Genomic DNA, 72,089 nt, shown 5'->3' with positions numbered 1-72,089 from the left:
CCTACAATCACTGCTTCAGCTACATTCTTCTTATTAGTAGGATTGTTTTTGTGGGTGTTCCCCGTCTTACCTTCTGTCTCTGTTTGATGATGTCAGAGCTGATTGGCAGAGAAGAAGAGACATCTGGCAGAGGAGGAGAGGAACGCTGTCAAGATGAATTCTTCAGAAGAGGTGAGACAAAAATATCACTGTTGTATCACTGATGTTGCCACACACACACACACACACACACACACACACACACACACACACACACACACACACACACACACACACACACACAGCCTCTCTGTCCTGATTCTTTCTTTATATCTTTTTATGGAAACAGAAAGACACCAGTGGACCCAGACGTCACCGCTGTGATCAGTGTGACAAAACATTCACAAGACTTCACCTGTTAAAGCGACATCAGAGAGTTCACTCAGGAGAGAAGCGTTACTCCTGTCAGGAGTGTGGGAGCTGTTTCAGTCGGTTAGGTCACCTAACAAGACATAAACGCATCCACACTGGAGTTAAACCCTACAGCTGTGACGAATGTGGGAGCAGGTTCAGTGAGTTAGGTAACCTAACATCACATAAACGCATCCACACTGGAGTTAAACCCTACAGCTGTGACCAATGTGGGAGCAGGTTCAGTCGGTTAGATCACCTAACAACACATAAACGCATCCACACTGGAGTTAAACCCTACAGCTGTGACCAATGTGGGAGCAGGTTCAGTGAGTTAGGTAGCCTAACAACACATAAACGCATCCACACTGGAGTTAAACCCTACAGCTGTGACCAATGTGGGAGCAGGTTCAGTGTGTTAAGTAGCCTAACAACACATAAACGCATCCACACTGGAGTTAAACCCTACAGCTGTGACCAATGTGGGAGCAGCTTCAGTCGGTTAGGTGACCTAACATCACATAAACGCATCCACACTGGAGTTAAACCCTACAGCTGTGACCAATGTGGGAGCAGCTTCAGTCGGTTAGGTGACCTAACATCACATAAACGCATCCACACTGGAGTTAAACCCTACAGCTGTGACCAATGTGGGAGCAGGTTCAGTCAGTTAGGTCACCTAACAACACATAAACTCATCCACACTGGAGTTAAACCCTACAGCTGTGACCAATGTGGGAGCAGGTTCAGTGAGTTAGGTAGCCTAACAAAACATAAACGCATCCACACTGGAGTTAAACCCTACAGCTGTGACCAATGTGGGAGCAGGTTCAGTCAGTTAGGTAACCTAACAACACATAAACGCATCCACACTGGAGTTAAACCCTACAGCTGTGACCAATGTGGGAGCACGTTCAGTGAGTTAGGTAGCCTAACAAAACATAAACGCATCCACACTGGAGTTAAACCCTACAGCTGTGACCAATGTGGGAGCAAGTTCAGTCGGTTAGATAGCCTAACAACACATAAACACATCCACACTGGAGCTAAACCCTACTACTGTGTCCGCTGTAAGAAAGTGTTCAGACACTCAAATACTGTGAAGAGACACCGCTGCATCTAACCTGCTGAAGAGCGCCTCCACTGTCCGCAGCAGGAACAAGCTTCTCTCTGTCCTATACGAGGGAGCAGGATGTTGGTAAACAAACGGCTTCAACAGACTTCTGGGTGCAACTGCTGTTTGTTTTAAACAGCAGTTCAAGGTGAAACCATGCCCTCTTTAAACTGTAATGACTCGTTCATACTTTAAGCATTCATGAGTCACCACTTTAAGGACTCTATAATATTCATTCAGCTTTAATTGATCTTTTGCACTGTTTGAGATTTCACGGAAAAATAAAAACTCCACAAACTGAATAAAAATCCAAGACAGCAGAGAAAGGTTAAATTTGCTGTTACACAGCCTTTAATGGGACCCATATTGAGCCACCCTTGAGTGTGTCTCACTCTAGCAGGCTGGACTTTTTACTAAATTCACACATTTTAACACTGCGACAGTTCACACAACTTTAACACTATACATACATAGAACCTATAGCTACTTCTGCTCTCACTCAGAATGTCAAAATATAAGCGATGTGATGCATAGTTTTTAAGATATTAACGTTGGTTTGGCACAAGCTTTTCAGCTTTATTTCATACCGCAGTGGCACCCAGAAGTGTTTTTGTTGTTGTTGTGATGTCACGCTGATTCCTCCTATAGGACACCAGTGATATTCAACTAGAGAGACAAAGTGACCGCCTACTTCCTCCTTCAGCACTGAGATTTTCATCCGCCATTTATTTTCCCATACACATTTCATAAAATGTGTATAAAAATAGTTTTACTGGTTCAAACCAAACGGTACAGATATATTTAGAAACAGGAGAGATCGCATAACATTTCACTGGGACCAAAACATAAAAAAATGCGGGTTTAAAGAACATATTTTTTCGATGTTTTTTTTCTCTGGTACAGTGCTGAAGCAGGAAGTGATGTTCCACTTTGCCACTCTCTTGCAGGCTGGGGCCAGATGCGGCCTGCCAAGTGGCCTCCCAAACATTTTCTAATTCACAATAAAAACTAACATTAAATCAAGTTTGACTGAGCTCCAGCTGAATTGTCAAATATCGCCGCCTGCTCGCAGTGTTGTTGGGGGTAACGCCTTACAAAAGTAACATACTGCCAGTGTTGGGGGTAACTCATTACAAAAGTAACATATTACATGTAATATATTACTTTTAGCAGTAACTCAGTAATATAACTTATTACTTAAAGGATTTCAGTAATATTATACCAGTTACTTTGTCAAGTAACTCAAGGTACAAATTGAGTTACATTTTATTAAATCAAAGCACATACTGTATTTAAAAAAGATACAATAATTTCCTAATCAAACTGTGTGTTTTTATGCAAATAACCACTATAGACGACAATAACAAAGGAAAAGGATACATTTTAGAATTTTGGACAGGTTACACTGACTTCAAGGCAGTTGAAATTATTTTTCGGAATGGTTCAGGGGCGGCGATGTCATTCTGCTGCTGCTGTTGTTTTGGTAAAAGTAATGGAAAAGTAGTGTAATAAGTAACAAGTTACTCTACACAGAGAGTAATATTGTAAAGTAACTTATTACTTTTAAATGAAAGTAACTAGTAATATGTAGTATATTACATTTTGAAAGTAACTTGCCCAACACTGCATACTGCATTACATGTAATCATGTAAATCACATGTACATCACTGAGCATACGTCCCAGTTATGCATCCATGCGATGTTTTTTCTTTATTAGTTAGCCTGGCTTAGCCAGTGACTCATAGGAATAGACTATGTGACAACCCTAACTCACTATTCAAACTTATTACTTATAGGAGTTCAGTAATATTATACCAGTTACTTTGTCAAGTTACACAAGTTACACATTTAGTTACTTTTTCAAAGCATATATTTTAATAAAGATACAATCATTTCCTAATCAAATTGTGTTTTGTTTATGCAAATAACCACTATAGATGACAATAACAAAGGAAAAGGATAACATTTAGAATTTTGGATGGTTTACAATGACTTCAAGAAGGTTGAAATTATTTTTCCGCATTTTTGGTGAAAGTAATGCAAATGTAGTGTAATAAGTAATGAGTTACTCTAATCAAATGAAAGTAACTAGTATGTAGTACATTACATTTTGCTATGTGAAAACATGTTATTAAAATGTACCCGTAGGCCTAATCTGTACACTAAAAGTCTCAGAAAAATGTGGAGGTGTTTTTATTTATAGGTTTTTATGCATTGATTTTCTTTGTCTGGCTTGAGACCAAATTGGGTACATGGCCTAAAATATGTTTGACCCCTGCCCTAAAGAGTTTTTGTTTGAGACAGCAGAGCCGTATGTCTTGGACAAGTCCAAGATATTTATAATTCTTTGTATAGTTCAGCTCCTTATCCCCAAATTGAAATGGAAAAACACTTGTATGCTTGTTTGGGTTTTTAACATGCATAATTTCCTACACCAATTATCTGCACATGTCAACATCTTTTGTAAATCAACTTGTGTTTCTGTCATCATAATAATGTCATCGGCATAAAGAAGGATGCTAATGTCTTCCTCTCCACATTTAACCCCACACTCACAGCGTCGTTGTACCCGGCTTATATTACCCAGATTATAATTATATACAAAGTGGGTTGAAACTCAGCAAAGCAAGTCATACAGTAGTCTACTAAACTCAAAACATTTGTTAAACAAATCAAACAGAATTTGGGAAAACTTCAGTGATTTCCCAATTTGGTAACACTTTCTCTGAAGCCCATGTCGATAACGCATTATAAACATGCTTATAATGCGTTATAATCTGCTAAAGCACTGTATAACTATTATAGTCATAAGCACTCATAAATGTTCATAATGCTGTAGAACTATAATCATAACACAGTATAAAGCATTTCATATTGACTTTGTGGTGGAATTTTGCTAGACGCACAGGCATGGAACAGTGAAATGGTTTCTCTGAAGGAAGTTGTGAACAGGTCTTATCTCGGGAAGCAGAGGGCCGCCTCAGAGCAACAGGGTGGTCCCTGTGACTTCCTGAATGAGACTTGCGTGCCAGGAGGCCTATATAAGAGTTGTGAACTGACAATAAAGCAGACCAACTATCTATTCCAGGACTGTGTGACTGTCTCTTTCTTAGAGGGTTTCTGAGGGTATCTGAGGGTTTTTCTTAGATTAGGTTTTTAGCTTCCACAACTTATATAACTTAATTGCTGGTAATTCACAGATTTTTTTTCCGGCAAGGATCATATAATTCTCATACTAATACATTATAATAAATTATATAATGCAATATAATCACTGTTATAATGCATTACAATGTAATTATAAGTTACTCTAAGTGGTCATTGTACAGTATGCTTTAAGTAAAGACAGTGGGGAAATAATGCTGAGGTTCGGTATTATAGGCAGATGATCTAATACATTACAAACTGGTTATAAGTCAGTACTGTAAGTGGTCATTGTCTTGGTCGAGTCCAAGTCGAGACCAAGACCGGGGGGAGTTGAGAGTCAGACTCTTGTTAACACATTGAGTGCCAGCCATTTTTTCAATCCTGTAGGTAAGTTGTGCCAGGTTTTTTTTTGAGGATTCTGGCTCATTTTACAAGAGCCGAGGATTATTTTCTGTTAAGAATTCGTGAACACCAATCATCTAAAAATAACTAATAAGCCGTTTTCCCACATGCGTACCGGAAAATTACCTGTAAGTCAATATCGGACATTTCCCTTCACACCTCTCCTCTGGCATGTGGGAATCTATCAGCGAAATTGCCTGTATGGGGGGGGGGGGGGGGGGGGGGGGGGGGGGGGGGGGGGGGGAGGGGGGGGGGGGGGGGGGGGGCGGCACTGCAGAGCCGGGTGGGGAGTGACGTGTCGGCAAAACTCCGAATGGTGAAATAAGTTTGCTTGTTTAACATTAAGCAACGTGTGTACACCTCGCCCATGAGAGTGTCGCGCAGAATATGAAGATAGACTAAACCGGGGACAGATCATGACTGATGATTATGTACCTCTGCGCTGCTGCGTGAGACTAGAGCCGTCTGGAAGCGAGAGAGACCAGGAGGGAATTTATTTTGGGAAGATGCTCTGAACAATTTTGACGACGTGGAATGGAAGCGTCATTTTCGCATGTCCCGGTATTACGTGCTGAGTCTGGTCCGACCCGCACGCAAGATCACCCGGTGGCGAAAACCACTGGAAGCGCGTTTGCGACTGGCAATAGTCCTTTGGTGGTACGCAACACCAGGGGAATATCGAACAATCAGCTGTGTATTTGGTGTTGGACTGTCTACTGTGTGCATTGCAACCTGGTCCACGAAGTCACAGCCCACTGATAGCGGAAAATGCCTTCGGAAATCAGCAAGCTGACATACTGCTCTTATTAGGCTATCACAAGATCATTTCGCCAGTTTGCTTTAATGTGCGCGAATGATTAGATTATGCCCGCTGGAACATTAAGCAACGTGTGTAGGCTACTCCTCGCCCATGATTGAAGGACCGCTGTCGCGGAAAATGACCTGAACCGTTTCCACTTGCGTCCCCTTAAGAGCATACCGCTCTTCTGACTAGGTCGAAAGTGGTGAAATGTCGGGGACGACGGGGTCGCGCTTATACCGGCACGGCGCCTTTCTCACATGCAGGCATTAGACCACATACCGGTCATTTTGCGGTACAAAGCGCATGTGGGAAAAGGGCTATAGAATGTGTGCTTTCTCTGTCTAAAAGAGTTAGTTTGCAGAGTTAGTAGTTATGTAGATATTAGCCGTTGAGTACAGCATGGTTTCAGAGATTTTCAGAGAGTTTGGAGATAAATGGATTTTTAGAACCACCTCACGTGCCTGTGATTATGGGTGCCCTTGTCTCCCACTCTGTGCGCTCTCTCTCTCTCTCTCTCTCTCTCTCTCTCTCCTCTCTCTCTCTCTCTCTCTCTCTCCTCTCTCTCTCTCTCTCTCTCTCTCTCTCTCTGAGAGAGAGAGAGAGAGAGAGAGAGGAGAGAGAGAGAGGGAGAGAGCGAGAGGGAGAGTTGCTTCAACTCCTCCCTCCGTGGGCGTTCTTCTTGGCTGCAGCGGCCGTCACAAGCTTGTCACCAGTCTCAGTGCTTTGCTGCTGTCCTGTGCCTGTGGCTGCGCGGCCGCTGTTTGAGGAAGTCGGGATGGACTCGCTCGCTTCTTGGAGTTTTGGTTGAGAGAAGCTTTTGCGATTCTGGTCATATTTATGCTGCGTGTTTCAAAGTGTGTTCCACCTGTAATCTATTATGTAAATTTGCAATCCCGCATCGCCAGCAATCAGCGCGAAAACGAAAGCGTTTTCCCCCATCCATTTTCATGAGAATGGCTGGGGTGAGAATGGCGTGACAAGTTAAAAAAATGCTTGCCTTCCTCTAGTCAGGAGAGCACTGTCGCCACTTAGTGGTCGGTAAAATAGATTATACACATTCTCTTGCTCCAATAGTGAACTCGAAGATGTAAAAGGGGTTGATTGATGTCCCACCGTCAAAAAAAAAAAATGTTTATGTAAGACGAGATATCTCGGCTTTGGCACTCAAGCGTTGGATTATGTAAGACGAGATATCTCGGCTATGGCACTCAACGTGTTAAATACCCCACAGCCCTGGTTGAAAGATGTAAGTATGAGCAGCCAGAGACGTTAGTTTTGGTTAAATTGGACAGCAGGGGGCGCCAAAGTGTTGGGAATATCACAAAAAGCATATTAGCAGTCAGTCTCAATTCTAGAACACACACCACACAGTTAATGGTTGGAGGAAGGGAAAATGCATATTGGCTGAAATGATCAAATACATATTACAGTCTCTAAGGACAAACACACAAGACCTTCTCTGCTTGCAGCAGGGCGGCCTGGAGCACTGATCCACAAACTGGGGTCCAGTGATCCCCAGGTTTTCAAGAGGTCCCTGCAAAAGAACAATCAGCTTAACATCACTGCTATATTTCATTGACTACATATAAGATCATGTGAATGACTGTTTGTTACTGATTGAGTTTCAGTCTCCATTGTTATCATTCCACTACAGCAGAGACATCAATCTCTCGGGTTGGCTCCTAAAAATCTACAGTTGTCTACGGTGTATTAATCTGGAGCCTTGAAATGAAAACGATTGGGAACTAATGAATTATGTGATTAAATTATGTGTTATTCATTTAACAGTAATATCAAACCTGTCCATGGAGACATTTAATAGCATTAATGTGGATTTTGTTTGTTTGTTTGTTTGTTTTCCCTGTTGTTGTTCATCAAAGTTTGTCTCAATAAATATCTTATCTGTGTTAGGCACACACACATAGGTCTATTCTGGGGGAAGAAAATGTTGTCAATCTGGCTTTTGGGCATTTTGCCTGCATCTTTGTATGTGGATGGATTATTAATTCTCAATGCATTGTCGTATGCCGTCGCTCACATGTTCTGTTTAAAGTATATATAGGGAAATACTTCATATATGTTGATCAGAGTTGTGATTAAAAGGTTCCGTGGGCCCAGAAGATGTTCAGACTTCAAATTGATTCTGAAGTGTGGGAAGAGCTGAACTCGAGAGTTGCAATTCTCCCAGCAGCCACAGGGGTATGGATGCCCATAAGAGAACTGGCTGTGTACAAATGAAGGCAACATGTAAAACAACTGGGAGACAAAAAAAAAGGAGTGGGGGGGGTAAATAAAAAATATACCTGAAATGATTGTTGGGTGTTGTGGTGTGTGTGCAGAGTCAATTCAGTAATGTTATAGGTCAAAGTGAATAGTCTGATACATGTGATGTGTTGTTTTAGTCTCCACTCCAACACAGTCTGAGTTGTAACTTGAGAAGTCAGCTCAGTTAAATCGAACAAACTGTTGATTTTCAGCAGGCTAATTTAATTTAGGTTTGATCTGGACCGAGCCCAACTCCACCGAGGGGAGGCGCAGCGTGGAGTCCGGCTCCACGCGCGGCGATCAAGTTATCCCTCTCAAGGGTTTGTGGGTCCAGCGAGCACGTCGGCTCTTTGTGGGAGGGGGGGAGTTGGAGCTCATCCAGGCAGCAAACATCCTCCATCTCTGGGAGGCCAAGTTGAGCTGATAGTGGAGGGGGGAGGGAGGGGGTGGTGGTAGTGGAGACGTCTGAAGGTCTGAGTTTGCAGTGGAGACGTCTGAAGGTCTGAGTTTGCAGTGGAGACGTCTGAAGGTTTGAGTTTGCAGTGGAGACGTCTGAAGGTCTGAGTTTGCAGTGGAGACGTCTGAAGGTTTGAGTTTGCAGTGGAGATGTCTGAAGGTTTGAGTTTGCAGTGGAGACGTCTGAAGGTCTGAGTTTGCAGTGGAGATGTCTGAAGGTTTGAGTTTGCAGTGGAGACGTCTGAAGGTCTGAGTTTGCAGTGGAGACGTCTGAAGGTTTGAGTTTGCAGTGGAGACGTCTGAAGGATTGAGTTTGCAGTGGAGACGTCTGTGGAAAAGTACTGGCAAGGATGTATTGGCAACAACAGCAAGTGGGTCGCCGTGACCTCGCCAGACGATTGTTGAATCCAGGCCTGCGTCAACATGAGGAAAAGCTAACGGCCTCTGTGCTGAATGTTCCATCTGGTCTCTTGTTTTGGCAAAAACAAGGAGGATGTTGAAACATTCCTCCAGAAGAGATGGATGGGGAGATATAGCTTTTGGGTTTGAAGGGAAAGTTTAGTCTTCTCTTTTTAAGGAAACATGTTGACTCTGATGGACTTTGTGCATCATGGCAATGTGGGCAGCCAGAGTCTATCAGACTGACCACTAATATGACTCTAGGACAGACAGCAGATATGTCAGGGTTCTTTACAGTCCAACTGATGTGAGAATGGAATTGGAGATGATTGATTGTAGGTGTCCAGATGACATTTGGGCTAATAATAATAATAATAATAATAATAATAATAATAATAATGATAATAATAATAATAATAATACATACTGTAGCTGCTGAGACATTGTCAGACTGTAAATAATGAGAGAAGGGGCGGGACGTCTCCTCTACAGCAGAAACTCTGAAATATGGGACGTCTGTCCCAGAGTCATATTAGTCATCAGACTGATGACTGACTCAGGGTGCCCAGATTGTGTGCATGGCAATAACACCTTGGGCAGACATCTCCCAGAATGAGATCTCTTGGCTAAATGTCTTTTCATCTCATCTCCTGGTCAATAAATATTCATCTTTGTTTTTTCTTTCTTCTAAATGATGCTGGGCTCAAGTCTATCATAACATTGGTGAGAGTTTTACATTTGATGTGTGACAGCGGCTGGCTGGAACTCAGAAGCTCCGGCATGGCAGGTGGATGCTCTAGTGAGGAGGCTGAAGCGCATGGTGCTCTGGTGTCTGTCACTAGAGCATCTCTTTATGATCTACCCGGTAGAGCATCAAGTGCATGTGGATGCGTGTGTAACGGTAGATAAATGTCAGGTTTATGGCTATCTCAATCAATCAATCAATCAATTTCATATTTATATAGCACCAAATCATAACAAGAGTTATCTCAAGCCGTTATGTAGAATATGAACGTTTCTGAACGAAAATATGTCACATATCAACATTTGTAGATAGAGCTTAGTGTGTCAGGAGGACTTAACAACATTGTATTCCATATAGCCTACAGTACATTTCCAGAATTTTGCAAAGTTTTCAAGAGCTGTAAAAGATTATTTTCCAGACCTGTGGAGGAAACCTGACCAAACCAGGACAGTGTCTAATTGTCAGTATTCCACTCTCTATCCACTAAGCTACAGAGCCACGATGATACTGAAAACAAAACAATGATCTATAGTAAATGCAGCGGTGAGCTGGCTCTATGCAGATAAGATGATCACAAGTCAAATCAGATGGATCTTAATGCTGACACAATAAGACCAGCAGATGAAAATAGATAGGTAGATATACATAGATGTCAGTTTGATTGATTTTCCCATGACATATGCTGCCATGTGCTCCATGGAGAGTGACTGGATCCACAATGAGATTGTTGTGACGACGTGTTCCCTCTGCAGCAAACCAGTTCAATATGAAGGACTTAACGCAACACATTTACATCGTCGGCTTCAAAATGATCCCTGAGCGCATGCGCCCTCGCGCACGCACACACACACACACACACACACACACACACACACACACACACACACACACACACACACACACACACACACACACACACCAAAAAGCAAAATGCAAGGTAACAAGGTAACAAAAGTAATGAGAAATGCAGCCCTCCGCCAAGGCCAATACTCCAGCCTGCTGTGATGTTGTGAGTGGAAATAGGAAGCTTAACCCTTAAGTAAAGAATGTGTGTCTTTTCCTATCTCTGCTCCTGTAACTTCTCAATACATGCACTGATCTGCTCCTGTAACTTCTCAATACATGCACTGATCTGCTCCAGGTTGAAAGATACAGAGATGCTCCTTTAATTAAGAGTATGACAATAAAGTATGATAATTAAGAGTATGACAATAAAGTATGATAATTAAGAGTATGACAATAAAGTATGATCATTAAGAGTATGACACTACAGATACTTCTCCTGGCTGTAAGTCACCTGGTCTGAACTGGCAGGATGCCAGCACTAGAACCTTGTCTGGTGTGGAATGACCCTGAAGAACAAGAACAAATACCAGCTGCACAGCCTCCCTCCTTCTCTATAGTCTGGAGTTTCCACATTCCACGGCCATGATCATGGCTTCTCACTGTCAATGCTAAATGGACTGTATTTATAGAGCGCATTTTATATAGCTAGTCGACTACCCAAAGTGCTTTTACATGGATACCTCACATTCACCCATGCACATTCGCACACACTGACAGCATCTGCAGCCATGCAAGGCGCTAACTGCTCGTCGGGAGCAGTTAGGCGTTCAGTGTTTTGCTCTAGGACACTTCGGCACACTACCGGGAGGAGCCAGCCTCAAACCGGGAACCTTCCGATTCCCAGGCGACAGCTCTACCTCCTGTGCTAATTTGGAAACATTTCCCTTTAAATGGGCTAGTGTGTACAGACGAGACTTGATGAGGTTCCATTCTTTTTTAACCTCTAAAGTTTAAACATAAGCCTCCATGGGAGAAACATTTGCACACATGGTGGTTGAATGCGGTACTGCAGGGGGGGGGGAGCAGTTCTGTACAACGTGTGTTCTATAGACACAAGTGGAAGGTGAGGCGAGGTGTTTAGACAGGGGGGACAAGCATGTACTGGAGGGCAAGGTTGCACATAGAAACGATTTAACTAATGCAAAACACAGTAAGTACCATCAATGGTCTCTATGGTGGAGTGGGTTAAGAGCTGACTTTTGGTCCATGTTGCAGATTTCGAAGGCATGAGTTCAAATCCCAACAATCCATCTTTAGACAGTTTTAACTTGACAATAGACATTCTAAATTGTCCCTAGCTTACTTCCAGTTGCAGTGTTTGCTAATACAATAACTGACAGGAATTAAGCTAGGTTTCAAACTGTTCCCTAGCAACATCGTTCCGTGAAAACTGTCTATATTTAGGGAGATTTGAAAATCTGAGGTATAGCCTACTGCCTGCCTGTAAATGTAGCAGTGTTTTTATGGCCAGATGACACCTGGCGACTAAAATGCGGTACTACGGGAGGCAGGTCTGTCCAATGCATTTGGTTACATGGGGGAGGGCGCATGTACAGGGGGGTGGATTTGCGCGTAACACCCGCCATCCACGGCTTAATGGGCATTTCTGCACTTCTCCAGTTTGCCCATGACATGATTCAGGTGTTTGCTGTTTTTCTTCCTTGGGGAAGAACCACAGTGGGTTCCATAATAACGCGTTGCAGTCGCATATAGGCTATAATAACGCACAAAACACCCCTTGGAGAAGTGTGGGAATGCCGTCCCCCCGCACCAGCACTACACCTATGGTCCGCTCTTAGAAGAGTGTTTCTGCTCAGTGGTTTGCGGTAGATAGTGCTATAGACCTCTGTGTTTATTTTTATAGATGGCACATGTAAGGTTGAGAAAGTTGATGTTGTTGTTGATTAATCTTTTTTACCAGAACCCCATCAAACAAGCCGGGGCAAATGCACTGCGCATACTTACACCTCGCCTCTGCAGATAGTAGCCTACGAACCTGCATTATTGGAAATAGTTTTTGGAAATAACTATTTCCGTGAGGGTCAATCAAAATTCATTGTCTGTCACTCACTGTCTTCACTGTTTGACTCTGAAGAAGACGCTGCTCGCGTCAAAACGTCAGTTTTTGTACCTTATTAAATTTGTTTGCCAGTGATTTCGTGTGCTCCAGTCATCTCTACCTTTCCACTATTCTGTCCTCATCCGAGAGCACCGATCTCCCCTTGTGAAGGGGCTGAAGCGCAAGAGATTCCTTCTACAACTTTAGTTATGCTACTCTTTTTTTGTGTTTGTTCTGATGCATTTGTCCTGATGATGAATCAGCTACAACTTCCTCCATATATCTGTTGTTTGAACATGATAACAAAGACACATTGATAACAAACACCAAGTCACTGATATGGCCATTTTATTTGTGAGAATTTTATTTTGAAGGCAACGTCGCATAACCGGAAACGCATTTGTTAGTCTCTGCTAACTTGCCGCAGCTGAAGTTGCTTTGAAAAACATGTGGGGGGGAGAACTGAAGGAGTTTGGCACCGCCCTGCAAAGCCCGGCTCTTTCCTTCCTCATTCAGGTCCGCAAAGAAGGTTTATGAACTGAAGCTGTCTGAGGTTTTGCATCAGTTTGTCTTTGCTTTGAAAGAAAACACATTGAAAAAATGAGTGGGCGTGGAAAAGGAGGAAAGGGACTCGGAAAAGGAGGCGCCAAGCGTCACCGTAAAGTTCTTCGTGATAACATCCAGGGAATCACCAAGCCCGCTATCCGCCGTCTGGCTCGCCGCGGCGGAGTGAAGCGTATCTCCGGTCTGATCTACGAGGAGACACGCGGGGTGCTCAAAGTCTTCCTGGAGAACGTCATCCGTGATGCCGTCACCTACACCGAGCACGCCAAGAGAAAGACCGTCACCGCCATGGATGTGGTGTATGCTCTGAAGAGGCAGGGCCGCACTCTGTACGGCTTCGGAGGTTAACTTCATTTACCACCAACAACAACACAAAGGCTCTTTTAAGAGCCGCCCAATTTCTCTAAGCAAAGAGTCTATTCCCGTTTCCTCTGAGTTGTGTTGTACGCTAACTATGTACATTTTAACACTGTTTTACAACTGAAAAATAAAATGTAGCAGCCGCTAATGGGTTAATCTGAAATACAACTGCATTGAATAGTAAACTACAGCTCTGCTGGGTGAATAGCGACCTGCCTACAATAATAATAATATAAACTATTTATATAGCACTTGTAACAAATGTTACAAAGTGCTTAACAGGCAATAAAAATACATACGAGTACAGTAATGCAGGTGAAGGGATAGCAGTGGTGGGCCGTTCAAAACCATCAGACACAGTTAAAACAATATAATACTACGTGCTGATTGTGAGATTATCAAATCAAGGTTATTGTGGTTAACTCAATCTGCTCTAGCTGTTTTAGATACACCCCTTGCCCCTTTCGGAACTGCTAACATAGCTCACGCTACTACGCAGTCCCTTATTAGTACACCGCCGATGTAGCCTAAGCAGGTCGCTCCGTCTGCAAAATTGTTCTAACTACTCGATAAAGTTTCGCAAATGAAATTTCAAATGTACTTACCCGCAGAAAAGGGTTGTGTGAACCTGCGCGGATGATGTAGAAACACTAGCGCCACTAATAAACATGTTTAATCCCTCACTGAACCCCAGGTCTAATTTCTTCAAAATGAATCAGCTAGAAACACTCGTCTTCTTCTGCGCTGCTGTCATGGGTGGTGCGCAAAGCAACCATAGCGCTCGCTATCACTTCCGGCCCCTGGCGGCCGGAAGTGGCACTTTTGTAGTCTTTTGTAGTTTTTTGTAAGATGCGCGCAGAAGAGTTTTGGGAGCGCAGGCAGGCTTCGTGTTCGCGATGTCGGAGCATACATGCAGCAATTGCAAAGAACAAATTCAATTTAAAACGAAAGGATTCAACAGAACATCGCTTAAATCATTATCCAGTCCGGCCACAGCTAGATTCTGTTGTGTTCTCATCTCAGCACTCTTTTTATCAATGGAATACATTTTCTTGATAAAAGGTGCTCAAACCAATTCACAAGGTCTATTCTAACTAATGATTTATACACTGCCCGTTCTTGTAGAAATAATATTTTGAATATTTTTGACAAACCAGCAGTATATAGATTGAGAACAAAATTCTTCAAATATCCAGTTCCACCCAAAACAAAAGAAATTCACTACAAAATAATGAATGACTTCTACCCTTCCAGTGAATTTTGAAGATTAAGATTTGGATTTGAGAGCAATGAGTGTATATTCTTTAAAGGTGATATTGAAACAACTGAGCATCTTTTTGTTTCATGTTCTCACACCCAACTGTTCTGGAAACAATTCATCGATTGGTTAAATGGAAAAAACACAGTAATGCCTGTTCTTGATTATAATAGTATTGTTTTTGGTGTAATATTAGAAGACAAAAAATTGGACCTAATGATCAATGTGTTACTAATCTTAGCTAAATTCTTTATTCATAAGGGCAAATATATCAAAACTCCACCCATCTTTACCTGCTACTTTAATGAAACCCAACTCTACATGAAGTCCCTGAAATTTATTAAATCGAATTTTACCAAAGACCTCTATTTATCTTTAACAAGTCTCTAGCCATCTTATGTTTTATTTATTTTAAATTGTTTTTTTTCTTTTTTTTTTTCGTGTTTCCCCCTGTCTGTCCTGTATTATGTGTGAATGTGCTGCCTTGTGTCTGTTCATGCTTGTCGAAGTTGTATACACTTGTGATGATTGCCTTACAGTTGTAAATTAAAAGTCAATGGTTAAAAAAAAAAAAAAAAAAAAAAAAAAAACATAGCGCTCGCTATCACTTCCGGCCCCTGGCGGTCGGAACCGCTATATCAATCACATTACACATGAAGTCAGAAGCCCTCACCACGTGAGGATGGATGTCGACAGGTTGATTGAAGAGGTGTCACCTTTTCCATTAAAAGTGGAACAAAAGGCAATTTTAAAAGCATTGGTGTACCGCAAAAATGTATTTGCTGTCCTGCCAACTGGATATGGGAAAAGTGCCTGCTTTGGTCTTTTTGGAAATTTAATGGACAAGGTAATAAGCCTGATTTTTACTACTATTTCCCTACTGATGATTACTTTGAAGTACTACTTGAATAATATTGTTGTAAAGTAACTAAACTCTACAATCTGTCATGACTTTGCCAATGTTTTTAATGTCATGTGTTTCTATTAATGTTTTTTAAAAATATTGTGGGGCCGGTAGTACATGTCTCCAATTCAGCTATTAAAAAAAAGTAACATACAGCCAGCCATGTGATTATTACAGTAATTTTGTTAATAGCTTCCCCTATTTTCCTCGGTCTCGTGAGGTGTCGGACTAGGGGGCAGTCCCCTATTTAAAAACCATGAGGTGTCGGTCTCGTGAGGTGTCGGACTAGGGGTGCCATGGCAGTAGTCCGATACCTCACGAGTCCGACACCTCACAAGTCCGGAAAAAGAGGCATTGGACAGGGGATCATGTCTATGTTCCCCGGGTTCTATATTCCCCGTTTTTCACTAACCCTAAACCTAACCTCCCCCAGACCCTAACCCAAAACCTAACCTCTCCCACCCCCACGCCTAAATCTAACCTCCCCCAGACCCTAACCAAAAACCATGAGGTGTCGGTCTCGTGAGGTGTCGGACTAGGGGGCAGTCCCCTATTTTCCATTGTATATCTTTCAGCTATAATTTAGCTCTAAAAATAAAGGAACATACAGCCAGCCATGTGATTATTACAGTAATTTTGTTAATAGCTTCCCCTATTTTCCTCGGTCTCGTGAGGTGTCGGACTAGGGGGCAGTCCCCTATTTAAAAACCATGAGGTGTCGGTCTCGTGAGGTGTCGGACTAGGTGGCAGTCCCCTATTTTCCATTGTTTATCTTTCAGCTATAATGTAGCTATAAAAAAAAAAGTAACATACAGCCAGCCATGTGATTATTACAGTAATTTTGTTAATAGCTTCCCCTATTTTCCTCGGTCTCGTGAGGTGTCGGACTAGGGGGCAGTCCCCTATTTAAAAACCATGAGGTGTCGGTCTCGTGAGGTGTCGGACTAGGGGGCAGTCCCCTATTTTCCATTGTTTATCTTTCAGCTATAATGTAGCTATAAAATAAAAGTAACATACAGCCAGCCATGTGATTATTACAGTAATTTTGTTAATAGCTTCCCCTATTTTCCTCGGTCTCGTGAGGTGTCGGACTAGGGGGCAGTCCCCTAGCAGTCCCCTATTTTCCATTGTTTATCTTTAAAGCTAATTCTATCAATATCTAATTTTCTGTAGCTCCATTGTTGAAAAGGACACATTAGCATTACTTATGCATGTCTTTCATAGATCTGCCCTGGGATGAAACATCTGGTCCTTGTTGTTAGCCCCCTGAAGGCATTAATGACGGACCAGGTGAATAATTGGAGGGCCAAAGGTGTGTCTGCGGCTGCAGTAATGAAGGGCATGGACAGTGACACAATGAGAAGTATGTTAGACACATTTTTATTATATGCAATACCTATATAACTATATACAAGATTTAACAATCACAGGAGCTCATCCCCTGATCTTTTTGACAGGTGTCCTGGAAGGAGAAGAGACACTTGTATTTATATCTCCTGAATGCCTCTTCGAGGAGCCATGGTGGTCGTGGATCAAGTCCACCAAAGACAAAATCAGTCTTCTTGCTGTGGATGAAGCACATTGCATAACAGCATGGTTAGTATGAGTACACAAGTATTCTGAACAAATTAAAAATATTACTCTCTGGTCCTAATCATATTGTCCATTATAGGGGATACACATTCAGGGAGGTTTATTTGAAGGTACCCCGTGTCTGTTGTGCTCTGGCATGTCCGCTGTTGCTGTTAACAGCAACAGTCACAGAGAGCATGGTGGAGGATGTGCTTCAGGAATTCCAACTAACCAAGGACAAAGTGGAAATAATTGCTGCCCTACCTGACAGGTATGTAAGCACATACTGTACACTATCAAGCATAAAAAATGATTACTGTCAAAATGAAAACAATCTTTCAATAATTTCTCCTGTTTTTTTCAGGCCAAACATACATCTTTCAATGGTGAACTGTTCAGGCAATTTTTCCAAAGAAGTGGACTGGCTCATCTCCGATCTGAGAGAGTTTGGACTTGTTGCACCCAAAAGCATCATTTACTGCAAGTAAGTCTTCATAATAAGGGTGCATGGAATATGAATTGGTGATTTATTATTTGAAATTGAGTAATCAAAAGCAATCAAATACATACAATAAAATAATCACCCCAATTAATGTACTGTGTAAATGTGTGTAGTCACACTGTTATACCGAATAATGATAATTGGTACTATGAATTTATGTCTCCATTCTACACAGTACCACCAATGAAGTCAGCAAAATTTACCGGCAGTTGTATAAGGGGCTTCAAGATGGCTTTTGGAATGGTGGGGAGCGCAAAGTGGAGAATAAGCTGGTAGAAATGTTTGTCAAGAACACTGATCCGACTACACAGCAGAGGATACTCTCCACATTCCCAAAGATTGATAGCCACATCAGATGTGTCATTGCCACTATCGCCTTTGGAATGGGTGTGCAGGTTGAGGATATCCGGAGGATTGTACACTGGGGACCACCCAAGAATATCCTCAACTACTGGCAGGAGGTAGGACGGTGTTCCCGTGATGGAGCAGAGGGTAGAGCCACCATGTACATATATAGCAGATCATGCAACTCCAGATATGTGGATTCCAGCATGATCAAGCTCATTGACCAGGCCAAACAGAATCAATGCATAAGGAGACTGGCATTGGAGTCCCTTTTCATACCTGAAATGGGCAGGGACACACTTGGAGCAGCATGCAGGACAGATGTTTGCTGCAGTGTGTGTGATTCGGCAGTGCAGTAAAAGGTTTGTGACTGTACTTTACGAGTTTTAACCTACTTTTACATGAATATTAATTTTAAATGGAGACAAAGGTGTTTCCTATTCTAATATCTCACCAGTATTTATCCTATTGACAGACTCCGCCAGTCATCCATCTGCTCAGCAAGGCTCCTTATCATTCTCCCCATCTTCCTTGGATCCTTGATGCTTTGGCGGTAGCTGAAATTCTCAAAGCCCTTGTGGACCCTCCCAGGAAAGAAGGTGAACAGCTTGTCCTTCTTATACTCGTGGACGAATTTGGCAATGTCGGCCGTGATTTTTTTTGGGAACGAGGCTGAGCCAGAATGGTGCGTGGCAGACTGTCCGATTCCAGAGTTTTGGAACAGACGATCTAGTTCTTTTCCAAATGAACCTGTCATTTGGGCACATCGGTCTATCTGTTTGTCGGTATACATTCCCCTCGATCGCAGGACCATGTCTGAAAAACATCATCATTCATTATTACTCAGCTAAGCTATTGTCACAGTTCGGGAATCACATTTCAGTTGTTACATTGTAACATCCTATTAGTAACCTTGATGAACCTTGTGTTTATTGTACATAATGTGTAGTATCTGTATGAAAGGTTAGAAAAAAAAATGCTTACCTTTGAATTCATTGTTCTGAAGTTCATTAACAAGGTCTAAGCCGATGTTCCCTCCCGGTTGGCCACTCAGATTGGCCACACGGTTCCACTTCAGGTCTTCTCTGACTCGTTCGGGATAGAATCCCTCAATCCCTAATGTACAAAAACTGCTATTAATCTAATATTAACTAGTCTTTTAAATAAGCACATTATACTTTTTTTAAATACATTTATGGCATTTTGCTTTTATTGACTGGACAGTAGATAAAGACAGGAAATGTGGGAGAGAGAGAGATGGAAGGACATGCAGCACAGTGCCCAGGCCGGATTCGACCCTGTGTCGCTGTGATAAGGACTAGCGTTAACATGGTTAGCGACTTAGCCGCTGAGCCTCCGGGGCGACCCACACATTAGACATTATTAAAATGTTACCTGTCAGTAATTGATGCCCAATAATAAAATACTTTGGGTGCCGTCTTCCCCAGAACAGGACCACGTCGGTCTTCCAGAAGTCAGTAATGGCTTCTCCATCTCCCTCCCTCACAGCATCTCGTCTTGCGATGTTGTACAGCCCCTCCCAGATAACTGCTTTGCTGTAATTCAGCACGTGGTCCTTTGGCTGTGATGCATTCATGCAGTCACCTGAGCAATACCATGTGGCTATAACACACAAACATAAGGAAACATCATTATTTAAATAAAAATATGAGTAATATAATAGTTGATGACCGCTGATTTCCACATTCTTACGTTGCTTGGCTTTGGCCTTTTCTGAGGTAGTCAGGCACTCTTCGTGGTACCACTCGCTCCTTTCACACTTGTCCATGAGGGCACACTGAAACATCTGTCCACCTGACCTTTTTTTGCAGACACAGTACACATACGAGCCATCCTCTTGGCACTCTTCACTGCAGAACCAGTCCTCATCTGCGCTAGGTGCAACAGCCAGCTGAACACAGCTCTCGTGGAACCAAGCGCCCCCGCAGAGTTTGCTGCAACACTGAATCATCGTTTCTCCAACCTTTTCTGAGGTAACAAAAACAAAAACACATTATACCAGGGGAGGATGGTCCTACCCTACAAGTGCCTGAGGGGTGCATGCTTTTGTTACAGCCAAATATTTGATTTATTAACCGTCTTTTATCCAGACTTCTAACAGTCTTTAATCCAATCCCAGCCCCTTTGGCTCCCATGATCCCCGGGTTCTTTCCCCTAGGACTCCCGGACCTTTTAGGGTCCACACCGGTCAGTCATGATAATTCTCTTAAGAACTTACCTTCTCCACAAGTACAGTATGGGTAGATCTCATGGTTCCCATTTTGTGGTTCTTCTGCTGCAGTAGCTGCTGTCTTGATGTCTTCAAGACACGGCGGCATCCAGCAGAAGTCCACAACTCTCTGCGCAGTCTTGTAGAGCCAGTCCATCTGCGCCTCGGGGTCCTCTGGGTAGTCAGCTGGTCTGTCGTCCACACTTCTCATGTTGGACATGTCGGTGACAAGCAGTGTGATGTACGCCCCTACCACAAACTGGGTACACATTTGAAGTCATTCAGTTTAATTATTGAACATTTTTGGAGTTATAACATTGAAGCTATCTCATTAACTATTAATATGTATATAAGAAGCTACATGGACCCATATGGATCTAGATTTGTTTAAAATTTAATATTACCAATACAAAATCCCAGACATGTTGAATGTTGTCCTTTACTTCTTTCCGGAGGGATTTGTGTGAGAAGAAGTATTTGATTTGGGATAATGTCCCTCGTGCCTCCACACTTTTGTTAGTCATCAGCAGGTCCATCATATCCTGTAATATTGAATCATATCGTTTTATTAGACCAAGTTTCCAAAATTAACATTATTGAACTGAGTAAAAAACTAAACTCAAATAGACTAATAGTTAATATTAGAAGTTGTCTACATTCTCTAAAACAAGAACCCACCTGAAAGCAAATGAATTCCTTGTGGAACTCCTGGGGAGCTTCCACAAGCCCTTCAAATCTGTAAGCTGGTGTGGCACCATTGGCCCTGAGTCGACGGCAGTTTAGCATTCTCTCAATGGTGAGTGCATCTCCACAGCAGAGAATTGGGTATGGCCCCCCAGCCACTGTTGGCACGTACTTGTGCAGCCCATCCATGATATTGATGACTCCGTCGTTTGAACTTGGATTTTCTGAGACCACGCCCAGGCTGACCTGTTGACAAAGACAACATTGTGTTGAGTGGAGGGAGCAGGACCTAAATGCAGGCAGGCAGTACAGGTAGAGTGTTTAATCCAAAAAACACAGGAACACAGGGAGCAACACCAAACATTGACAATGAATCGACACGGAACAAAAGAAACAGGAGGGCTTATACACTGGGAGAACAATCAATTATTAGAGAATGTGAGTGGATTCAAAGTGAACTTACAACAGAGCTCTTTTCCTGCATTTCTTTAGTGTAGGCGTGTTGGATGTGCCTGACCACTCTGGATCTGGGGCCACTCAGGGCTGGTACGTTGTCAGCGATGATGCGCATGGCAATTGTTATCATTCGCTGGCGCAAAGACTCGTATGTCTGAACAGTTCATACAGAAAGTATATACAGTAGCATCATTAACATGACATCAATGACAGTATACAGGTACACATACTGTTTAGGAAACTATATTAATTATGACCTATTATTTCAGGCTGCACCCATCTCACCCACCTGCTGAGAAGGAAGGACGTTTGCTGGTGGAATGTCTACAGCCATCATCGCTGGACCTGCTAGCTGGCTGAAATTCACTCTGTAGCGAGTGCTAAACTGGTTTGCCCATAGCAAGAACTTGTTGCCTTGCAGACTGCTCTGGTGTTTGGCATGAGCATGCATCTGTAATTGTAAATGTTTTAAAAGTATCAGCTTTTTATTTTTGAGGATTTTTTTGTACTTGAAATTAGGGCTGTACGATTTATCGATTAAGTACCTGAACATTGTCAAAAGTCAGTGAGTAGGCACTGGCCCTGGCCTGCTGGGAATCACTGCTGGTGTTTAGCCTCCGTTTAACTGGTGCTTTCTGACAAAGAACAGTAATTGATATTGTATTACATTTTTTGTTATTATTTGAAAATGGATAATGTCCACTTATTCAATTAAAACGTTTACTTGTTTACATCACATACCTCCACCTCCACCTCCTTCTTCCAAAGTTTCAGCTCTTTGTCGTGCTCAAGGCGCATTCTGTCCACATGTCCTCTAGCAGACTGTTTGGACTGGCAGACACCAAGGCTGTTCAATGTCAGGAATGTCTTCTCTGTGCAGCCTTGTCTCCACATGTCCAGCCCTATAGCTGACTGAACAAAGTTTTTCCTGATGGAGGAGGTGAAGATGATAATGGAGAAAACCATCCCAATCCTCTTGTCCAGAATCGTTGAAGCTTCCTCGGTCGTCATTTTTCGGAGGACACTACAAGAAGAGCAGTATAATATTAGTTTAGACATTGTACATTTTATAAACTTTAAGACCCAAAACAAATCAATACTGCTGTGCACGTGTGTGTGTGTGTGTGTGTGTGTGTGTGTGAGTGTGAGAGTGAGTGAGAGTGAGTGAGTGAGTGAGTGAGTGAGTGAGTGAGTGAGTGAGTGAGTGAGTGTGTGTGTGTGTGTGTACATGCGTGATGGAAGCAATTTGTGAGGGGAGTGATGTGTTGCAGGTGTTGTGAGTCCATGCTGTTGCAGGTGATGGGATAGTGGAGATGTCATCATAGTAGCATTGTAGGTTAACATATTTAACAATTATTGACGAGCAGTTGGCTTATTGTCTCCTACCCGGTTTCAAGATCATTAACCCTGAGCAGATTTTTCACTTTATGGGGCTGCGGAAACATTGCCTGCATGCATGTCAGGGTAAAGGGTGCCTTCTCCATAACCCAGTCCATTGACTTTTCCCAAGAAAATTCTTGCAGGTTATCCATGGTCAGGTTCTTGGAATAAGGTCCATCCAAATCAGACAGCAACAGCGTCTTCTGAAAATCATGCATTGTTCAGTCAGTCATGCATATAGGACTACCTGTATCAATGTAACAACACCATGCTACCAGGGGTGGAAAGAGTACCAACAAAATGTACTTAAGTAGAAGTACTGTTACTTGGATGAAATTTTACTTAAGTAGAAGTAAAAATACCGGTTTAAAAATCTACTTAAGTAAAAGTAAAAATTACCTCAATTAAAATGTATTCAGAGTAAAAGTTACTTAGTTGCTTTTTTCTGATTAAGCGCCATATTCTCATTGCTTCCGACTGGTCATTGTAGCAATATCTGATCATAGCGCTTCCCACACACAGCATAGCCCCCCTCCCTCCCTTACGATGATGTCATCGGTCAGATCCTATAGTGACTTTTTGAGCAGCCAACAGTTACTGTCCTTGGAGACTAGTTGGCAACACTGGCAGTTAGTGAGGGTCAACAGATTGGACAGTTTTTGGTACACAGTTCACAGAAAACTTGGTGAAAGTTTGGAAGATCTTTACTCTGTACTCTGAGGCTATTTCAAATGGAACAAAGTACATTACTTCAAACTAAATGTACTTAAGTAATAGTTAAATTACTGATTTTAAAAACTACTCAAATAAGTACAAGTACACAAAAAAACTACTCAATTACAGTAAATGGAGTAAATGTAATTAGTTACATTACTTCATTTGGCAGATGCTTTTATCCAAAGCTACTTAGAGTATCTCAGTTTTTACACTACATCTTTGAAGGAATAAAGTAGCATTAGTAGTTACTTTCCACCCCTGCTAATATAGAATAAATAATATTAATAATAATATAAATAAATCCTCTTTCTAACACTTACCTCTGCCTTTATCACCTCAGTGACACATTTGTAAATTGCAGCTTTTCCACTGGTCATCAACATCAGTTCTCTAATTGCTTTGACATAATTTCTTGTATGCAAGGCATTGATTACTCTGGACAATGGGCCAGACCTCCCAATAAACTTGCTGCGTCTTGGTGTGTCTAAAAATGGCGACAGTCGAGGGGTTTCAGGAGTCTTTCTTGGTGTTGCTGTCCTTTGTTTGGCTGCTGCTGGTGATCCTCTGAGGGATGACAACCGTTGTGGGGTTTGAGGAGTCTTTCTGGGTGTTGCTGTCCTTTTTTTGGCTGCTGGTGATCCTCCCAGGGCTTTTGTTGGTGTTCTACAAAATGTCCTTTTCACTCCTTTTTTCTTTGTTTTACTTACGAGAATCCTTACACAATTAGGACATATGTAGGCTTCTGCTGGAGACACATTTGGAAAAACCAATCTAGCTGTGGCCGGACTGGATAATGATTTAAGCGATGTTCTGTTGAATCCTTTCGTTTTAAATTGAATTTGTTCTTTGCAATTGCTGCATGTATGCTCCGACATCGCGAACACGAAGCCTGCCTGCGCTCCCAAAACTCTTCTGCGCGCATCTTACAAAAAACTACAAAAGACTACAAAAGTGCCACTTCCGGCCGCCAGGGGCCGGAAGTGATAGCGAGCGCTATGGTTGCTTTGCGCACCACCCATGACAGCAGCGCAGAAGAAGACGAGTGTTTCTAGCTGATTCATTTTGAAGAAATTAGACCTGGGGTTCAGTGAGGGATTAAACATGTTTATTAGTGGCGCTAGTGTTTCTACATCATCCGCGCAGGTTCACACAACCCTTTTCTGCGGGTAAGTACATTTGAAATTTCATTTGCGAAACTTTATCGAGTAGTTAGAACAATTTTGCAGACGGAGCGACCTGCTTAGGCTACATCGGCGGTGTACTAATAAGGGACTGCGTAGTAGCGTGAGCTATGTTAGCAGTTCCGAAAGGGGCAAATACACCCCCTTCTGATAGCCCCTTCTTTTTTCTTAATTGTTTTCCAAAAGTAGCAGAGGGAATGCATTACATGTTAAGTGGGAACATGTGAGATTATTATTATCATTAGACCAGGGCTAGATCTATATAGCCTATATGGTTACTTCACTATTATTAGATCTGTCCATAAAGTAGGCTACATCGATGACAGCATCATGGTGTTAAGACTACTTATCTTGTGATAGCTATTGTTCTGTTTCAAAAGGTCTAAATGGGACCATGCTTCAGCTTAGGAAAACCATATCACACATTTTTTAATAACAACACATAGCCTCGTCATAGTAGCCTACTGTATTTTGAGTTTTGTTCTGTTTTTGTATTTTTTTTTGTAAACCCCTCTGAGTCCTTTCTCTCGAAATGAAGATGTTCAGACAGCGGAAAATATATAATGGAGCAAAGGTCCACAACAGACTTGTATTAGTTTACGAAATGCACTTCATTCAGTTTCTGAAGAGAATAATGAAGGATATTGGAACAATTGTCAGAGTCCGCGCGCGGGAAGTGAAAATACAAATCTGGAGCTCAACCAATCAGAATACACACGGGCAGCCGCTCGTGCAGCCGAGTCGACAGGCACGCGCCGAAAGTCAACCAGTCACAGGCGGGGAACCGCATAGTGTTATTTGCATCAGCTGCCTATAAATAGGGTGCTTCTGTTAAACGGACTTCATTCTCTGCTACCGAGAAGTCGTCAGCATGCCTGAAGCCGCGAAGCCCGCCCCCAAGAAGGGCTCCAAGAAAGCCGTCACCAAGACCGCTGCCAAGGGCGGCAAGAAGCGCAGAAAGAGCAGGAAGGAGAGCTACGCCATCTACGTGTACAAGGTGCTGAAGCAGGTCCATCCCGACACCGGCATCTCCTCCAAGGCCATGGGCATCATGAACTCCTTTGTCAACGACATCTTTGAGCGCATCGCCGGTGAGGCGTCTCGCCTGGCTCACTACAACAAGCGTCGCACCATCACCTCCAGGGAGATCCAGACCGCCGTGCGTCTGCTGCTGCCCGGTGAGCTGGCCAAGCACGCCGTGTCCGAGGGCACCAAGGCCGTCACCAAGTACACCAGCTCCAAGTAAACCGCTTGTAGATACATCCACCCAAAGGTCCTTTTAAGGGCCACACACTACTTCCACAAAGAGCTTAATCATTGTTCACCTTCTCTGTAACCAACAGATTATTAATGCTTTTTACATGGACCTTGTAGCGTTGCCGTTGGACTAAATATGTGATAGTGTCACACTGACCGCCATGTAAAAGCCTTTCATAATGGCACGACATGGCTCATGGTGTTCCTTCCAAATACTGGGTCATCAACCAAAATAAAGCCACATGTCTATCTACTGACTTAAAGTGAGTTGTTGCTATTTGTTTTAATGCCTAACCTTACCTGCACACCAGAGCAATCCGCTCCTATGACATGTTTTGCTGCTGGAAACCCTTATCCACCAGTTGCAGTGAATCAGTCTACAATAACTATGTTGATTGGAAACTCCATTTCCCATGATGCGTCCATCTTCTCCCCTACCCAGTATGTGAGGCATCTACTGTGTGAACCATACTGGACACATCTAGCCTTTTTTTTCCCGTACTAGACACATCTGATAATATTCATAAGGTCACTCTTGTGAATTTTGTAAATAAACAAGACACGTACATGGTCTGAGCTTCGGCCTTTTAGCCCGAATATTACAAAAGACCCCACTGATTCATAACAGATCTAAAGTCATGATGTCATAGCAGTCAGGCGCACTTATGGCTCATTTCCACCACATTTTACTGCCCTGCACAGCTCGTCACCACTCGGCTCTAATCGTTTCGGCCCGATGGACGTTTTGCTGCCACCGCGGATCATCTGCCCCGACCCACCCCCGCCCACAGCTGGTCATCATAGCGACCGCATATCTGTCCTTCGCTTATAGACGGTTTTCACCAGAGCGCAACCCCACAGCACTTCCTTTTTCTCAGCATTCGGCAAACTGCAGAAATATTCACTCGAACATCGTTACTTTTGATTTCGCTGCTCAGCTGTATAGACGGTTTTCACGGAATGGTCAGTCCTGCACTTGAATGTTTTTTTTTCTTTTATGTCCATAGCAAACACTGCAACAGGAAGTGAGCGGGGGTTCAATTTAGAATGTTTTTGTTGTCAAGTTAAAACCATCTATAGCCGAAGTAGGCTATAACATAAAGTTACAATTAAATCCATCCACAGAACTTTTAAACTGTTTATGAAATACTGGTGCCTCTAAATGACCTACAGTGTACATGGGCAAATGTGACAATCGGCCAGGAGAATGGATATCACTTTGTAGTTAGTCAAACTCACAGGCATGCGCTGCGCTGTGCGGGGACGGGAGAGGCGCAACAGAGTGAAGCCTGTACCCCGCGGCCTCTCACCAGGCAAGACCGCGGCTTCACCAAACACCCGCTGCAGCCTCCACTCAGCTACAGAGATCCCTGAGCAGCGGACTTTTTTCTCTCAGACAATTGAACACCCGCCACGATTTTATTTCACCGGAGGCGAAGGCAGCAACACAAAAGACTGATGGAAATATACATAACAGAAGAGAAGGTAAGCCCACTAAATTGGTATGCAGCCGCCAGCATTGCATTGACAGTCAGTAGACAGAGTAAACACGATTCTGCCTGACCAATCAGTCGTCAACAATGTTTTCACGTCACCGTATGAACCCGGGTTCACAGAATAGAACCACGACGAGGCAGGTACGAAAAGTAGCACGACTCGACCCCAATACAACCCGGGCTGGGATAGTTTTTAGTGGTGGAATGGGCAGTGAGGGACCATGGGCCGATGATATACATGACAGAGAAATACAACAGCATTCAGCTGGAACATGCATGTTGAAGTTGTGCATTCTTGACTCGTAATAGTAGGCTACTGTCGGAGGCTATGGAGCAATGTGAAAGTAATTTCTCTGTATTATGGGGGTTGTGTTCAGTGTAGTTGAATAGGTGTGTGATGCAATGGGTTGCTTTTAATTAATAATTAATTTAATTCCTCACAGGGACAGTGAGCAGTATCATCACATTATTACAGAACTAAACACAACAATAGAAGGTGGAAAATAAGGCCTGTTATTCAAAGACCAGCACAGCCTGGCTGTAAAGAGTAGGCCTACTCATGGAAATATTATACTACCACAGTGCTAGTATGAAAACGTCAAATGCAAAATGATAGGCTATTTCAGTCTAGACTCTAGTGGACTCAAACACAGCAAGTTGGATAGCACGGTATAAGTTTATTTGACAATCATATATTACATATCTCGAATGGAGAAAATACATGTTTGGCCTACATCAACATCAAACATCAAAAACATATTTTCAGTTCCATTGATCATGACTGCATCATTCACCTGAGTCACAAAGTTAATGCCTCAGGATCTCTCCCACCTAAGTCACCGCCTGCCTGAGTGTGTTTACCGGCACCACAAATCTGACGATTAAAACAAAACTAATAGCAGCATTACAGTACTTTGACTTGTATTCCCTCGTCAGACATCTCTGCTTACTGTAAAACTAGTGTTGTTTGGAATGTAAAGCATATTCAACCATTTTATGAGTCGAAATGTGAGGAAATCCCACTGCGAGTAGAATACTGTGACCGGGTAATGGAGAGGTTTGAAGCTCCCCTGAATAAAAATAAAGTCTCCTCGTTGCTAAAAACGACTCTATTTCGGAAGGAAACAAGTTATCTAACATCTCGAATAAGATTTAGACTTCAAAACTGCTCCGATCGGTGTCTTTTATCCCTAAAATGTGGAAGAGAAAACACAAGTGTCGCCACATTTCAACAGGACAGAGAGAGAGCCTGTGTGTGTTGAGTCTACGCGGTCCTCATGCTGTGTATAAAGGCCCAATTATACTCAACGTTAAAGACGGAGACGGACAGAGCCTTCTGTCCGTACTCTGCGTTCATTTCGTCCGTTTTCTGTCCGTCATCTGAAAGCTTACGGATACGCATGAAACGGAGGAAAACCACACACACACTCATGCATTTGACTCTCTACTGCCCACTGGTGGATGTATTGCTTAACATGATACCAACATGAAAAGACGCATGGAATTATGTGGGCAGTGACGATTACACCGTTTGAAACGGACGCCCTTATTTACGGATGAAAATGGGGTATAATTGGGCCTTAAGTCCCGCCTCTTGGTCAGTCTGAGTTTCAGCGGCCTGTGAGCTGGTTGGCCCATCTGTTGCTCTTGACGCTGGTACATTGCTAACATAAAGCTTGCGTTTCTCCAACTCCTCCATCAGCCTTTAATGAAAAAACAAAAAAACAGTTGGTGGTGTTCATACATTGAAATAGGAAAATATTGAAAAATGTAAAGATTTTTGCCACATACCTGCGGAGCGGGTCCCTGGAATCAAGTATTCCAGTGAGCTGATCATAGGTGAAAACCCGGCCAGAGCGCAGAAATTCATGGACATCGTCTTTTGCCTTTAAAACGACCTCATCGATGGTCTCCTTTCCTGCATCCTTCATGCAGGTACGGCGTAGGTGAACTCCGAGGGCCTGCTGTGTCTTGTGACATACAGGACAGAGGAGGAAGTGACGGTGTGCAGCACTGCAATTACAGACAAGTTTCAAGTTAGGCCTTATCCAAAACTCAGTAATGTCACAAGTAAGGAGGCAGAAAAAACAGAAATAGACAGAGTCACACACACACACACACACACACACACACACACACACACACAGACAGACAGACAGACAGACAGACAGACAGACAGACAGACAGACAGACAGACAGACAGGCAGACAGACAGGTTAGCAGGCAGACAGGCAAACAGACAGACAGACAGGCCGCTCACAACCAGCTTATGAACATGACCCAGGCTACCAAATATGAAAACAAGCTTTCCTTGGAGTTTTTCAACTCAGTCCAGTCAGTGTTGACTTACCTAGCAGAAGCCATTGTAAATATCTGGAAAGGTCTTTGGAGAATCCTTGGTCTGGAGTGAGGTTCTGGTCTTGTCTCAACTCTGAAGTGACTGAACTGATCTGACTTCTCTGTCATTATTTATAATGAAGCTCTGACGACAGCTATCAGGAGAGAGGGACGTGGGGGGGTGGGGGCTTACATGAATAGATGTTAATTAAGGACAGCAATCAAGTGATAATGTTGAGGGCGGAGTCTAGATTTTACTCTGGTTCAACATAAATCCATACAGGTTTTAACATGAGTTGAAATTATGAATCAGATGAATTCAAAATAACTGTTATTGTGTATGTCTAACAGTCAAATCCCAAATTTGACTGAAATTGAAGCATGGCCCCCAAGCAGACTGCTCGTAAATCCACCGGAGGAAAGGCTCCCAGGAAGCAGCTCGCCACCAAGGCTGCCCGTAAGAGCGCCCCGGCCACCGGCGGCGTCAAGAAGCCTCACCGTTACAGGCCCAGTACTGCTTATAATTGGGCCAATCAGATTCTTAACACATACAAGTTTACAAGTGTTATGGATGGAAATTAGCCTCGTGCCATGTGCAACGTGTTCGAGCCTCGTGCTCGAGTCTCGTGCTAAATCTGGCAATTTTTACACTCTGATTATGTTCTTTGTGTCCATTAATTTTGCACTGTCCCGTCTAAATAAACAAATCAACTGTCAACAAGTAATACATATTTAATTAATGTTTAATGAATCATTAGCGGACTGCTTATAAATAGTTTGATTGAAGATTAAATTTACCGATCACATGTAATCATGTTGAGTTGAGTTCCCTCCCCTGATATGTGAAGCACTTTGAGTGTCTAGAAAGGCGCTATATAAATCCAATCAATTATTATTATTATCACTAATAAGGACACATACGAAAGATAAACACATAAGATAAAAACAAAATCTAAAAAGATCATGAAAGATTTCAAAAACGATTCGGATAACATAAAACATGTATTTCAATTACTATGACCTTGTGACCTTTATTTTGAAATTTGACTCTCTAACTCTCGGTTTCTCATGAGTAGTTTTATTTTGAAAATCCAAAACACTGCACAGCGAAAGTGTTATTTGCTGTGTTAACTTGACACCAAAAATCTTCTGATTGGTCGAGGATCGCGAAGCTACAACTGACCAATGAACAAGCAGCTCGAGAGGGATATAACCCGGGCTCCCGGCTGTTGCCATTCATTCTTTGATTGTATCTCAAATCATAAGAAAACACGCAAAATGAGTGGCCGAGGGAAAACCGGTGGAAAGGCTCGTGCCAAGGCAAAGACTCGCTCATCTCGTGCTGGACTCCAGTTCCCGGTCGGCCGTGTCCACAGGCTGCTTCGTAAAGGAAACTATGCCCACCGTGTCGGTGCTGGAGCCCCGGTGTATCTGGCGGCGGTGCTCGAGTATCTGACCGCTGAGATCCTGGAGTTGGCTGGAAACGCTGCCCGCGACAACAAGAAGAGCCGCATCATCCCCCGTCACCTGCAGCTGGCCGTCCGCAACGACGAGGAGCTCAACAAGCTGCTGGGCGGAGTCACCATCGCTCAGGGCGGCGTGCTGCCCAACATCCAGGCGGTGCTGCTGCCCAAGAAGACCGAGAAGGCCGCCAAGAAGTAACCTGCTTCAGCTTGTCTTCACAACAAACCCACGGCTCTTTTAAGAGCCACCCACTCACTTACAAAGAGCTCTCCTTTTATCTTTACTAGTTATAAAGTCTCATATTATTACTATCATAAAGCTTTTATAATGCTGTCGGTTTGCACACGAGAACTAACATTTGCTTTGGCACCAATTGGCAAACGACTTTGAGCTATAGATTATTATAGCAGTGATGCTATTTAAAATGACAAGTTGCTGCACTTGGTGCCAAAATTATACTTCTAAGGAATTGTTTTGTTAAAATGCTCAATTAGTATTATGATAACGCCTCAAACATAATGTAAAGTGTTACCGAATTATTAAGCATGCTGAAATACCATGAAATAGTCTGCTGTATTCTGTTTAAATCTTCACACATTGTTTGTTCATTCATTCATGCTCTACTTGTGTAAAAAAAAACGTTTACAACGCGGGATATTTCAAATTTGAATGATGTATGACGTCAGAGTGGCGGCCAGAAGACAACACAGGCTCTGTAATACTTGTTCAAGGTCTTTTGCTATCATCAATGTCCCCTGGTGTGTCTCTGAATGATCTGTGCTATTGCTTGTATTGTAATACTATTACAAATAACTCTGTAGCTAGACATTTGCTGTTTGTTGCCCACATTATAAGCACATTATATGAGGGATCAGCCAAGCAGCATTTTGGTAAACAAACTGCATCACTGGGTGGCAACGGCAATGGAACCCTATGGAGCATGAGCTTTGGCAGGCTTGTTAGTAGGGCACTTTTGAGGGGGTCCACGCGCACCCCCCTTATTTTTTTTCCTAGTCTGGATTTTTGGCATCCATAGGACCTCTAAAATAAAGATTGTGATGATCCCAAGAAAAAAAACCTGTCCAAAATGTTTTTTTTTCAATGTTTTATTACCCCTATGAGACGTGCAGGATTGCCGGCAGGAATGCGTCTTTCAGGTTTTTAAATGGCTTTATTGGAAAATTATTCAGATACAAGTTATGCAGTCAAAATATCAAAATAATCGTTTTTTTGTTTGTTTTTTACATAGTGCATCAATCAATTCAACCATATAAAATAAATTATAGTTTATAATTCATAAATATTCATATATTTATATATGTTATATTTATATATATTATATTCATATATTCAGTTTAGCACCAGATACCTCTTCGTATAACTGAAGGTATTTATTTATTATAATAGTTCCTCTTGATTTTTTATGACTGTGACATCATCGGCATAGGCCAGGACAGTTAACCAGTGTCCACTACTTGTTCTTGTCCCCGAGACTCTCTTTCAGAGACTGTGGCACGCTCAATTTTTGAGCTAGGTCAAAGGTAGGGATATAATTTGAAACTGGACAACCTAAGGTTTCCAATGGGGCCAAGCCTGTCATGCTAGCTTGTCGGGAAGGGGGGTAAATAACTAATTATTCAAAGTCAGACCAAATTTTGGCGAGGGAAAAAACGGCCATCACCATTTTCCAAATGGTCCCTTGACCTGTCACCTCAATATATCCGAATGGAGACCACACCAGGGTCCTTCTGTTTGATTATGGTTCAGTCTGGCACCAGATACCTCTTCATATGTCTTAAGGTGTTCGTTTATTATGTCTAGTTCCTTTTGACTTTTTACTATGACCGTGACGTCATTGGCATAAGCCAGAACAGTCACTCGGTCTCCACCACTGGTTCTCGTCCCACTCAGCCTGGTATCCTCCTTAATTATTATTATTATTTTTTAAGTATGTTTATTACGTTTTCAGTTATCAGAGGGGCAAACAGTCAGTGTTGAATGGGATAACACATAATATGCCCTCTGTCCCCAGTCACCCACGACACAACACACACAATCTCCACAAAACAGCAAAACAGAAAACCAAACAAACAAAAACAAACACACAGAGCATCTACAGCAGGCAGAAGGTTAACACTGTAAAAATAGGTACAACAGGGTATCCAGACACAATAAATAAATAAAGGCCCACCACATGTCAAGTCCTAAACAGAAATGTCAGTCCAGTCCGCAGAGACCACTCCGAAGGGCCCGGGCCCTATCCTCTCCAATATAGTCCAGAAAGGAGTTCCAGATTAGAAAAAAATTGAATGGCCTATCCTTGAGCCAAAAGCTGATAGCTTCCAAAGGGAGAAGTTCCATAACACTCCGAATCCACTGCAAAACTGTTGGGGCTGAGTCTGAGATCCACTGAAGAAGAACACAAGGATGTGTTCTTTTTCAGTGGATTTCATAACATTTTAAAACTTCCCACGAATATTCCCTTCAAATAAAATCAAATGCTTTCTTTTGGTCTAGTCCTATGATAAAAAAAAATCCTCCTCTGTATTATTAATTATGTCTCTCAATATTCCTAAGTTGTCCCACATCAGTCTTCCCTTTATAGCACACGTCTGTTATTTTTCTATTATTTTTTCTAGGGCGTCATTCAATCTATTCATAACTATCTTTGCAAGTATTTTATAATCAGTATTCATCAGTGTGATGTGTCTCCAGTTATCTATTTCTTGTGAGTCACCCTTCTTACAGATAAGTGATATCACCCCGTGGTAGAAGGAGCTATATATGTAGAGTGCCTTTCCGGATTCCATCATTGTAGATGGAGGTTAGTAAGTCTGCAATCTCAATCATACATGCTTGATAAAATTCAGTAGGAAGTCCATCTGTACCTGGTGCTTTTCCTTTATTTCATTCTGAAATAGCTTGTTTTACTTCACTTTTAGTGATCTCTCCACCCAGTGAGTTTAGGTTGGCCTCCTGTAAATCGATGGGATCTAGAAATGAACCTAGTTTAGTATAATTTATATTTACCTTCTGATACATGAGACCTAACTGTCTCTCTTTTTCCTTTTTAAATATACTTTATTAAATTATTCAGTCAGGGGTTACATTTACAGTAAATACATTGTATAAACAGTAGAAAGCAATAATTATCAAAAATAAGAAGTCTGTTAGAAGGTGAGCAGGTGCCAGGGTGTGGGTCTCTTTGTTCTGATGTCCAGTGTTCTTAGTCTTTTCAGTTCTGTTATGATTTGTTTATAGACCACTCCACCCGGGATGACGGCTTGGTGGATAACCGTGGCACATCTCGTTTTCCACAACTTGGCCACGACCACACAAACAACTGTCCAGAAAAAGTCCTGGTGTGGCCCTGGCATTGTTTCATCGAAAACACCATACATCACAGCATTATAATTCACAGTAACATTAAGACCGATACTGACTATTTTCCCCCAAACATATTTAGATCGCTCACAGTTTAGGAGCAGATGTTCTATGGTTTCATCCTCTATGCAGTCATCCATAGGACACTCTTTGGTTTTGACAAAGCAGCTCCACTTAACGACTGTTCGGACTGCCAGTCTGCCAACTGAGACCAGCCACATGATGTCTCTCTTTTTTTCTGAGAGACTCTTACTAAATACATTTCTGATACAGACCTGAGAGTTTGTTTCATCCAAATGTTTGTAGGGGAAAACACCACCATACAATTCACTACACAATTTTACATATATATATTTGCTGGACATTTGATTCCAAGCAATATTCATGTGTGCAAACTTGTTCACAAGATCACCATACAAAAGTTTGTAATATGGAACTGAGCTCCTTGCTCGTCCTATTTTTTTGGTCCAGCTCAGAGCCTCACCTATCCACATGGCCTTTCGCTCTATGGCTGATGCAACGTTCTTACAGAAGGCGATGTTTACTTTTAACCCCAGATCAACAGCCCCAAGGCCTCCCTCCTTTTTACTCTTATAGAGTAGCTCCCTTTTTGTGACCTCCCTGGTGGTTCCCCATATGAAGTTCACTATAGTTTTAGAAATTTTCTTTAATGTCTGGGCTTTGGGGGGGAAAACAGTTGCTAAAAACAATAATTTGGATAAAACAAACATTTTTATTATTAATATTCTAGTTTTATAGTTATTTAATTTATTACCCCATTTCTCAAGTTCTTCCTTTATTTCTATTTCTTTGCTGTCCCAGTTTTCATCGTAACAATTTGTATTACTTATTTTGATACCTAAAACTGTCATATAATTTCTATCATTTATATTAATTACAGGTCGAGAGTTATTCTCTCCAAACCAGACTCCTTCTGTTTTATTGTGGTTCAGTCTGACACCAGACACCTCTTCGTATGTCCTAAGGTGTTAATTTACTATGTCCAGTTCCTTTTGGCTTTTGACTATGACTGTGACATCATCGGCGTAGGCCAGGACAGTCACTCGGTCTCCACCACTGGTTCTCGTCCCACTCAGCCTGGTATCCTCCTTAATTCTTTTTAATAATGGGTTGATGTTTTTCCTTGCTCGTCCTTAATGCCTTGACCATTTGCATTTTTGCTCAAAAGTCGCTCATCCCGATCTCGACTCTTCTCGTCCCTGGCACCTCAATGGTGGAACGAGCTTCCACCTTCGGTCAGGACTGCTGAATCACTGCCGATCTTTCGGAAAAGACTAAAGACACACCTTTTCAGGCTCCATCTGGGCCCTTCTTGATCTAACCTCGTCTCTCTCTTTCCTTATATGTAACAAAAAAAAAAAAAAAAAAAAAAACCCTAACCAACCTTGTACCACTAACCTAAGCTTGTACCACTGTTCCTTCAGAAGCTGTAGTTGTCATGGACTGTGCTCCATAGTTGATTGTTCTATTGCAGACAGAAAAATGTGTTATTGTAAGTCGCTTTGGATAAAAGCGTCTGCCAAATGACGTAATGTAATGTAATGTAATTTTGTATTGCCTCCACATATTTTACAAGTATATATTTAGTATATATTTCACAAGTTTATTTGTATGCATATTTATCAGACCCTGAACATTACTGGAGGACTCTTTGTCTATCATACCTGCTTGTAAACATAGGCAATGCCACATATTATTCATTTTGGTCAACTCCGATTCAATTTCACTCAAGTTGTCTTTATCTTCTTCTGTTTTATTAGCTTTTGTTTGCAGATCAACATATTTCAACATTAACCCCTTATGTTAGGAAGTTTGTGTGAAGTTTGCTGACTTAGGTAAGAGCTCACGGGCAGTGATCGATTAGAACCACAGAGATGTCTTTCAGGAATTTATTTAGCAGATAGATAGCTTACAGATTGCAGAAAGGGAAGATAGATATCATAACAGAACAACACCTTTATACCCCCCCCACATTCGAGGTATGACATCATTGGTGATGTCACAACGTCCCGGGAGGTATGACATCATCGATGACCTCACAAAGTCACGTCTGCCATCACGCAGTCTGGAGACAGCCTAGACCGTCTGACATCGCTGATGACCTCACAGGGGAAACTCTGACATCACCGATGACCTCACAAGGTGAACTCTGACATCATCACCGATGATCATCATTGCGTTGTGGGCTCCTTGGTTCGTGGGCGTCAATTGCCCCAAGAACAGGCCTGATGGTGGGCCATTACGGAGCATTTTCTACACCTTATATTTTTCATTCTGCTCTTGTTTCAAGATTTTGCATTTATGTTTAAAGAAATTCCTGAGTCGAGATGTCATAGTTTCCCATAAATGGACAGCTGACTCAGACAATACATTCAAACTCTTTATAATAGCTAGTTCTTTCTTCAAATCTGCAATTACATCATTATTATTTAGACAGCTAGTATTTAGTTTCCAAATCCTTTCTTCTCTTGCCGAGACTCAGCAAAGCTTCAACAGCAAGATGATCGGAATTGACCAAGACTTTTGTTTGCCATTTATATACATACAGTATGCATTAAGTCTATATGATAGCAAATAGACAGTTCTCATACAAGAAGCACTTTACTCTTATGTCATTTTACTTTTTATAAAAGAAGGGAGATGTAACATCCTCGTTCATGCAAAGCTAGAATGGAATGTGCTATACATAGTCCATGGGCCAAACACCAAAATTTCACATATCGGTACCACTCAAGTGGGCAAATTCTAATCATGATTTTTGAACATGTATATATCCATAGATGATATTTTAGTATGATAGCCTTTCCAGAATGGTAGCTTTCTCACGGTTATCAGCTCATGAAGTTAGCCAGCCCCTACAATAATTTGGATTCTAGGTGCTGATGCATATCCTATTCTAGGCTCTTTTTAGGACCTTTACTCATGTTTGATGAGAATATCTTTGATAGAATTTTAAAGGGTAGCTTCCTAGCTTTCATTTAACCTCAGTTGTGTGTCTCTCTGACAAATACAGAGGTCACAGGAGCTCCTCAAACTGTCAGTGACATTCGTTTTTCCACAATTTTCGTCTAAACTATAGTTTTATTTCAGCACTGTGGCATCTAGGAACATCAGAGATACAAACAACAAACACTGGAATACTCACAGGACTATAAGGATTCAGAAAAGGTATCATGTGCCCATACTATCCCATCGTGAGGGGTGAATGTGGCCCTTAAGGTAGAATAATGACTTCTCAAGGGAAATGAGCCAGAGCCCTAAATTTAACAAATCGGTACCAGCCAGGTGGGCAAATTTTACTTATAGATAGACCTTGATGACTGGTAGCTTATTAGTGCTTATCCCCTCTTAAATTATGGACTGCTGTCGTTCAAAACTAGGAAAGTGCCCTCCCTGGAAATCATCTTTCTTTCATTATCCGTTGCCTAGGGTGTGTCTGGACTACTGTTAATATTACATAGATATAGGCAAACTATCCTATGATATTGTACATACTATACTATACTATACTATACTATACTATACTATACTATACTATACTATACTATACTAGATATATGCTTGTCTACTAAAGTGGCACATTTCTCAGTCAAAAACAGAGTAAATTGACACGTTTCTCAGTCAAAAATAGTTTTATTTGTGTTACATTATATGAACAGCCACATTCAAAATGTTTCCAGTCTTTCAGGACAATATTAGGACAATCTACCCTTCCTGAGACACCATGCCACCCACGAGGGCAACACCATCATCGTCATTCACATCTGAGTGTGCTGGTTGGCACATTTTTGTAGTTTGCACAGGTTTGTGCACTTCAGACCATTATTGAGACCTGTGCACTCTGGTGGTTTGCACGACCTCACACACTTGCAGGAGAGCAACTGCAAAACGGTCTGGTGCTGGGGAACCGCACATCCACTGGATTTCAAGCTGCCCCTCATCGTCTGTGGTCCACCCATGATGGTCCTTGGGGCTTGGTACAGATGGCTGGGTTTGAAGAGACCGTCTAGAGATTGCAGTCTGATCTTTTGCATGAATGGAATGCATTAATAGCCAATCCTCAAATGGTGGAAGCTGGCTGGACTCGACCTCCCCACGTCTGGTGCAGAAAAGTTGGTATCGGAGGAGGTTGACATCTGTAATGTGTGTAGAGGGTACATATACATAATACATGTGGCACATGATTTCCAGCAGCTTCTTGAAGAGCACATTAGAGACATCCCAAGCACGGCCGAGCTCAAGGAAGGCTTCTTGATATGTCCTGTCTGTTCAGGGTGCCCACTTTTCCGTGTCCTGCAAATACGCTGACAGTGTTGCAGCCAGTGAACGTGTGCATGCCAATCAAGGCGCCAGCAATACTATCGCCGCGTGATTTGTATAGTTTGGTGATGTCCTGGAACATTGTCTTGTTCTGTGTTCCACATTTTTGGTACATTGGGCATGGGATGTCCTTGCTCCAACCCAGAGTCAGTAGCAGGACATCTGTGTCTGCCATGATGATCACTGCCTTGAAGCCAGACTCTGCTACATGGAGAGCATGCATTAGCATGCAGGTGTCAGCTTCTTCCTGAGAGGATTTGAGCTGTGTTACCTCCTCCCATTGGTTCTTGTTGATTTTGAAGCAGACTACTTCACAGGTAACATATAAGGCGTCTTGTAGTTTCTATCTGTGTTTGGGTCCTTTCCATTCCTCAAACAAGAATTTGATCAGACTGACTTTGCTGGCAGCGCTGTAGAGCAGTTTCCTCCACTGCTGGATGTTGTGGCTAGAATCATGCAGGTTAGCTACATCTGGCGGGGCAACAGTTGCAGTTGACAAGCTGACAAACTCATATTGATCTGGACTGAGTGGATTCACAAAGGAGTTTCCCATGATATCAACAATGGACTGTACTTTAAGGACCATAGGTGGACCACAGATGATGAGGGGCAGCTTGAAATCCAGTGGATGCACGGTTCCCCAGCACCAGGTGCCATCTTGCAGTTGCTCTCCTGCAAGTGTGTGAGGTCATGCAAACCACCAGAGTGCACATGTCTCAATAACGGTCTGAAATAAAACACGATTTCAGACGGACAAGCCCGTCTTTATTGTCACACGATTACACATCAACACATGCACGGACGGCCACACACACACACATGCTGACGGTGGCCGGTGAAATTTGTCCTCTGCATTTAACCCATCCTGGCTTGTCCTTTCCTCCGGGGGGGCAGGCCAGGAGCAGTGGTCGCTTTCTCGTACAGCGCCCGGGGACCGACTTCGGATGTTGTCGTCACTGGTCGGATGACGATGACGATCTGATCTTCTGCATGTTTTTAATGGGGGGGGTTATATACGGAGGAACCCCCCTGGGGGAGCACGGGGAGAACATGCAAACTCCACACAGACAGAAAGGCCCTTACGACGAGATACCCCACCTGGGTATATGAAGATATGGGGGAGAACACAACCACAGCGCCCGCAGTGTCCCAGGCGACAATCGAACTCAGGACCTTCTGACTGCGAGGCGACAGCTCTACCACTGAGCCACCGTGCCCCAAATGCACAAACCTGTGCAAACTACAAACATGTGCCAACCAACACATTGAAGAAGAGCTTGCTGCACAGCTGACAGACTCAGATGTGAATGACGATGATGGTGTTGCCCTCGTGGATGACATGGTCTCAGGAAGGGTAGATTGTCCTAATATTGTGTTGAAAGACTGGAAACATTTTGAATGTAGCTGTACATATACCGTAACACAAATAAAACAATTTCTGACTGAAAAGCGTGCCAATTTACCCTCTTTTTGACTGGGAAATGTGCCAATTTAGTAGACAATTAAGTATAGCATATATATCTATCTAGTATAGTATAGTATGGTATGGTATGTATAGTATCATAGGATAGCATGCCTATATCTAGACATGTAATATTAACAGTTAGTAGTCCAGACACCCCAGGGAGACGATATAATGAAAGAAAGATGATTTCCCATAATTCCCATAAGTCCATAATTTAAGAGGGGTGGTTAAGCACTAATAAGCTACCATGGTCATAGGAATTTAAAAAAATCACAAGTAGAATTTCTCCACCCGGATGGTACCGATATCTTACATTTTGGGTTCTGGCCCATTTCCCTCGAGAAGGCATTCTTCTACCAAATTCAAAGGGCAAAATTCACCCCTCACGATGGGATAGTATGGGTTCATTATACCTTTTCTGAATCCTTATATGAGTATTCCAGTGTTTGTTGTTTGTGTCTCTGATGTTCCTAGATGCCACAGTGCTGAAATAAAGACTATAATTTAGGCGAAAACGGTGGAAAAATGAATGTCACTGACACTTTGAAGAGCCCATGTGAGCTCTTTATTTGTCAGACAGACACACAACTGAGCTCAAATGAAAGCTAAGAAGCTACCCTTTACAATGTTGTCAAACATGTTATCATAGAACATGGTTAAAGGTCCTGAGCCTAAAATAGGTTATGGATCAGCACCTAGAATCAAATTTATTGTAGGGGTTTGCTAACTTCATGAGCCGATAACTGTGACAAAGCTGCCATTCTGCAAAGGCTATCATACTAAAATATCATCTATGGATATATACCTGTTCAAAAATCATGATTAGAATTTGTCCACTTGAATGGTACCGATATGTGCAATTTTTGTGTTTGGCCCATGGACTAAATAGGGGGAAATAAGAAGATGTCCAATAAATATGAAAAGCTACTCCTGTGGAAAGGCTATCATATATTAATTTACTTATATTGACCCTATAAACAATTTAGTATAGGTAAAGTTTTGCCCACCCATATGGTACCGATATCTGGTCTGGCCCATGGACTAACAGGACACCGTAGAATTGTGAGAGTGAACATGACATTGTCTGACTGAGATGGTTGAATAAATAATGACTCACGTTGATCTCATTTAGTGGTAGTTTACAGTGTGCCAGAGGGCAAATACAACAGTGGTCTTTTCAAGCTGAAGTTACCACATCTATGGTCCATGTAAACGTGCCTACTGATATGGTCATTTTATTGGTGAGAATTTTATTTTGAAGGCAACGTCGCATAACCGGAAACGCATTTGTTAGTCTGTGCTAACTTGCCGCAGCTGAAGTTGCTTTGGAAAACATGTGGGGGAGGACGACTGCAGGAGTTTGGCACCGCCCTGCAAAGCCCGGCTCTTTCCTTCCTCATTCAGGTCCGCAAAGAAGGTTTATATACGGAAGCTGTCTGAGGTTTTGCATCAGTTTGTCTTTGCTTTGAAAGAAAACACATTGAAAAAATGAGTGGGCGTGGAAAAGGGGGAAAGGGACTCGGAAAAGGAGGCGCCAAGCGTCACCGTAAAGTTCTTCGTGATAACATCCAGGGAATCACCAAGCCCGCTATCCGCCGTCTGGCTCGCCGCGGCGGAGTGAAGCGTATCTCCGGTCTGATCTACGAGGAGACCCGCGGGGTGCTCAAAGTCTTCCTGGAGAACGTCATCCGTGATGCCGTCACCTACACCGAGCACGCCAAGAGAAAGACCGTCACCGCCATGGATGTGGTGTATGCTCTGAAGAGGCAGGGCCGCACTCTGTACGGCTTCGGAGGTTAACTTCATTTACCGACCAACAAAACAACACAAAGGCTCTTTTAAGAGCCGCCCAATTTCTCTAAGCAAAGAGTCTATTCCCGTTTCCTCTGAGTTGTGTTGTACGCTAACTATGTACATTTTAACACTGTTTTGCAACTGAAAAATAAAATGTAGCAGCCGCTAATGGGTTAATCTGAAATATAACTGCGTTGAATAGTAAACTACAGCTCTGCTGGGTGAATAGCGACCTGCCTACAATAATAATAATATAATAAACTATATAGCACTTTTCAAAACAAATGTTACAAAGTGCTTAACAGGCAATAAAAATAATACGAGTACAGTAATGCAGGTGACGGGATAGCAATGGTGGGCCGTTCAAAACCATCAGACAGTTAAAACAATATAATACTATGTGCTGATTGTGATATTATCAAATCAAGGTTATTATTGTGGTTAACTCAATCTGCTCTAGCTGTTTTAGATACACCCCCCTTCTGATAGCCCCTTCTTTTTTCTTAATTGTTTTCCAAAAGTAGCAGAGGGAATGCATTACATGTTAAGTGGGAACATGTGAGATTATTATTATTAGACCCTAGATCTATATAGCCTATAAGGTTACTTCACTATTATTAGATCTGTCCATAAAGTAGGCTACATCGATGACAGCATCATAGTGTTAAGACTACTTATCTTGTGATAGCTATTGTTCTGTTTCAAAAGGTCTAAATGGGACCATGCTTCAGCTTAGGAAAACCATATCACACATTTTTTAATAACATCACATAGCCTCGTCATAGTAGCCTACTGTATTTTGAGTTTTGTTCTGTTTTTGTATTTTTTTTTGTAAACTCCTCTGAGTCCTTTCTCTCGAAATGAAGATGTTCAGAAAGCGGAAAATATATAATGGAGCAAAGGTCCACAACAGACTTGTATTAGTTTGTGAAATGCACTTCATTCAGTTTCTGAAGAGAATAATGAAGGATATTGGAACAATTGTCAGAGTCCGCGCACGGGAAGTGAAAATACAAATCTGGAGCTCAACCAATCAGAATACACACGGGCAGCCGCTCGTGCAGCCGAGTCGACAGGCACGCGCCGAAAGTCAACCAGTCACAGGCGGGGAACCGCATAGTGCTATTTGCATCAGCTGCCGATAAATAGGGTGCTTCTGTTAAACGGACTTCATTCTCTGCTACCGAGAAGTCGTCAGCATGCCTGAAGCCGCGAAGCCCGCCCCCAAGAAGGGTTCCAAGAAAGCCGTCACCAAGACCGCTGCCAAGGGCGGCAAGAAGCGCAGAAAGAGCAGGAAGGAGAGCTACGCCATCTATGTGTACAAGGTGCTGAAGCAGGTCCATCCCGACACCGGCATCTCCTCCAAGGCCATGGGCATCATGAACTCCTTTGTCAACGACATCTTTGAGCGCATCGCCGGTGAGGCGTCTCGCCTGGCTCACTACAACAAGCGTCGCACCATCACCTCCAGGGAGATCCAGACCGCCGTGCGTCTCCTGCTTCCCGGTGAGCTGGCCAAGCACGCCGTGTCCGAGGGCACCAAGGCCGTCACCAAGTACACCAGCTCCAAGTAAACCGCTTGTAGATACATCCACCCAAAGGTCCTTTTAAGGGCCACACACTACTTCCACAAAGAGCTTAATCATTGTTCACCTTCTCTGTAACCAACAGATTATTAATGCTTTTTACATGGACCTTGTAGCGTTGCCGTTGGACTAATGTGATAGTGTCACACTGACCGCCATGTAAAAGCCTTTCATAATGGCACGACATGGCTCATGGTGTTCCTTCCAAATACTGGGTCATCAACCAAAATAAAGCCACATGTCTGTCTACTGACCTACATTTAAAGTGAGTTGTTGCTATTTGTTTTAATGCTGTTGAAATGGGTACGGTGCGCCCACATCCCCTCGAACCCCACAGTGACTTTGGGTCATATATCCTACAAGCCAACGTGCACATTCAGCGGAGGAGTGATGTCATCTGGGACACCATGACTTGGTGTTGCTCAGAGAGCAGTAGCCGAATGGCATGAAGAGAAGAGAATGCCTAACCTTACCTGCACACCAGAGCAATCTGCTCCTATGACATGTTTTGCTGCTGGAAACCCTTATCCAAACTAAACATTGTGTTGCATCAGCCATAGAGCGAGAGGCCATGTGGATAAGTGAGGCTCTGAGCTGGACAAAAATAAAAGGACGAGCAAGGAGTTCAGTTCCATTATAAACTTTTGTACGGTGACTTTGTGAACAAGTTTGCGCACATGAATATAGCTTGGAATGAAATGTCCAGCAAATATATATTATGTAAAATTGTGTAATGACTTGCATGTTTGTGTTTTCCCCTACAAACATTTGGATGAAACAAGCTCTCAGGTCTGTATCAGAAATGTATTTAGTAAAGCCGTTTTCCCACATGCGTACCGGAAAATTACCTGTAAGTCAATATCGGACATTTCCCTTCACACCTCTCCTCTGGCATGTGGGAATCTATCAGCGAAATTGCCTGTATGGGAGGGGGGGGCGGCACTGCAGAGCGGGTGGGGAGTGACGTGTCGGCAAAACTCCGAATGGTGAAATAAGTTTGCTTGTTTATCCGTTCACCTGCGTAGCGTTGAAGCACTTTTTGCAGACTGGCTTTATTTGATGTGTCCGGGCTTGCCTTGGCTGTCGGCAACGTTGCTTAGTCCCTGTCGGACTGTGACTGTGAATGATTAGATTATGCCCGCTGGAACATTAAGCAACGTGTGTACACCTCGCCCATGAGAGTGTCGCGCAGAATATGAAGATAGACTAAACCGGGGACAGATCATGACTGATGATTATGTACCTCTGCGCTGCTGCGTGAGACTAGAGCCGTCTGGAAGCGAGAGAGACCAGGAGGGAATTTATTTTGGGAAGATGCTCTGAACAATTTTGACGACGTGGAATGGAAGCGTCATTTTCGCATGTCCCGGTATTAGGCTACGTGCTGAGTCTGGTCCGACCCGCACGCAAGATCACCCGGTGGCGAAAACCACTGGAAGCGCGTTTGCGACTGGCAATAGTCCTTTGGTGGTACGCAACACCAGGGGAATATCGAACAATCAGCTGTGTATTTGGTGTTGGACTGTCTACTGTGTGCATTGCAACCTGGTCCACGAAGTCACAGCCCACTGATAGCGGAAAATGCCTTCGGAAATCAGCAAGCTGACATACTGCTCTTATTAGGCTATCACAAGATCATTTCGCCAGTTTGCTTTAATGTGCGCGAATGATTAGATTATGCCCGCTGGAACATTAAGCAACGTGTGTAGGCTACTCCTCGCCCATGATTGAAGGACCGCTGTCGCGGAAAATGACCTGAACCGTTTCCACTTGCGTCCCCTTAAGACCATACCGCTCTTGTGACTAGCACGAAACTGGTGAAATGTCGGGGACGACGGGGTCGCGCTTATACCGGCACGGCGCCTTTCTCACATGCAGGCATTAGACCACATACCGGTCATTTTGCGGTACAAAGCGCATGTGGGAAAAGGGCTTAAGAGTCTCTCAGAGAACAAGAGAGACATCATGTGGCTGGTCTCAGTTGGCAGACTGGCAGTCCGAACAGTCGTTAAGTGGAGCTGCTTTGTCACAACCAAAGAGTGTCCTATGGATGACTGCATAGAGGATGAAACCATAGAACATCTGCTCCTAAACTGTGAGCGATCTAAATATGTTTGGGGGAAAATGGTCAGTATCGGTCTTAATGTTACTGTGAATTATAATGCTGTGATGTATGGTGTTTTTGATGAAACAATGTCAGGGCCACACCAGGACTTTTTCTGGACAGTTGTTTGTGTGGTCGTGGCCAAGTTGTGGAAAACGAGATGTGCCACGGTTATCCACCAAGCCGTCATCCCGGGTGGAGTGGTCTATAAACAAATCATAACGGAACTGAAAAGACTAAGAACACTGGACATCAGAACAAAGAGACCCACACCCTGGCACCTGCTCACCTTCTAACAGACTTCTTATTTTTGATAATTATTGCTTTCTACTGTTTATACAATGTATTTACTGTAAATGTAACCCCTGATTGAATAATTTAATAAAGTATATTTAAAAAGCAATGCAGCAGCCGAGCTGGCGAGCGTGCAGGATTTCTAGTAACTGATATCTGCCATAATAGACACATCTGATAGGCCTCTAACTGATATCTGCTCAATGTGAGCTCAAATCCCTCACTACCTCCTTACACCTGTGACAGAAGACAGATCAACCACGCTCTCATAATGTATTAATAGGGTGACCAGATCCCAGCAAACCAAATGTGGGACAGTATGTTTGTGAGGGACAATGTGGGACACGTTGCCAATGCTGAGTACGGCTGCAACTAACGATTATTTTGATTATCGAGTAATCTGTCGATTATGTTAGACTAATAGATTAATCGTTTGGTCTATAAAATGTCACCATAAATGGCAATCATCAGAAAGCCGGAACAAGAGATTTGTTTTATTAGTCTGTCTCTCTCTCACTCTCTCCTATTGAGATTATCAATCAATCAATCAATCAATCAATCAATCAATCAGTTTAATACATGTCCCAGAAGGGCACTTTGGTTCACATCAGACAGTTAAGAATACTTTTTTTTTTATTATGTCCTGATATATTATATGATTTTACTCAGAGTAACATAATGAGACTGAAAACCACAAGTTATTTCTTTTGTTTTATTTATTTTTTCTTTCTTTTCATCTTCCTCAGTCTAAACAATTCTCATCATCTCTATACTGCCTTCCACTCTAGTTACTATGTGGTGTGCAATGTCAATATATGTCTGTGTTTAGTCTTATGTTGATGTGTTTCTGTTCACTGTACATCAGTAGTTTGTACAACCCTGTACCTTTTATGTCCTACATGTTTGTATTATGTACGCACCTTCTGTGGAAAATAATTTGTAGATGTTTAATTACATAAAGTGCATGAAACCCATGACATTATAGAAATAATTTACCTTTTTTTTCTCTGGGGACCCACAATGATCTATCTATCTATCTAAAGAGTACTCGTGTAAATATACTACCACAGTGCTAGTATGAAAACGTAAAATGCAAATTGATAGGCTATTTTAGTCTAGTGGACTCAAGCACAGCAAGTTGGATAGCACGGTATAAGTTTATTTGACAATCATGATATTTATCTCGAATGGAGAAAATACATGTTTGGCCTACTTTAATGTAACATCAACCTTTTAAACAAAACATATTTTCAGTTCCATTAAGCATGACTGCATCATTCACAGTCACAAAGTTAATGCCTCAGGATCTCTCCCGCCTAAGTCACCGCCTGCCTCAGTGTGTTTACCGACACCACAAATCTGACGATTAAAACAAAACTAATAGCAGCATTACAGTACTTTGACTTGTATTCCCTCGTCAGACATCTCTGCTTACTGTAAAACTAGTGTTGTTTGGAATGTAAAGCATATTCAACCATTTTATGAGTCGAAATGTGAGGAAATCCCACTGCGAGTAGAATACTGTGACCAGGTAATGGAGAGGTTTGAAGCTCCCCTGAATAAAAATAAAGTCTCCTCGTTGCTAAAAACGACTCCATTTCGAAAGGAAACAAGTTATCTAACATCTCGAATAAGATTTAGACTTCAAAACTGCTCCGATCTGTGTCTTTTCTCCCTAAAATGTGGAAGAGAAAACACAAGTGTCGCCACATTTCAACAGGACAGAGAGAGATGCTGTGTGTGTTGAGTCTACACGGTCCTCATGCTGTGTATAAGTCCCGCCTCTTGCTCAGCATGGATGATATTCCAGTCAGACTCTGTAGAGTTTTGTGAAGCAGAAAATACTCGAGAAGAAGAATGGCAGAAGTCGCTCCAGCTGCACCCGCCGCTGCCGCCCCGGCGAAAGCGGTCAAAGCCGCCAAGAAGAAGGCGGTGGTGAAGCCGAAGAAGGCCGGCCCCAGCGTCGGTGAGCTGATTGTCAAAGCTGTGTCCGCCTCCAAGGAGCGGAGCGGCGTGTCTCTGGCCGCCGTCAAGAAGAGCCTGGCTGCCGGAGGCTACGACGTGGAGAAGAACAATGCCCGCGTCAAGATCGCCATCAAGAAGCTGGTGGAAAAAGGCGCTCTGCTGCAGGTTAAGGGCACCGGGGCGTCCGGCTCCTTCAAGGTCCCCAAGGCTGAAAAGGTGAAGAAACCCGCGGCCAAGAAAGCCGCTCCTAAAGCCAAGAAGCCCGCTGCCAAGAAACCAGCCAAAAGCCCCAAGAAGAAGGTCGCAGCTAAGAAGCCAGTAGCCGCCAAGAAATCCCCCAAGAAGGCTAAGAAGCCCGCTGCAGCGCCCAAGAAAGCAGCCAAGAGCCCAGCCAAGAGCCCCAAGAAGGCGACCAAGAGTCCCAAGAAGGTGGCGGCCAAGAAGCCCGCTGCTGCTGTCAAGAAAGCTCCAGCAAAGAAGGTTGCCAAGCCCAAAGCAGCTAAGAAACCTGCCCCCAAGAAGAAGTAAGCTTCCAGCTTGACTTCTCCCCAAAAAGGCTCTTTTAAGAGCCACCCACAACCTTTTTAAAGAGCATCCCTATTTTTATTTGATGACAAAGTATTTATTAATTATTGAGCTCCATACCATGAACATCATTTTACAACTGGCTAAAATGCTGGTATAATATGATACTGCTGGTATAATTGAGACACAATAACTATAGATATGAGTGACAACGGATATGAAAAAAATTATCAGGATCTATATTTGTTTATACATGATGTGGTAGGCTACATTCAACACAACAGTAATGCAAACATCATCGTTATCAATCACAATATTATGCCTTAATTTCTGCTCATTTCCCACTTTGCAGCTTTTTTGGTTTCCTCTACTTTTCTCTTATTCTAATCTACACAGATCCATCTCTATAAACTAACCATGAATAGACGTGGCTATGGATACTATGTTATTTAGGAAGAAGCTAAAATGTGGCACAAGGAAGCTCTGCAGGCCAAAAGTGAATCAGAAAAAAATAGCTTATTGGATACTTAGATTTGAATTAAAGTAATAAGTAAATACATGTCTACTGCAACAGTAAACAATGTACATCTTCAAGAATAGACAGGAGCACAACATGCAACGTGTTTCAACCTCTGGTCTACAGCCTGAGTAGACCAGAGAGGTTGAAACGCGTTTCGCTTTGTGCCCCTGTCTATTCTTGAAGATGTACATTGTTTACTGTTGCAGTAGACATGTAGCCTATTTACATGTATATGTGTGTATATATATATATATATATATATATTTAATATATCTCTCGGGGTCGGGGTCTTAATCGGCTGGGTCTACTGGGCGAGGGTGTATGATGTTGAACAGACCCGAAACACCGGGTTAACATCACTGTCCCAGTGCATGTATGTATTTGTAACAACACACACATATATATATATTGGAGGAAGAATTCAAAGCACAAAGCGCTGGGAATCTCTCTCTCTCTCTCTCTCTCTCTCTCTCTCTCTCTATACATAATGTATGTATGTAGTACGTACATATATACACGATATATATATACGATATATATATATATATATATATATATATATATATATATATATATATATATATATATATATATATATATATATATATATCGTGTATATATGTACGTACTACATACATACATTATGTATAGAGAGAGAGAGAGAGAGAGAGAGAGAGAGAGAGAGAGAGATTCCCAGCGCTTTGTGCTTTGAATTCTTCCTCCAATTGGCCCTATTGATCTGACACGCCCCTGCTCACGCCCTCCCCTCAGGCAGGCCAATCAGCGTGTAGCAGCACTCCGGCGTTGCCTTTATGAAGCGACGCTCTTCGAGCAGACATTATTTTCTGACTTTTCTCGTCAAGAAGGAAGAGCTGAATTTGAAGGATGGCCAGAACCAAGCAGACCGCTCGTAAATCCACCGGTGGAAAGGCTCCCAGGAAGCAGCTCGCCACCAAGGCTGCCCGTAAGAGCGCCCCGGCCACCGGCGGCGTCAAGAAGCCTCACCGTTACAGGCCCGGTACCGTGGCGCTCAGAGAGATCCGTCGCTACCAGAAATCCACCGAGCTGCTGATCCGCAAGCTGCCCTTCCAGCGCCTGGTCAGAGAGATCGCTCAGGACTTCAAGACCGACCTGCGCTTCCAGAGCTCCGCTGTCATGGCTCTGCAGGAGGCCAGCGAGGCTTACCTGGTCGGCCTGTTTGAGGACACCAACCTGTGCGCCATCCACGCCAAGAGGGTCACCATCATGCCCAAAGACATCCAGCTGGCCCGCCGTATCCGCGGAGAGCGCGCTTAAACTCCCCTGATACATCACAACACAACGGCTCTTTTAAGAGCCACCTCCATATTCACTAAGAGTATTCCCTTTATCTTCATTTAACAATTTTAAAAAGTGCAATCAAATAATGCAACTCAGAAAGTGCGTTTAGAGATCTCTGTTGCGCTTACAGCTGTTGAGTGAGTCTATTTAATAATAAACCACTCATACATTGCTGTTGCAACACAATCATGCATTTTATAAATGTATTACTCCTTTAGTTCTATACAGGGTATCCGCATCTGGGGAAATGAAGAGCCTTAACAAGTGTTACAAAGTCTTAATAACTATTTTAGAGGTATTAGATGTAGTTAATGTGCTGATGGTGTTAAATGAGCATAAGATATTGTCTAATATTGCAGACTCCTGAATTTAATCAATACCGTATTGTGACAGACTTTGTGATCTGTCTACCATTTGCAGTTACTGCTCAATCAATTTTCTTTCTAATAAAAATAAAACAATTTGGATATGAACAGAACATCACAAAACATGTATTTCAGTTCCTATCTTTGTGACCTTTATTTTGAAATTTGACTTTACACTGATGTTCTTTGAAATAAAATGACTTGTTTATATGGCTCAAATCAACACTCGGTTTCTCAGTAGTTTTATTTTGAAAATCCAAAAACCTGCGCAGCGAAAGTGTTATTTGCTGTGTTAGCTTGACACCAATAATCTTCTGATTGGTCGAGGATCGCGAAGCTGCAACTGACCAATGAACAAGCAGCTCGAGAGGGATATAACTCGGGCTCCCGGTTGTTGCCATTCATTCTTTGATTCTATCTCAAATCATAAGAAAACACACAAAATGAGTGGCCGAGGAAAAACCGGAGGAAAGGCTCGTGCCAAGGCAAAGACCCGCTCATCTCGTGCTGGACTCCAGTTCCCGGTCGGCCGTGTCCACAGGCTGCTGCGCAAAGGAAACTACGCCCACCGTGTCGGTGCTGGAGCCCCGGTGTATCTGGCGGCGGTGCTCGAGTATCTGACCGCTGAGATCCTGGAGTTGGCTGGAAACGCTGCCCGCGACAACAAGAAGAGCCGCATCATCCCCCGTCACCTGCAGCTGGCCGTCCGCAACGACGAGGAGCTCAACAAGCTGCTGGGCGGAGTCACCATCGCTCAGGGCGGCGTGCTGCCCAACATCCAGGCGGTGCTGCTGCCCAAGAAGACCGAGAAGGCCGCCAAGAAGTAACCTGCTCCAGCTTGTCTCCACAACAAACCAACGGCTCTTTTAAGAGCCACCCACTCACTGACAAAGAGCTCTCCTTTTATCTTTACTATTTAAAGGTCTCATATTATTACTATCAACATGCTTCCGATTTGCACACGAGATTACACAACTTCGTCTAAAAATCATTTTGAACCAGACTGATGTAATTACTGCAATTTAACAAATTTGCAATAAAATTACTTGCTGCACTCGGTGCCAAAATGCAATTATACGTCTAACGTGGAATCTATGTTAAAAGGCTTGAATTAGTTGATCTAACTCTAACGTACAGACACACGAATTATTCAGCATGCTGAAATACCCTGAAATAGTCTTGTTTCTGTTTAAAACCTCAAACAATATTGTTTGTTCATTAATCATTCATGTACATAACATACATACATAACATGTTAGTAATCGCAATAAAACAGTACCTAACTCCCGCACAAGGTTGTTATCTGAAGCTTCACATAATCAGTATTCCCTAATGTTGCATAGTTTCTCAGCAGCCATAGGCTTTTGGTTCTATCAAAGCCTTTATTTTTTCTATTGAGTGATACACTTTACTAAAATACTCATATCATATCAGAAGTGTTCTTTGTTTTGTGTTCACAGCAGTGATGTCAGTTGGAAGCTCTGGAATATTAGATCATCCATCTTTGCTCATTACATCTGCCTTTTCTTCTTACCCCAGGTGTTCATAAACTACAGGTTAATAACAGATTTTTTTTTATCCAAAAATGTGAAATTATTATTGGTTATCGGACAGGAAAAGCAGATATTTATTGATTATCATATTGGCTGAAAAAAATCAGTCTATAAATCCCCCCTATCTGAAGAACATGAGAGGGGAAATCCCCCCCATTTTGCGAAATGAATTTCAGGCCCTGTATGGCTTTGAGCGATGCCTGCAGCTCCCCAGCGGGCAGCAATGTCAAGGCTCGGAATGAAGAATGAAGGCTGAGTCTCCCCTCGAGGCCTGCTCTGCCATCACTAACACAGCACAGGTGAGGAGTGTGTGGAGGCCTGCTCTGCCATCACTAACACAGCACAGGTGAGAAGTGTGTTGAGGCCTGCTCTGCAACACAGCACAGGTGAGAAGTGTGTGGAGGCCTGCTCTGCAACACAGCACAGGTGAGAAGTGTGTGGAGGCCTGCTCTGCAACACAGCACAGGTGAGAAGTGTGTGGAGGCCTGCTCTGCAACACAGCACAGGTGAGGAGTGTGTTGAGGCCTGCTCTGCAACACAGCACAGGTGAGAAGTGTGTCGAGGCCTGCTCTGCCATCACTAACACAGCACAGGTGAGAAGTGTGTTGAGGCCTGCTCTGCCATCACTAACACAGCACAGGTGAGAAGTGTGTGGAGGCCTGCTCTGCCATCACTAACACAGCACAGGTGAGAAGTGTTCACATATTCAAGCATCTCTCCTTTTAATTGTCTGTGAGCTTCTGCTGCTCATCATAAAACATATTATTGTTGTAACAGTGATTAACCTTGATCCATTTCTCAAATGCCATGTTGGGTCCTTGAATTTGGGGAAAAGGTCCTCGAAAGTCCTTGTTGAGGAAGGTGTGGGAATAGACATTAGCCAGATTTGAGGCTCACATAAACCCTCATACACTACAATACAGTAACTCGTGTGGAACTAAGTCATTATGAGGATAAGGCTTTGAGGAGGAAAATCATCAACTATTGTTTAGCAGCCGCGACATCGCTGTTGGTGTGCATGAACTGTCATTCATACACAACTTATATCACTGGTCCACAACTTAACTCACATCAAACTGTTAGATGGGGGAAGGTGGGTCTGCATTCTTCCTTTTTAAATATACATTACATTACATTACGTCATTTGGCAGACGCTTTTATCCAAAGCGACTTACAATAACACATTTTTTGTCAGCAATGAGCAATCAACTATGGAGCACAGTCTATGACAACTACAACTTCTGAAGGAACAGTGGTACAAGTTTAGGTTAGTGGTACAAGTTTAGGTTAGGTTTTTTTTTTTTTTTTTCCGCCCCTCGCTCGTCCCCCGTGCCCTTCGCAGCATGGCGAGTATAAAACAAGATAGCAGATCTCTAGATCAGCAGAGCGGGTGGAGCTACGACCGGGACAGCAGGGGAAATTGGCCTGGTCTTGTAGTATTGATGTGACCGCTGCGCTGCATACTTGCAGTCATTCAAATTCCTCACCTGTAATCTAATGACTTGCTGTGGTTATTAAAGTGAATCGTGAAAACGTTGAATCTGACCTTCAACAGGTGCTTCAGAGTGTGAGGAGGAGGAGGAGCATGACGAGGCGTTTGGGACAGACTGTGTGGGACAGCAGGACTCCTACAGACCAGAGCCGTATAATAGAAGAGTTCCGACATCTCCATTCACTCCAATGGACCAGTTTTTTTCCAGGAAGTAGAAAGTGGAACTCTTGAGTAAAAAAAAGCAGCACTGTCGAGTTGCAGCAAAATAGACAGTTTGTGTTGTACTCTGAAAGGGTTTTTCATCCCTTGAATCAAATTGTACATTATCAGCTTTATTTTAGCATGCAAAAATAGCGCGAGACCCATTCCTGGCTGTTCATTGGCTAATGAGTCTCGCATTTTGGTCCTCCGCTGACGCCACTCTCTTACTAGAGGACACTACTACAGACGGGGCCGGTGGGTTTCTAGCCTGGGAAAACCATCCTGATCATGTGACCTCACGTTCTGTTACGCTCCATGGATCAGTCTGGGCTTTGACCCGCCCCCCCGGTGTTTTCCAGAAATTACAACATGACCGGGCCAATCAGGGACAGCGCTGGAAAAAGAGTGCCGTCTCCGAAGCAACGAGCAGTAACGTTAACGATAGTCGAGTAACCGCAGCCGTAAGTGCAGTTACTGTAGAAATAGACTCAATAACAACAATTAAACAAGAACAGGAGTTATGCACCAGCAGAGTTCCTCGGCGGAAAAGACGTTTTCACCATTCTTCCCACTGGATTTGGATTTGGCTGGATCCGACGCTGATTGGCTGAAGGAGTTGTCCATCATGTCAAGTACTCCCGCCCACTAAAATCAATGTGCGCGGCTGGAAGTCCAGACTGATACGTAGAGCGAACCAGAATGTGAGGTCACATGATCAGGATGGTTTAGCAGGCTAGTGTGTGGGATGAAGCCATAACCGTGTGTGTGTGTGTGTGTGTGCGTGTGTGTGTGTTGGCAGGTGTGTGTGTGTGTGTGCGTGTGTGTGTCTGGCCAAGCTGTGGGCCTGCTGTCCCAAGGTCCAGGCCATGAGCGGGAGTGTCAGTGGCCTCAGGTGCTTCCTGCTGGACGAGCCCTCTGTTAAGCTGACCCAGGACGGCTCCGCTGTGCTGCTAGATGAGCGAGAACAAGAAGGTATTGTTTCCCGTGTTCCATCTCAGTTTCATTGACTCCACAGTCTAAAACAGGGGTGGGCAATTATTTTTCCCAGGGGGCCACATGAGAAACCCAGATTGTTGCGGTGGCCGAAGAAATATAGTCATGCTGTAACCTCTAATTTGATCACTACATTACATTTGAGAAAACATACTGTAGACTTATTCTTCAGCATTTATTTAATAAATGCTAATAATACATTGTATTATATTGATAATCCACTCCAAACAGCCAATTTAGGTCATCGCATTCAATTTTTTTGCTTCATAAGTAAAATTGTGTGGTTTGTCTTAGACCTCCCGGGCCAGGCAGAACCATCATGAGGGCTGGTCAGGCTTGGAAGCTTGTTTTGGTGGAACCAAATGTCTAAATCCCTGCAAGAGAGAACATCACATAAAACAGTAAAAAACATGTAAAAACATGTCAAACTTGACATTTTGAGCATGTACTGTAGGTTGCTAGCTCGCAGGTTGTTGGTTGTTGTGCAATACTCGCTGGAAGCAAGAGCGTGTGTCGTCAAGCAGTTTGACTGCAGTACGTGTCGCAAAATGCTGAGAAAACTGATTATGACATCATAAGTGCGATTAATTATTAGTAGTTATTTAAGCAATATCACACGAGAGGGAGTGCATTGTTGGCTAATATTGGCACTGCTGTGATTCGGTCGCAGGCACGAGGCCGCAGGCCGAGTGCCGAAGATAATCACAGCAGTGCCAATATTAGACAACAATGCACGACCTCGAGTGTGATATTGCTTTTATACAACAGTTCTATTAAACAAAGCTGACTAAAAAAATGACAAAAAGCTGAGAAAATAGATGATTTCTGTATTTATTCCTCCGCCAACAAAAATAGTCCCCCCAGCTTTCCCTTTGCAGAAAATGTAGCCTAATCAGCCTAATTAACTGCAGGCTGTCTACTTTACTACTGTCTACTCTACAGCTGTGAAGCATTTTGTTGATTAGGGCAGCTGTGAAGCGGAGTGATCTACACACAGTGAAGCGCCAGTGCATTATCATGAAATATAGGCACTCGTAGGATCCCTCTTGTCCAATCAAATTGCTCGGCCGGAACTACCTGTTGTATAATAGTAGTTATAGTGCGACATTATTACATGTCTACAATGCACTCCCAATAATGCAACGGAATAGATCGGAATTCTCCACGTCTTCATTCGACTATTGCTACGGCCTTATTCAGGTTACGGTAATGTAGTGGTAACCCTGCCAGTGTCTTATTCAGAGTATTGTATTAATCGGCTTAATATAAGAATATTGCAGTTCATGTAAACAGTCATGTCCTGCTGCTCCAATGAACTCCAGTACATGTGATGGTATCTGCTCTTTGCTTGATGTTCCAGACGAGGAGGAGGAAGACTATGATGACTTGGAAGACACTGGATGGACAGAGGCTCCCCCGTGCTCCCTCAGCGCTGTGCAACACGAGGACTGGGAGGCCCAACTCTGACCCCAGGGACAAAGATGAAGGACTCTGCCGTCATGGACACTTGGTGATTTGTTCAAATGTAACAGGGGGCGCTAACGAGCAGCCAAGCTCTTCTTCCCTCTCACATGTTCCTTCAAATTGGGAAGGGAATGCATTGTGGAACTTTGTGCTAAAAGGGGATATTCCATCTTCTTCTGTCCCATTGCATCTCAGTGCACTTGAGTCAGCTGGGACAATCTTGGAACCCATCGTCTATTATTGGTCTGACGACGATTAGATTCTGGGGGCGACAGCCAATGTTTTGGGGTTCCCGGTGTAGCCGGCGGACATCCGGGGTTAAAACCCAATGTGCACCAGATGCGGTGCGGATCCGGTGAAACTGCCGAAAACAGCAGCCATAACGCAATTGGTGGAAATAGGCCTTAAGACGATCGACATCGACATCTCGCAGATATCTGTTTATAGAAATGTATTCTGGACCTAAAACACCTATAAGATGTATTGATGTCTGTGTATTGTGGTCCGGTCATAGACGTCATCTCTCAACTCGCTAATCGGACCGGGAACAACGACCGGCACACGGAAAGAAGTTTTGGCCCGGATGTCCGCTGGCTACACCGGAAAGCCCGAAATATTGTCCGTCACCCCCAGAGTCTAGTCGCCATCAGACCGATAGACGACAGGTTCCGAGAGCTGGGAAGATCCCACATCCTAAGTTTGTTTTATTTCTGTTAGATCAGCATTCCAGGAAATGTGTTTTGACGAGTAAGAAATGTCTTTATAAGACAGTGAAAACAAAATGTCTAAAATGTAAGAACATGTTGACTGATTAAAGCCAATAAAATCCATAACCTGAGTAACTTTGCATTGTGATGCTCTGGTTGACAGAGGGGGCAATGGCGCCCCCCCCCCCCCCCCCCCCCTTTTTTTTAAGCTTTATAGGTTTTTCAGAAATTGTACACAAACATTATTTGTAACACAACCCTCCCTCCCCCTGGATGTCCAAAAGAAAAGAAGAAGGAAATAATTATTTAATTATATAATTATTCTGATAATAATAATAGTAATAGTAAATAAACAACAGAACAGTAACAACAACAAAGAAAAAAACAATGAATAAATAATAGGGGTGTCACAATATATCGTCCCACGAAATTTCGCGATAGTAAAACGTCACGATATGTATCGTTGAGATGAAATCTCATATCGTGATTTTTTTTTTTTTTAATAGACTAAGAAACGTCTTTGTTTGTTGAAGTTCAATGTGTGGAAAGTAGTTCAGTTGAACAAGTCTCTGAAGAGACACATGAGAAGTTATACAGGAGAGAAACCATTCAATTGAGTGTCTGGCAAAACTGTTTACTTGACAGGAAAAACTGAAGATGCATAAAAAATAGACTAAGAAAAGTCTTGTTTGAGTTTGAAGAAAAACTGAAGATGCATAATGAGAATTTATACTGCTGAGAAACCCTTTAGTTCAAAGTAAATCTAAGTGACGGTGTAACTCATTCTATTTCAAGATAAGCCTTATCTCCAATCTCATGTTTTTTCTAGTTGTTATTGTAATAATAATTTCCCACAACAGCATGTTTTGTATTTGTGCATTTCAAATAAAATACTACTTTTCCAGTCATATATTGTCATTATTCAAGTTTAAAAAAATATTGTTAAAATCGTATCGTTATCGTGAACCCAGTATCGTGATACGTATCGTATCGTGAACTGAGTGTATCGTGACACCCCTAATAAATGATGAATGGGGCTTTGTTTTGTTACAGTTGGGACCACTCAATAGTCAGTTTAGTGCAAAATACACAAATAGATATGTACATACACATACTCGTACACATAAAAAGACATACCCAAATATATCAATACAGATGACTGTGTACTTTAATGTATTAATCACAGACAGGCTCATTTACAAGGACACAGGGATGGGTTTATTCCAGCCAAATCATCCTTGGTTATTGAAGCATCATCACCCATTCCTAAAAGGATCGTTGAATGAGAGGGAAGAAATCTGTTCTGTCATTTCTGAAAAAGATGTATCATGAGTGAAGTCTGGAAAGGGGGGAGAGGTCAGGTGTCCTTGAATTTCTGACGGGACTTACATCTGCTATAAGTTTATCTATGGAATTAAGGATATAGAACACTTATTTAATCCGACTTGTGATTGATTGGGATTTAGCTTGGCGTGTGGTGATGTCTACTCTACGCTCTGAGCAGGAGATCCAAAAATAGCAGTGATTGGGTTCAATGGTTTTATGACAAATGTACGAGAAGGCCTCAAAGATACAACCCCAAAATGTAGTCAAAGAAGGACCCTCCCAAAACATGTGTCCGACTGTAGCTGGCTCCAAGTGGCACCTCATACAAGTAGGTTCCACACTGGCATAGAATGTGGACAGTCTCATATAATGTAAACGATGTAACACTTTGAATAGAATAAGGCTATGCCTATGACAGAGGGAAGTGGTGTGAATGAGATGTAAGCTTCCCACATCTCTTCAGTGAGCTTGATGTTTTAAGTCTTGCTCCCCAGACTCATTTTGTTTTGTCCAAAGAAGACAAACTGATACCTTGGGAAATCTATATTTTAGAAACATGTCCCTTGGTATCTGGGTCCCAGTCCATTATGATGTCCAACACGCTCTTTTCCAGCAGGACAGGAAGTGGGCAGTGTTCTCTGCTCAAACCATTTCAGGACAGGAAGTGAGTCATGGGCCCCGTTCCAATACCCATACTTCCATACTATTTAGTAGGCAAAAAAAGATTAGGTATGTCCCAATACATAGTATGTCAGATGCAGTATGCCAAGAGTACCAGGATGTTGTACTACATCAGCTCCTATTTCGGAGTATGCATCGATGCATGCTGCTTCAGCCAAACTTCCCCACAATCCTTTGCGCAGCAGGAAGTCTTCTTCTTCTTCTTCTAATGTTTTATGGCGGTTGGCAAACAACTTTTTGTGCATTACCGCCACCTACTGGAGTTACGTCGCACTGACTGAGCTGCGTGTTCATGAATGAGATAATTAACTTTAAGAAAGCCTTGAAATATGTTAAAACCAAACAAGCATGGTGTGTACCAAAACATGCATATCTTGATTCCTGTTTAGATCTCTGACTTAATGTTTTTGCTTTATTTATTTTATTTTGTTTATTTGATTGTCTGTTCCAATTTTGTAAATGTTTAGTCTGAATGTTTTGTATAATGTACTGTTTGTTACTGCCAGACTTTGTTTATTGAATAAAAAAAAAAAAAAAAAAAAAAAAAAAAACTCAAATGTGGCGCTGCGGACGTCGGCGGAAGTGAGCAAGAGGTCGGAATTCAGGAAGCTCACGTGACGACAGATGTAGTGTGTCCCAATAGTATGCATTTTGCATGCATGCTGCACACTACAATCCATACTTTGTGAGGGCAGCGGCAGTACATACTACAAGAAAGAAGTACAAGTATGGGTATTGGAACGGGCATATGTTCTCTGGAACAAACTGTGGGCCTGGAGGTGTCTAAAGAAGGGTGTATTCAGTGTATTATGGCCCTGTCGGAGAATTTAAAATGAAGCAACGCTGCCATCTAGTGGTCACTAAAGAACATCAAACCATTGTCATGCCATGTTTGAAATGCTGCATCAGTCTGGGAGGGATGTGGTGGTAAGGTGCTCCTGCCTCCACCCCCTGACATCTCTGCACTGCAGTGGTTAGAGACAGAGACCTGTTGATGACCTAGACTAGAGACTGTCATTCATTCATCCCGTGCAACCGAGTGTTTTACCTAGCTGGGCATCAGCGACCAGGTACAGAGTGTGCGTGTAGTCTAGTCACCAAGGCAACCTGACCATTTCTGAATTTTTGTTCCACTTGCTTTTTTATTTACAGGGTTTACTTGTACTTTTACTTTTAAGTACATTCAACAAAAAAACACTTTTGATATTTAAGTACAGAAAATATCAGCTACTTTAAGACTTTTACTCAAGTAATATTTTCATGGGTGACTTTGAGTCATTTTCTGGTGAAGTATCTGTACTTTTACTCAAGTATGGTTTCCCAGTACTTTATACACCACTGAGTAATACAGAAGGTGTCCTGTCCTGTGACAGAGGGAGGACAGTAATACAGAAGTGTATTACTGTATTATCTGTACCTGTATTACCCTACTTTATTACCTAAACTCTTTGATGCATCTCTGTATAGATGTTGAGCTTTCAGGTTGATTTTCGTCACCCATGTTGAGGAAGGATCACACGTAAATATCTTGAAGTTCTTTTATTTATTTTCATCACAGCAGCGCCGGGAAAACATCAGCTGGTTACATGGTTAAGTTTAGTAGCTCCCCCATAGAAGAAGCCCACGCTCTCATCTCTGTATTCTGTGTAACATAAAGTGAAAAGCATAACAGATTTGTACAACAGTCACACAGGACTTTTCCAGCTTTTCCATGGCCGTGGGAACCCTGAATTAAATGTTTACTCTCCTGTGTGGATTTTCATGTGTCTCTTCAAGTTTCCTTTCTTACCAAAACCTTTACTACAGACTGAGCACTTAAATTGTTTATTTCCTGTGTGGATTATCATGTGTGTCTTCAAGTGTGTCTTCAAGTTTGATTTATGACCAAAACCTTTACCACAGAGTGAGCAATTAAATTGTTTATCTCCTGTGTGGACTATCATGTGTGTCTTCAAGTCTGCTTTACGAGCAAAACCTTTACCACAGAGTGAGCAATTAAATTGTTTATCTCCTGTGTGGACTATCATGTGTGACTTCAAGTTTGATTTCTTACCAAAACCTTTACCACAGAGTGAGCAATTAAATTGTTTATCTCCTGTGTGGACTATCATGTGTGACTTCAAGTTTGATTTCTTACCAAAACCTTTACCACAGATTGAGCAATTAAATTGTTTATCTCCTGTGTGGATTATCATGTGTGTGTTCAAGCTTGCTTTATGACCAAAACCTTTACCACAGACTGAGCAATTCAATTGTTTATCTCCTGTGTGGATTATCATGTGTGACTTAAAGTTTGATTTATGACCAAAACCTTTACCACAGACTGAGCAATTAAATTGTTTATCTCCTGTGTGGATTATCATGTGTGTCTTCAAGTGTGCTTCATTAAGAAATGGTTTACCACAAACTGAGCAGCTGAAGTGTTTGTTCCTTGGAACTTCACTGTTTTTCTCAGAGTCTAAACCTGACTGAAGTTCACTAGTTTCCAGCCATTCATCATTATTGTCTTCAGTCCCAGAATAGTCTTTAGTCTTGCCATCACTAGTTGGTTGAGAATTACTAGCTGGATATAAGTTCCTGGGTGGTTCTGATACTCCACAGTCCTCTTCACCAGCTTCTGTTTTCATCTGTTCAGGTGAGCAGCTGGTTAGAGGCTCTGCCTCTCTGTTCTCCTCAGTTTGGCTTTGATGAGGTTGTGAGGGCTGAGGTTTCTCTTCCTCATCTTCACTCTTCACAGGGACAGCAGTGAATGGGAACTTGGTGACATGGGCCTCCTCCAGCCCTTGAAGCTGCTCTGTCTCCTGACTGATCCAGAGTTCCTCCTGTTCCTCTTTAATGTGTGTGGGCTCTGGGTCCTCCTGTTCCTCTTTAATGTGTGGAGGCTCTGGGTCCTCCTGTTCCTCTTTAATGTGTGTGGGCTCTGGGTCCTCCTGTTCCTCTTTAATGTGTGGAGGCTCTGGGTCCTCCTGAAGCTGCTCTCTCTCCTGACTGATCCAGAGTTCCTCCTGTTCGTCTTTAATGTGTGGGAGTTGACGGGGCTCTGGGTCCTCCTGGTTCAGACTGGGGCTCCACGCCTGCTGCTCAGCCCGAACCTCTTCTTTAATGACCAACAGCTGCTGGAGGTCTGGAGGCAAGGCTTCTCTGTGTAACCGCACAGCGTCCAGCAGTTTTCCTTGTCGGCGGATCTCCTCTCTTGAACGAGCAGCTTCCTCCTCGTACTCTGCTATGGTTCTTTCAAACAGCCTAAATATATCTCCAACAGCCGCAGTTAGGCGCTGCTTCACCACCGCTCTCAGCTTCTGGACTTTAGACATTTTCATTTTCACACAGTGACTGGAACTTTTCCCCCTTAACTTTACTGACAAACTTTATCCTTCAAAGCTCCAATAAATAGCTTCACAGCTAACGTTAGCTTCACAGCTAAACCATTCATCCGAGTCCATTGAGTCTTCTTCCTCCGAGTTAACCATAGAGTTAACAGAGCACCGGTTCCACTTTATATATTCGTGATAATATCAGCCGCACATCCGAGATTACCCGTTCCCTCTTATAAAGGAATGCACGATTAAACTTGGAAATAATAGCTCCTGCTAACGTTACTCTCGTGCGTGGGCGATTCAACTGACCACAATACCCAGAATGCCTTGCGGCAGTCGCGTTAATCTCGTGCATGGGCGCTTCAACTGACTACAGGTGGAGGTGAGGGCGGGGGGAGGTGAGGGCGGGGGCAGAATACTGTCGATTTCGCTCGAGCGTGGAAACATCATTCAAGTGTAAGTTAGTTCCGTCTACTTCTTCCAAGTATTTTAGATCAAACACACACCTTTTTTTCCCTCACAGTGACTTTACATCTCGAACTAAATCATGGAATATGTCGAGTTATTAGTCCACAATTGAGACAAGTTTCCTGGGCACTTCCGGTTTGCTTCCGGACTCGGCCGCCGTCGTGTCTTTCTTTTCCGGTGTTTTGTGAATACAGTCAGAGGAGCGTAACGTGCTGTACTAGCGTAGTAGCCATAGCGACCGCCGAAAAAATGCAAACTTGGGATCATTCTCAGAGTCTCCTATCTAACGAAAGAGTGTCTATCCCACACCCGTTGACAGTGGACACATGGGAAGATAATATGTATAAATGGCCGAACGTAACTACAGGCAGGATTATAGCGTATTTTGAGGAATCAAAAAGTACCAAAGGGTAGGGTGAATGGAGGTATTATGGGACATAGCGTATTATGGGACACTTAAGCTATAGAGGCTATATTTTCTTGCCTGATGAGTGAAAATAAAAACTTTTTTTTCTGAGCCCTACCTGTGAAACTACACAATCAAAATCGCATGCCCTCATTGGTGTGACATCACATATGTGGGCGGGGCAAGCTTCAAACAGGAGGTTGACCCTGCAGGGCATGAGGTGAGGAAAATGACATAAGCTTTAGCTAGTTTTCATCATAAGGTCATAAAATTCTCATAGCTAATATATTGCACAAACTTTTGATGGAACATGAATATGATGCATGTTTGCAACCAAAAACAAAACAAAACAAAGTTTTATTTTTGGAATTAGGTTGTTTTCATTTTGTCCCATAATACGAAACACGGTTTCATATTATGGGACAGTATGTTTTCATATTATGGGACAGTGCTAAAAGGCTTTGCTAATGAACAAAATTATCAACCTTGCAATAGAGAACCATTGTTTATTCTCTAGAATAGATTAGTGGTTACCAATAAATAGGCAGGCAAAAAAAAGCTGACCACTTCAATTGGTTAATATTAATAGACTCTGAATCATCCTAGCCCTAACCCCAACCCTAAACATAATCATCCCAGCCTGACTTTCAACTTAATCATCCTAACCTTAACCCCAACCCTCAACTTAATCATCCTAACCCTAACCCCAACCCTCAATTTAATCATACTAACCCCAACCCTCAACTTCATCATCCTAACCCCAACCCTCAACTTCATCATCCTAACCCCAAACCTCAACTTAATCACCCCAGCCCCAACCCTCAACTTAAGCATCCTAACCCCAACCCCAACCACCAACATACTCATCCTAACCCTAACCCTCAACTTAATCATCCTAACCATAACCCCACCACTCAATTTAATCATCCTAAACCTAACCCCAACCATCAACATACTCATCCGAACCCTAACCCTCAACTTAATCATCCTAACCCAAACCCCACCCCTCAACTTAATCATTCTAACCCCAACCCTCAACTTAACCATCATAACCCAATGCCTCAACTTAATCATCCTAACCCTAACCCCACCCCCCAACTTAATCATCATAACCCTAACCCCACCACCCAACTTAATCATCCTAACCCTAACCCTCAACTTAACCATCCTAACCATAACCCCACCCCTCAACTTAATCATTCTAACCCTAACCCTCAACTTAATCATCCTAACCCTAACCCCACCCCTCAACTTAATCATCCTAAACCTAACCTACTGTTAACTCAACAACTAAGGGGGTTGTTGTGACAGTGAGGGCAGGCCGATTGTTGTTTGAATTGTTTACAGAGTTTTAAACATTAAATAAAACCGTTTAAATGAACATGGAGTGTTAATTTATAAAGATGAATAGGAAAAGTAAGATGTGCATGTCAGATTATATCAAAGTATGAATTAAATTGTGTAGTAAATGCTTAGACTAGCCTAAATTCATCACAAGGCATCTGTCCCATAATACGAAACATTTTGTCCCATAATACGAAACGTTACAGAAAAAAGGGATTTTGGGTCAGTTCACACAAAAGAGGATGCCACGCCTCCTTGGAATATAATGTAACCTTCATTCCACCTCAGAAGGTTAGGTAACATCTTGACTATTACAGAAATGTATCATGTGTTGGGCTATTTTTTTTAATTGATGGCAAAAAAGCTTCCACAAGGCGAAAAGTCAAAAAGTGTCCCATAATACCTCCATTCACCCTACTACCTGCAGGTCCAACTTGGCATGCATTGCACAGGACTTAAAAATGGCATGCTGGTCATCTGGAACAGAGCAGAATACATAGAAGTAGACGTGCCCTTCAACCAAGCCTTTGCTGAACAGCATATCACAAGGCTGCGCAGGTTCTACTTTGCTCACATGCTGCCGAAAATAGTAGATGAGTTTGTCGAGGGACGGTTGGAGTTGTGCGCAAAATACCACAGTGTTTCTGCTCTATAGTATAGATACATTATATATATTTATTATTATTGATATTGTTATTATTACATCTATTTCCTTATAACTGTGTAGATATATTATAGATATATAAATCGACATAAGCATGATTGTTATATAATTTATTAGTGTATAGATATAGATATATAATATATTATGTATACACATAAACTATACATTGTTACTTCTATTGGATGCTAGATATATTAGATATATAAATCAACTTAAGCATGATTATTATTATATCATATATTAGTGTATAGATATAGATATATTATAATATATTATGTATACACATAAACTATACATTGTTACTTCTATTGGATGCTAGATATATTATATATAAATCAACATATGCATGATTATTATATAATTTATTAGTGTATAGATATAGATATATTATGTATACACAAACTATACATTGTTACTTCTATCGGATGCTATTTTTTTCTATTCATTGTATGAACACTCACAATTTTGTGAAGAGACTCAATTATCATTAAAGATTTTCTGATTTCTGATTCTGATTAATTACTCATAACTGTTTGCACTCAAGTACCAAAAACAATGAATGCATTGAACTCTGTATGACATGGAAAAGTGAACTCCTGGAAGTACTACAATGACACAAAATCTCTTACAGAGTTTTATTGGTGAAAAAAGTTACAGAATATCAGCAGCAGCAGAATAAAAAAACAAAATAACATGATTACATAGCAAAAATACATGTTTACATAATCCAAAAACAAAAGAACATGAGAACATAGCAAAAACATGTCTGTTCATAAGAAAGGTTGAAATGAGAAGTCATCATTGAGTCCCTTCACATTGAGTCACACAATCTAGTTGCTGCAACTTGAGATGGATGCATCATGTGTGCATTATCTAAGGCTCTTTTGGCGGCCGTATGAGGTCCCCCCTAAGGTTAACTAGGGCGGCACAGATTGTTAGAATTTTGTCCAACCTTGGTGTCATGGAGATGGGGACAGTTTGGGACAAAATCTTGAACACTTTGAGCCTTCTTATTGCTCGCTCTACATGGATGCGCACATTGGCCACTCGTCTGGTGCGTGTCACCTCCTCATTTGTCAATTGTCCACGTTTGTTGGTGAATGCAGGGATATTCAACCTGACCTTTCTTTCATGCAGCAGGTCTCGAATTGTGAATCCGCGGTCAGCCATTACCTCATCACCTGGCCTCAAGTGCTCCAGGAACCCACTGTCCATTGTGATGTACTTATCGCTGCTTCTGCCTACATATGCATTAGATATAAACATGAACAGCCCATTGGGAGCAACAGCAACTAGATATTTAGCCGTGTTGGTTCCTTTGTAGTGGCTGAAATTGGAACTCCTGGTGTCAAGGTTTGTTGCCCTCTGAATAGCAGTTTCTGCACAATCAATGACACAGGTGGTTCGAGGGTAGTTTTGTTTAAATGAAACTGGCATGGTGGCCTGGATCGTTTCTCTTGGAAGCCAGGGGATAAAGTATTTAAACTGTTCACCCATCACATCAATCCAGTGAGAAATAACTTTGCTCGCCATGCTGGTAGACACATTGAAGCGATGAGAAATATCTCCTAGGACAAGATTTAGTTTTAGCTTCATTAAGGTCATCAAGATTTGGTCAACAACAGGAAGGGCAAATGAGGGCTGACTGAACGGCATTAATGCAGACACCAATTCGAAAAACCACAACAGGTGCACTCCCGTGAATAGCAGTGAGTTGTCATCAGTAAGGAGCATGGTGCTAGCCACAGTAGATTGGATTTCTGCCCCACACTGCGTAGCTTTATTGACCATGACTGCCTTTGTTGACGCATAGGCATAGCTATGGTCAACCTGTGTTGGGTCTTCCCACTGGGTCTGAGCATCGCGGTGTGTTGGAGGTGCAGGTTCAGGTTCTGCTTCAGGTTCACTGGGTGTTGATTCTGCATTACCTGAAAGAGAGAGGAGAGAGAATAAGGCTCTAAATGTAAATGTGATCAGGGATGGAACTTTGTTGTGTTTCTAGCAACAGCCTGGCAAGCTAACATTAGCCTGTAATTTGTACTAACAACGTGGGCTCTGGAGAACACCAGGGGTTTCCCTGCAAATTGATGATTTGTTAATCTGAATGGATGGAACTTGGCTGTATATACACTAAGCATATTTATTCATTAAGCATTACTTTTCAGACAGGTAAATACTGGAACGTCGGGGAGGCTGATCCAAGCCCACAACATTAGCTCAACACTGCAGTGCTAGCCTCTGCAGTGCTAGCTAGCTAACTAGCGTTACACCAGGCAATGCAACAAAGTAAACACACAAAACCAACACAACATAGCCAAATAATAATAACATGGATGATCAGCTATATCGTTGCTAACATGATAACTACCCAGCAAGCTAGCTTACCTTGTCGAGTGCAGGGACAAAGCCGTTTGGTAGCGGGCTGATGCTCAAAACATTGTCGATCCAACCACTCGTTCAAGCGTTTCTGTGTATTGTGACAGCCACGCACTGCACAATGTGTTCCAGTATTAACCATTGTTAATAACATCTGCTAACGTTGGTGTAGCTGATGTTATCGATCGTTGTAAAAAAAAAGTTTGGATATTTCGGCTGCTGCCTTCTGTGGAGCTCGCTGCTGTGGACTTAACCGGAAGCCGGTGCTGTGGACTTAACCGGAAGCCGGTGACACGAAAGGCTGCTATGGCACCGCCCTAGGAACGGCCAGGAAACTTGTCTTATAGACAAGTTTCCAGTAGTTTCCAGTAGTTTTCCTACTGTATTCAAGACAAAGTGGCTAAATGAGAGCTAAGCATAGACCTAATATAAACACAGTCAGGGGTCGTATACATCAAGAGCGATGCAAATATACGCACAAAATTGCGATGCGAGTTTTGACCCACCTGTCAATCCACAGATGTGTTCCGACGCGTCGGAAGCGAATTCCTGAAGAATCGACCTTGGTTCGAAAAACACCGCAATAACGCTCAGCGAAAAGGACTTAGAAGGTTTATTTTGTAGCCCATGTGTCTTTTTCATATTTGTGGATGGTTATTAATTAAAGAATATATACATTTTGTGTGTAGTCTAAAACATGTCTATGCATAGACAACATTATCCTGGGCTAAATGAGAGCTAAGCATAGACATAACGTTAAAATCTTGTGCTCAGATAAATTACCTTTTATGCTAACGTCGAGGACTTCTCTAGTGTATATTTTTGTATTTACTGCTAATTATTCATTTTAATAATGTATTTACTGCTTGGTCTAAAATAGGTCTATTAGCCGGCTATATGAGAGCTAAATCATAGACGCCCCGTTGAAATCACGTCTATTGTGGAACAGCATGACAGCTGCGGCACAGGCAACGCGTCTGTCCGTCTCCATGGTGACGGCTCCTTCCTGTTTCCGGTAATGTAGCGAGGGCGTCTCACTTGTTCGCCTTCTCTTTTATGCCCTCCCCTTAATCAGCAGTGCCCTCTACAGCTGCGAGTGGAACTCCATTTGGAGTGGCACTCGGTAGTGAAGTGGTAGTGAGTAGGGAGTGGTTTGGGATTGGGAGTAAGAGAGAAGTTATCTGACACTTGCTGATTGTTCTCTGACCATCTGTATTATCTGCTGCTTTCCAGCCTTAGCTTTGGCTGCTTATTACAACTACTAATGGGCTTTGGCCTAGTCTTTAGCTTAGCATGGTTGTTGTCTAGTTTATGTTGTGACCCAAAACCCCTAAACTGGGTCATAACGCATTTCAGCCTGCCTATTTTTTAGGCCTATGCGGAAATTGCATTCTTTCCAAATGGCCAGTGGGGGTCGCAGCTTGTGTAGCACACTCCCGGAACATCCATTCAACTATATGGGAAACGAGACAACTTCTCTCTCGGTCTATGTATTAAATAAACACTTTCCAAATTAGTGTATGGTCTGAAAAAACAATTTCAAGTATTTTTCATGCTCTAACGCGCTCCGTTTTTCAAATGATAGCCCCATTTCGAGGAAAATTGACGACAAACATTGGATAAAAAGAACAGTAATACTTCCGACCGGTAGAGGCAGCAATGTGCCGCAAGGCATCAGGTAGCAAGTATAGTTGAGCAAATTATCAGAAAATAGCGTTAGTTTATGATATTTTAATGTTAGTAGACACACGTAACTATATAGATACCATACATCTAACGTCCATAACATGGCGGACCATTTAACGTTATTTATACCGTTAAAGGTCCCATTCCGTGCAAAAGCTGTTTTTACTTGTAAATAGAGAGCCGCAGGGATGACGTATTTTTGTAGGCTGAATGCGGAAGTCCCGAACTTCCTGGTTCTTCACTGTTTCTGTCTATGGGATTTTTGAATGGGTTTTTGGCGCGATGCTTCAAATAATGTCTGTGGGCAACGCAAGTTTAATCAAGCGCGAACCAAGGTTCAGCGGGATAATCTTCACACATGAGGACCACTTTCATGAGTTTTGTAGCGTAAATGCGAGCGCTAGAAGTAAAAAGCTCGAGCTAAGCTAATCCAGAACTACACACTGTCGCATAGGCTTCCACGTCACGTCAGCACTCAACCTGGACTGTTGTTGGATATGTGCACTGATTACCCCGGGCTGAACAGGGCTGAACCAGGTGAGGGAAAGATAATTTCCGTATTCGTCCTTGAAGTGGTGACGTTATTGACGTATATATCCCCATCGACTCAAAAGTGTAGTCTCATTTAGCCGTTTGCTAGCTAGCCACCCTTTTAACGGCACATAAAAGCTTCAAAACTCATAAAAGTGGTGTGAAGATGATGTTACTAAACACTGGTTCGCATTTGATTAAGCCCAGAGAGATTATTAGAAGCATCGCGCCAAAAACCCATTCAAAACTCCCATAGGCGAAAACTGTGAAGAACCAGGGCTGTTAGCATCGATGATTTCCGGACTCGTTCCTGGGGCTCTCTATTGTGGGAAGTGGAGGATTTCTGAGAGAAGATTAGACCTGTTTATGGATTGTTGCAGTTCTTTGCACGACCAGAGGAGTGCAGTGACACACTCTCTCACTCTCATCAGTGTGTGTGCGTGCGCACATGTGTGTGTGTGTGTGTGTGTGTGTGTGTGTGTGTGTGTGTGTGTGACAATGAGAGAGAGAGAGATACTGGGAGTGAATGAGAGGATTAGAGCTGTGTATGGATTGTTGCAGTTCTTCGCGTTGCCAGAGGAGGGCAGCGACACACTCTCTCACTCTCATCAGTGGGTGTGTGTGTTTGTGTGGGTGGGTGCGCGTGCACGTGCGCGTGTGTGTGCGTGTGTAGGTTTGTGTGTGTGTAGGTGTGTATGTGGGGGATTAGAACTCTTTATGGATTGTTGCAGTTCTTCGCGTGGCCAGAGGAGGGCAGTGATGCACTCTCTCACTCTCATCACTGGGTGTGTGTGTGTGTGTGTGTGTGTGTGTGTGTGTGTGTGTGTGTGTGTGTGTGTGTGTGTGTGTGTGCATGTGTACGTGTGTGTGTGTGTGTGTGTGTGTGTGTGTGTGTGTGTGTGTGTACGTGCACGCGTGTGTAGGTTTGTGTGTGTGTGTGTGCGTGTGTGTGTATGCATGTGTGTGTGTGTGTGTGTGTGTGTAGGTGTGTATATGTCTGTGTGTGATAGACTTATAGTGAATGAGAGAGGATTAGAACCCTTTATTAATTGTTGCAGTTCTTCACGTGGCCAGAGGAGGGCAGTGATGCACTCACTCCTATCACTGGGTGTGCGTGCGTGCGTGTGTGTAATCCTTACCCTAACCCTATGAGCACATGACGTTGGCTACCTTAACCGAAAGTTAATGATGTAAATTAGTCTACTTGTATGTCATTTAATTTACTCCTTGTTCCTTTTCTTCAATCAAGCTGGATGGAGAAGGCATGATGACCCGCCCTCCTCTGCCTCTGATTGGCTAGTAGTAGTGCTTGTTTAGGCATGAGGAGTGATGATTGGTTGGGTTAGGATAAGAATATCAGGATAAGATTCAAGATTCAAGATTCAAGATTCAAGATTTTTATTGTCACTCCATGGTACAAGTATCACGTGTGAAATTCTTGTGCTGTGGACTCCGTTTACAACATAGTACAAATGTAACAGGGCATATGAGTGCAAAAACAACAATAGACACAACAAGCAATAAGGCAGTATAGTGATAGGACAAGTCAGAGACAGTGGCATATTCACTGCACATAGGTGCACATGTCCTGTGCATACTTTAGCCGTGCTTAGACATTTTAAATTTGGCGTATTTGAACTATAGGTGCAAATAGCATATTCCTTATTAAACATACAATTAAACTCAGCGTTTTAAATTCGGCGTATTTGACATACAACTGCAAATAGCATATTCCTTATTAGACATACATTTAAACATTAGACATACGTAATGGTAGCAGCTACAGTACTGTACAGTACGGCTACTGCACTATTTTTGTATGTTAAGGAGTCTCGTGGCCTGCGGGAAGAAACTGTTCCTCAAGCGATTTGTGCGTGCTTTTGG

The 72,089-nt window shown here is 42.6% G+C and overlaps 3 protein-coding genes, 1 long non-coding RNA gene and 5 pseudogenes across 9 annotated transcripts in view; all 9 read left to right on the top strand.

Moving 5' to 3' along the window:
* Nucleotides 1-536, top strand: part of LOC310785885 — a 2,257-nt gene extending 1,721 nt beyond the window's left edge. Inside the window, exons 2-3 of the long non-coding RNA XR_014553198.1 lie at nucleotides 97-171; nucleotides 329-536. This is a non-coding gene — a long non-coding RNA (uncharacterized lncRNA). The remainder of the gene's footprint in view (nucleotides 1-96; nucleotides 172-328) is intronic.
* Nucleotides 537-13,183: 12,647 nt separating this feature from the next.
* Nucleotides 13,184-13,538, top strand: LOC310786825 (histone H4; the record flags this gene model as incomplete). Its single annotated transcript, XM_083648135.1, has 1 exon — nucleotides 13,184-13,538. Exon 1 carries the CDS (start codon nucleotides 13,227-13,229, stop codon nucleotides 13,536-13,538), a length of 312 nt encoding a protein of 103 aa, XP_083504261.1. The 5' UTR covers nucleotides 13,184-13,226.
* A 12,112-nt stretch (nucleotides 13,539-25,650) lies between these two features.
* On the top strand, nucleotides 25,651-26,025 carry LOC310786276 (histone H2B pseudogene; annotated as a pseudogene). Its single transcript has one exon. The product of its transcript is annotated as a histone H2B pseudogene (transcript).
* A 5,122-nt stretch (nucleotides 26,026-31,147) lies between these two features.
* Nucleotides 31,148-31,531, top strand: LOC310786544 (histone H2A pseudogene; annotated as a pseudogene). Its single transcript has one exon. The product of its transcript is annotated as a histone H2A pseudogene (transcript).
* Nucleotides 31,532-42,011: 10,480 nt separating this feature from the next.
* Nucleotides 42,012-42,323, top strand: LOC310786855 (histone H4; the record flags this gene model as incomplete). Its single annotated transcript, XM_083648174.1, has 1 exon — nucleotides 42,012-42,323. One exon carries the CDS (start codon nucleotides 42,012-42,014, stop codon nucleotides 42,321-42,323), a length of 312 nt encoding a protein of 103 aa, XP_083504300.1.
* A 1,193-nt stretch (nucleotides 42,324-43,516) lies between these two features.
* Nucleotides 43,517-43,891, top strand: LOC310786854 (histone H2B pseudogene; annotated as a pseudogene). The gene has a single exon. The product of its transcript is annotated as a histone H2B pseudogene (transcript).
* Nucleotides 43,892-48,158: 4,267 nt separating this feature from the next.
* Nucleotides 48,159-48,794, top strand: LOC310786853 (histone H1 pseudogene; annotated as a pseudogene). Its single transcript has one exon. The product of its transcript is annotated as a histone H1 pseudogene (transcript).
* Nucleotides 48,795-50,196: 1,402 nt separating this feature from the next.
* Nucleotides 50,197-50,607, top strand: LOC310786414 (histone H3.2; the record flags this gene model as incomplete). Its single annotated transcript, XM_083647623.1, has 1 exon — nucleotides 50,197-50,607. The coding sequence occupies one exon, from the start codon at nucleotides 50,197-50,199 to the stop codon at nucleotides 50,605-50,607; it is 411 nt and encodes a 136-aa protein (XP_083503749.1).
* An 832-nt stretch (nucleotides 50,608-51,439) lies between these two features.
* LOC310785846 (histone H2A pseudogene) lies at nucleotides 51,440-51,823 on the top strand (annotated as a pseudogene). The gene has a single exon. The product of its transcript is annotated as a histone H2A pseudogene (transcript).
* Nucleotides 51,824-72,089: the final 20,266 nt, after the last annotated feature.

Source organism: Poromitra crassiceps (genome assembly GCF_964638095.1).
Source record: "Poromitra crassiceps genome assembly, chromosome: 12".
Taxonomy (NCBI): domain Eukaryota; kingdom Metazoa; phylum Chordata; class Actinopteri; order Beryciformes; family Melamphaidae; genus Poromitra; species Poromitra crassiceps.
Note: the sequence above shows the minus strand (reverse complement) of the source record. Positions and strands in the feature narration are given on the sequence as shown.